General features: G+C 38.2%; 2 protein-coding genes across 2 annotated transcripts; both read left to right on the forward strand.

Annotated features, from left to right (window-relative positions):
• Positions 1 to 14942: 14942 nt before the first annotated feature.
• LOC149179461 (xyloglucan endotransglucosylase protein 6-like) lies at positions 14943 to 16599 on the forward strand. Its single transcript, XM_089420670.1, has 4 exons — positions 14943 to 15169; positions 15272 to 15372; positions 15479 to 15672; positions 15759 to 16599. The coding sequence occupies exons 1-4, from the start codon at positions 14977 to 14979 to the stop codon at positions 16126 to 16128; spliced, it is 858 nt and encodes a 285-aa protein (XP_089276796.1). The 5' UTR covers positions 14943 to 14976; the 3' UTR covers positions 16129 to 16599.
• Positions 16600 to 46459: 29860 nt separating this feature from the next.
• Positions 46460 to 47284, forward strand: LOC149179462 (xyloglucan endotransglucosylase protein 6-like). The gene is made up of 4 exons (XM_089422474.1): positions 46460 to 46658; positions 46765 to 46865; positions 46974 to 47167; positions 47254 to 47284. The coding sequence occupies exons 1-4, from the start codon at positions 46502 to 46504 to the stop codon at positions 47282 to 47284; spliced, it is 483 nt and encodes a 160-aa protein (XP_089278600.1). The 5' UTR covers positions 46460 to 46501.
• The last annotated feature ends 24805 nt before the right edge of the window (positions 47285 to 72089 follow it).

Consider the following 72089-nt stretch of genomic DNA (forward strand, 5'->3'; position numbering starts at 1 on the left):
ATAAATGATACATAGTACACAGACTTACCCAGTGATGGAACCTTCATAGGTCCAAACACATCACTGTGCACAAGCTCTAATATCTGTTTCGCCCTCTTACTACAAGAGGGGAAACTCACTCGATTCTGCTTCCCATATACACATTTTCACAGAAATCAAAATCCAGAGAGCTATTACTCATACCTTCTACCATACCTTTACCATGAAGTATTCGAAGGCCTTTCTCTCCAATATGTCCAAGCCTTTGATGCCACAACATGGTCTTCTCTCCAAAGACCACTAGATTTTCTGCTCCACTTTCAGGAATCACAGAACTATTGCACCCATCAACAACAGTGCTACCTTGCAGCTTGTACAGAGTTCCAATCCGAACTCCCCGCATCAATACCAGTGCTCCCTGAACCATTTTGCATGTATCCTTCTTGAACACTGTTTTTACACCTACATCATCCAACTTGCTTACGGAAATCAGATTTCTCGCCAATGCAGGAATATGCAGAACACCCGGAAGTTTTCTAACTCTTCCGCCTTGCAACATCAATTTTACTTTTTCGCGACCAGCGATTCTAGCCTTCCTTTCATCCCCCAAGAAGACATCACCACCATCGTATTTCTCATACTCGCAAAACCACTCTCTATGGGGAGTGAAGTGAAAGGATGCACCTGAGTCAATCAACCATGCCTCATGGTCTACATGTGTACTTGAAGAAACCAAGTACACATCCCCACCTTCATCTGAGGTGGTTTTCACCTCTACAGGTGGAGATCCCTTTCCTTTGTCAGGAGCTTTAGATTTACAATCCCTTTTGTAGTGCCCTTCCTTTCCACATTTCCAGCACACCACCTTTACAGGTTTTCCTGGAGATTCAGATCTCCCTCTAGATTCAGATCTCCCTCTAGATTTACTTCTCCCACTCAATGACTTATTTTTGTTTCTATTCTGGGACCGTCCTCGTACAGACAAGGCATCACCATTCTAGCTCTCCATATTTTTCCATCTCATCTTCTCCATCAGCAAGGATGAGATTATTTCATCAAACTGCAAGGCAATTGCATTGCTACCTATTGCAATAACCAGACTATCCCATAAATCTGGTAGAGAACACAACAAACTGATGCACTTATCTTCATCTGAAATTTTAATATCAACAGATGCTAACTGACTTACCACAGTATTAAATGCGTTCAAATGCTCTGTCACTGAGTCTCCATCTTTCATCCTTAGGTTATACAACTTTTTCCCCAGGAACAATTTATTCACCAGAGACTTAGATTGGTATAAATTCCCTAACTTGTCCCACAAATCCTTCGTCGTAGCTTCCCCTGATACATTCAGCAATACTGAATCTGAGACACACAATCGTATTGTGCTCTTTGCCTTCCGATCCAACTTCTTCCATTCTTCATCGAACATTCCCATTGGTTTAGTACCCGGATCTACTGCGATCCACTGATCTTTATCCACCAACAGATCCTCCATCTTGAGTTTCCACAACTCAAAACTCTGACCATTAAATTTCTCGATCTCTATCTTTCTGTTGCTTGCCATCTTCTTTCACCAATAGAATCGATCTTGCAGATCTCCCACTGAACAGGGTCTACCATAGGCCCGAGCGAAACCCCTCAGTAACAAAGGCGTCCCCTTGAAGCCAAAACAGCTCTGATACCAAATGTAGGTTTTAACCCCGTACAAAAATTACCTACATACAAATTCTAAAACATAGAAAAATAAACAATGTGAGAGCATACCACATAAAACACATATACATAGAGATTTTGCCCTAGATCCCAAAACCGGGACTAGTAGCTTGATTTTTCATTATATTCCTTTCTATGTTATAATACATATTTATACATGTCGAAGCATCCAATACCATGGACCGAAAACCATCACGTCTCAAACCATGGACTGAAAACCATAGGTAGGTTCACCCAACCTAATATAGGGTCCAAAAAAAAATTTCAAACCCCCCGGACAGGGGGGGCTGCCACCCCCCCTGTGACCCGCCCCCCGCTGCGCAATCGGCACAATGAAGGGGGGCTCCGCCCCCCCTTCTAACCCCCCAGTTCACTACATATGTTAGTCGTGGAAAGAATATAACACAACCCAACACGAACATTCACCAAGCACACTTACTTTCTTTTTATAAAGGCACATACACACTTCTCTCTCTTGATGATAGCTAAAGCTAAGGAAAATCTATATGAATATATGGAAACTGGGTCGACACTCCAGATGGGGTTCCTATTCCAAACGGTGTGATGTCTAATTGGGACTTCACTTTGGGGAGACCCCCTTGGTTGACGGATTTCCAGCAATGTCAAAAAGATGACTTGCCTAATCTTTTATGAATGGAAAGTTGTGGTAACATGCAACCCTTGGTTTATCTGTTACCCTCTTCCTTGATTTTGTTTATCCTTTCTAAGTCAATGATTTTTCAATGGAAAATACGAACCTTTCGCTGGGGAACTGTAAGAAAACCATGAATCTCATATCTATTTAGGATTCTCATTCCTCTGCACTTTACCCTATTATAAAAACGTGTGTTCTTGCTTATCTATCTGTGTAGAGTAAGATAAGGGGGGAAATTTTTAGCGAGCAAGACATCGAAGGTCTAAAACTTGTCTCGGAAGGAGAAACCTCCTATGCTCTCAATATGTCAGAATTCCTCTTCCATTTGTTGAAAAATAATAAGTGTCTATGCACAGTCCTATGGAAAGAAAAGAAAATAAAAGGGTGAAAGAAGAGAAAGGCTTCCTGCATAGGGAGGTGATGCAAGCGACTTCATTGGGAATTATTCAGGCTCACTAGCAATGAAGCAACCTTTGTGTTCCTGAAGCGACTCTGTTGAGGTACTGTCTAGGGTTGTTGGCAGTGGAGCATTGCCAAAGATGTAAGAATGGGGAACTAAGGTACCGTATTAACTGAATCAATACTTCCTGAAGAAATGAGACTTTGCACTTACAGTTAAACCATTTCAAAGAAGTTGGGGTTCTCCCAGTGCATCGCCAAGTGTTGTCACTGCGACAAAGACCCTCCAACATTTTTTCCTATATCAATTTTGGAGCCTACGATAACTATCATTTTAAGCCCCCTTGAGTCACCATGTTGTTTGATATGCTATTTATGTGGTTTCTCCTAGTGTCACATACTCCTAAGTCAATTTTCCTTAAGTGTCATCATGTAACCATTAGAAGCCTTTGAGTTAGTAAGTCTATGGTTAGGTGAACTCAAGATCTTTCTTGACTTAGAAACTTGCCTTTTTTCCATGCATACACTTGAAAAACACTCAAAAATGCATGAAAAAGCAAGTAAAAGAAAGAAAAGCACTAAAGAAAAGTAAAAGTGCACTCTAAGTTGATGAAGACATGCACTCAACTTGAGTGCACTCCTTCAAGCTGAACATATGCACCCTCCATGAGTGCACTTCTTTATGTTGAAGACATGCACCCTTCTTGATGCATGCATAAGCCAACCTTGTTGCATGTGGGCACACTCCTAGAAAATAGGAGCCTAGTTAACTTCTTTTAACTAACCATTTCATGTGATGACAAGTGGTGCTCATGCATGAATCATTTTTGCATGTAGATTTCTTTAAATCAACCCAGTTAATCATTCTTCTTGAATAATCATTATATCTGAGTTGGGTGCACAACTGGGAATCAAGAGTATTTTCATCAACTAGTGCTGCACTGTATTTCAAATCTTTCAATTGCATTTCATGATTTCACTACCATCCTCGCTTTCCTTGTTGTCGATCCTTCATTTTTCAATTTTTTTGTTGGAATTTATGCGTAATATTCATATTACATGTGTTAATCTACTGTTGCATGCAAAAAATATTCATCTTCTTTCAACCTTTCATATTCCACCATGCATGCAGCAACAACTATAAATCCATACAAATATTTCTCTTCCTCAACTTACCATCGAATCCTACTGTTCAAACTTGTTTTTGAGCTTCCAACAGTTAGAGCACACTTCTTGAGCTTGAAGCCCAATCAACCTCGAAAATTGTGCCATGTTTGACCCAGTTTTCCTCTTAAGTGCATGAGCAAATCACGAAGACACGAAGTATTTTCCTTTGACGCTTCAGAGTTCTACAGTGTGCCCTCTTTTATTTTGAGTGCATAAGTGCATCACGAACACGCGAAGTATCCTTCCTTCAGCCCTTCGGCATGTGACAGTGCACCCTCCTTTTCCTTGAGCACATGGGCACATTGTGAAGTCCTGAAGCCTTGTTTGCCTCTTCCTTTGTCTCTTCAAAGTGCAACAATGCATCATCCTAGTCTCTAGGAGCCTAACTAGTTGGAGAGAATCTCTCAACCAACTAAGCCTAAACTAACTCCTATCCATGAGGAACAAACTCAATCTAGAAAGGTAGGATTAAATCCTAACTTTCATGATTTTAATTAATTTAATTATTTGGACTTAGAATTGTTTTTAATGTGAGAGTGAGACTTACTTGACTTAATGTATTCACCTTAACAATTCAAATTAGGGTGTCAGTTACAACCGAGAATGCACCCGTACAATTCAGTTAAAAAATGTTTATCTGCAAGTGATACAAAAAGTGTTGATGATGTTGATGTCGTCTTGGCTTGAAATGCTTGATTTTGTAGCATCCTTAACTTGATTGCTTTGATTACATGATGTGAAATGTGCTTTCTTGGAAGATCATCTTATCAAGTTGATGATGTGACGCTTTGTGCTTGTGTACTTAAGCTTGATTACAGGAGCTTGATTAAGTGTTCTTATACTTAAGCTTGCTTATGTGCATGTAGTTGTTTAAGCATAATACAAAGAGAGCGTTTTGATAATCTGAACACAAGTCATGCACACACATTCATTACACACAGTGTACCTAAGTTCCCCTTATTCAATTTCGGGGGGATCTAGGACACAAGCACCACAAAAAATTATGATTTTATTAATTTCTGGAGTACATCATTCTTGAATGTCACAAATTTGTCGTGTAAACTTCTCAATGAGAATGTCACACTTGCAAACTTTGGAAGCAAATTATCTTCAAAAACTTCCTGCACTGACTCAATCGTGCTCAAAGTAAAGGACTACTTTGGATTACAATAATGACTTTCACTCAAACAAATTCACTTATCACTCCAAATACAAAATATGCATCTTATGACTCCACAAAATCACTTATTACTCCATTACATAAAATCATTTCACCTTATTAGGCCAAAATAAATAAAAAAATTCATCTTATCACTCCAAAAATCTCTATAACCACTTATGTCTCTAAAAAAATCACTTATAGCTCGATTATTACAAGTCAAAATATTCTTGAAACACACCTGATCCCTCCAAACATAGTACACTTTTATGCTTTTTTCTTTCAGGAACATAAAATAATATAAGTTTCATAAAACTTCAATGAAGCCCATTGATTATCATGAATGCCCATATACTTCCATTATAATTCCATGTTGAATATAACTTGATATGAGGCGAGCTTCAAACAATGCAAAGCTTGAATAAGAGACTTGCCAATTTACTGCTATTGACAACTACACCCATTGATAGAGATGTGTTACACATACCCCAAGCACTGAACTTCACCTTATCAACAATATTTTAAGAGCAAAATTGACCACGCCTCCAATTTACGTTATTGGTTCTTGACTGGTCCTTTCTTGTGCAAGCTATGGGTCGGTTTTTTCATGGTGAGTGCATCTCCTCCAGTTTTCACATGTCAACCATTGAAATAGATCTTCAACATTCTGCCCACAGAAATTAGCAATTCACATTAGAAGATCTGACCCAAACTATGGAGGAAGAGGAATCGAAAGATAGTGTAGTGTGTTACACAACAAGTCAATCTGAGACAGGTTTGCTCGGTGTTCACATTGGGAGACAGCGCAGGGGTTTGATAACCGATACCCAATGCAGCCTAGCTCATCAGAATTCGAACATTTGCCGAATTTCAACTAGATTTCAAATTGTTGATTTCATTCCAAAAATTGAACAGAAAAATCATTGGTGACAGGGATGAGCAGGTCGATCTTGAGGATGGGTGAACACTAGCTAGAAACATATGTTGGATTTGCGAAAATCATTAGACACAGAAGGGTTGTTGTTGTATCAATGTGCTGCTACATAAATTGCGCTCTAGCCACCACTATTGCCACGCTCTTATTTGTTTGGCTCAATACAATGCTGGTACCACCATATGACCAGCAGTAGATCTATAAGAAAACCCAAGAGACAGAGTCCTTAAACAACTGCTTCTCTCCAAATTTCAATATCAAAATATCGGCTCAATTCGAAAAACACCCCGATTTTGAAAAACTTCAACTTGAATTAAACCCCAAATTGTAATGGTCTAGTCTCGCCGCAGAATTAAAAAGATATATTTCAAAATAGCTAGATATAGCACAAAACTCCTGAATTATGCTTTAACAGCCGATGACACCATGAGAATGTCGAACCCTGCATGTTTTGTCATTGTGGCCTTGGAAGTCATGTTGGGGTCAGACTCAGAGGTGAGGTTTGAGGTTGCACAACGCTTTTTAAACGACCAGTTTTAATGGTTTAACGTGAGGAGAAGGGTTTTCTATGGCGGATGCGATCTTGTCATGATTCTATCACGGCATTCCAGAGCATCCTTACACAATGCAAAAATCAACGCACAATTCATTCAAAGAATACATCAAACCTGGTTCTCTGCTTTCCAGCTGTCAATCTTTGGGGAGATCTCTTGGTCTAGAACCCTTAAGAAGACCACCACACACACACAGAACCGCTTCCAGATTCGAAGCAAGTAATTGGGTGATTGAAATCCATCTCCCATGGCCTTTCTACTCCTCAAATTCTATAGATCCGCAACGTGATTTCATATAACTCACATAGTCCACCGCTCAACGCACTGCTTTAGAAGCTCCAAGCCCAACATGGTCCATGCAAAAAAGTTTCTTAGGGTCCAAAAAAACCACTACTAATCTCACACATAATTACACTAGTTCTCACGTGGCCACAAGCTCCAACGCTTTCATCAACTTGACGCAACTCCTTATTCAACTTTGCAACCAGCTCCTCGACACATAGTTCTGCGATGCAACAAGCTCATTCACAATAACTCGGGCTCTTCAACATCGAATACCAACAGTGCAGCGTTACTGACAATGAAAGGACTATGCTCCATGAGCTCTGATTTCAGATTGTGTTCTATCGTGGTGCCGATTGTGTGGCAACCTTCAACAGCCTCATATCGACTTTTCTCTCTTCTGACCAACTTAAATCGACTTCCACGTTCGACGGACTTCGCAGGCTCAATCTGGGCACAGGCTCTGCTAAACACTCTTTACATAGGCTCGATACCACATGTAGAAAACTAAACCACTAATAATAACACTCACACTCATAAAATAAATATCAGACATATAGAAAAACCAGACATGGCGGAAAAGGCCTCAGCCTTACAAAATTCCTCACATTCTCTTTATTAATCAATCCAATGTACAAAGAATGATAATAGTACAAATAAATACATGAGGAAGTTGGTCTCAAGATAGTATGTCTATCTTGGACACTATGGTTGAGAAAATATCTCAACAACACACTAATCTAGGAGCCTAACTAGTTGGAGAGAATCTCTCAACTAACTAAGCCTAAAATGACTCCTATCCATGAGGAACAAACTCAATCTATGTTATATACCTAGGGGGGATAATATGGGGTACCAAGGGAGGTACCCAAGTTAATAATGTGATAATGGGATGGGCCATAGTAATAAATAAGGTGGTTAACCCATATCATGTAAGGGACCACAAGTAGTTAATAATAATGTAATGGGCCCATGGTATTAGTTTGATGGTATGAGGGAACCATGGTAATGACCCATGGTATTGTATGTATGAAGCCTATATAGAGGCTAGAGACTCCATGTCAAGGAATATAGTAAAGGAATATTGTATGAACAGGCATATGGCTTGTGGAGTGTTCTCCTTCCTTAAGGAGTGAATGTATGGTGTTGCCCTACCTTAAGGGTTTGATAATAAAGAAGCATTTCTATCTATTTCTATATTGTTATTTCTTGGGTTTATTTCTATTATCATATACTTTTGGGTTAGATCTATAACAATTGGTATCAGAGCACTTTCTTGGGCAAAAAGTGGAGAATTTTTTTTAAATTTTTGCAGGATTTCGAGGGCGGCGAGTTTGCAGATTAGATCTGTACATTTTGGTGCAAGATCTGTAAAATCTAATTGCATATCTAGATTCTATGTGAAAAAATACCCGATTTCAAAAAAAAAATCGGTCGAATCGGAGTCCGGATGAAGAAGACATCACTGATTTAAAAATCAGTGGGGTTGCAGACAATTTTTCGAGGCAGCGAATTTGCGGCGCAGATCTAGACGACTTGTCGGATAAAGAATTTGAAAAACTCTTTATGGACAAATGGTCTCATGCCAGAAAACAAGATAAAGAGAAACATGTGGGGCTATTTCCTACTGGTATATCCTTATTGCAGGTTCATGGATTGATTCAGAAAGAGAAGATCATTGTTTCTATCAATCCTAGTGGTAAACATAATTTTATCAATGTTAATTTGGCAAAAAAATTGCAAGTCCCAGCAAAACATATTGAAAATACACAGGTTGATGATAAGGATGTTCAAATTTATAAGGATTTGAAACTTTCTATGGATAAGTATGTGTTTCATGGTGATTTTTATGCTTCAGATATGGATAATATGGATGTTGTTTTGGGATATCCTTGGATGGAATCTGCGGGTACTATCAATATTAATGTGCATAAGAAATTCCTGAAGCTCTGGTATAAAAAGAAGAAAATTACATTACATGATATTTCCATTAATAAACAGGTAGAGTCCAAGGAGGCTGAAGGAGAAGATGTTCCAGGGTCTGACATATTAGATGATGAGCCAGTGATGATAGACAATCAAACACAAACAGAGGCTGAAGCAGAAAAGGTTCCAGGTGCTGATACATCAGAGGAGGGCTCAGTGGTTGAAGTCATATTAGAAAAGAAGACACCACAACAGGCACCACAACAGGGTGAATTAAAGAAAAAGACACCGTGGGTTAAAACTTCAACATATCATCACCCACATCACCCCGCAAGAAAACAACCAACAAGATGGCAACCAATTAGTAACAAGGACAACAACCCCTGTATGATGGATAGCAAGGAGCGAAGATCCACCTACTACACATCAACACAGAAGAGCTACCATGGTCAACTTCCATCTCAAGCGAGCGAGGCACCAGCGAGATCGAGGGTTCACCTTTCTCTTGGATGGCTAGATGCACGTGCATGGTACCACTGGACTACTCTTTTGAGTAGATCTTATTATTTGTGTTCTTCCCATGTTTCGAGGACGAAACATGCTAAGGGGGGTGGAGTGTTATATACCTAGGGGGGATAATATGGGGTACCAAGGGAGGTACCCAAGGTAATAATGTGATAATGGGATGGGCCATAGTAATAAATAAGGTGGTTAACCCATATCATGTAAGGGACCACAAGTAGTTAATAATAATGTAATGGGTCCATGGTATTAGTTTGATGGTATGAGGGAACCATGGTAATGACCCATGGTATTGTATGTATGAAGCCTATATAGAGGCTAGAGACTCCATGTCAAGGAATATAGTAAAGGAATATTGTATGAACAGGCATATGGCTTGTGGAGTGTTCTCCTTCCTTAAGGAGTGAATGTATGGTGTTGCCCTACCTTAAGGGTTTGATAATAAAGAAGCATTTCTATCTATTTCTATATTGTTATTTCTTGGGTTTATTTCTATTATCATATACTTTTGGGTTAGATCTATAACAATCTAGAAAGGTAGGATTAAATCCTAGCTTTCATGATTTTAATTAATTTAATTATTTGGACTTAGAATTGTTTTTAATGTGAGAGTGAGGCTAACAATGAGCAAATAGGGAAGATCTTAAGTCTCATTAGCTTCCCCCTTCGACCCTTCAGAGTGTGCCAGCGCACCCTTGATGACTTCTTCCACTTGCTTGAGCACATGAGCGCACTGCAAAGCATTGAATGACCCTGCTCATCCCTTCATGCTTTGAAAGTGTGCCCTCCTAGTTTGCATGCCCATTTTCTCTTGCATGCAAGTGATTTTTGTTTTCGTTTGAAAATTTTCATGTTCTATAATATTTTATGACTCTTTGTACGTGATTTACAAGTGTTGTTTCATATTTAAGTTGTGTTAAGTCGATATTGTCACTATGAGTGTGTTGCCCCAAATAGGTGTTCGTTCTGCAAGTATTGTCACCTTGTCGTCATATGTTGGAGCCATTCTGCCTCGCAAAGTGAACTCTAGAGAACCTTTAGAAGCAAGCACTGATGAGCCTGTAGAAGTTTCAAAACCAAATATCTTGATATATGCAGACACACAATGCTTTATTGACAGGGACACATAGGTTACATGGAGTAAAATATACAACACATTCATGCAAGAAAGTTTTCTCCAGGTCTTAGAAGATGTGCATGCATACATCAACATTAATAAGTCCAGGATGCACAAGATCACATGTAGGTTCCAGGTCATTCCATGTGCATAGGTGATAGAATGGATCATTACACATATGGATGACTCTCACCTTGTGATTCATATTGAGAGTGGAAGACAACTCACCACCTATTATGATGAGGACATGCATACATACTATAATATGCTCAAGCCCAATGAATATGAAAATGACAACTTCTACATGAGATGGGATACCCTTGACACAAGCGATGTTATCAAATCATGGCGTTAAGAAGCTGCCAAGTTTCACCACCACCCATTTGCAGTATATCTGACAAAGATTCTTAAAGATGTGTATCAGTACTTGATAGCTATGTATTCTCGGTTGTATGGGTGTAAGAAAGATGAGGTGTTCGAGAAGAATTGGATATATACGCTCAATATAGTGGCGACCCACGATAGAGCTTTTGATTGGGCAGATATATTATCATATGAGTTGCAGTGTTAGGTGGTGCAGGCTAAAGAATATTTATGGGTGAACTAGGCACCATAATTCTATATGTCTGCGTTTCTCTTAGACATAATATGTGCACTGTATGCGTTCCGAGGATTGAATTAGAACTGGACCCCTGAGGAGAATTTCTCAGTTTGCTTTCACTTCAAAGTGTTATTAGAGGCGAGCATCAGAAGCATGTATGACAAATTGGTTGAACACTTCTTTGCGGTCATCTTTCACATGATATGTGAGATCGATCCTCCTTGCATGAAAGATTAGGTGAAAGATTCACTCCAAGATATCACAGACTGGTTTGCATCTCCCTAGGGTACATACATCAGGTGCTTCAACTTTCAGATATCCCCTCATATTATGTTGCGATATGTGACCAACAAAGTGGTCATGAAAGAAGTTACAAATCAATTGGACAAGGAATTGTCATGATTGCTTCACAGAAGGAAGAAAACCCCTTAGCCTATATATATAACTTTGCTAATTTCAATAAAATGTATAAAAAAAAAGGGAAAATTGTGACAAATAAAATTATTGCAATATTGTAAAGAGAGTTTTTATTTTAGCTTAATTTAAGTAAATTAAATTAAAATAGATGTACAATAGAAAGTAAACATCACAATCAATAGAATCAGCAGAAAAGTTAAATGGAAACCAAGTGACCTTTCTGAAACGTAACTCTCTCTCTGCAATATGTATGTTAGTGAAACTAATGAATTATAAGTGACCCTTTTATAAATCATCAACAACATAGCTATAAACTTTGGAAGGTTGGTTCATGTACCCATGCGATGACTTTAATGAATGACGATAGTAAGATTTTGGCTGCCCTTTGTGGTTAATATACTCGAACTTTGTGCTCTGAACCAATATACTCTCTATCCTACATCCTCTAAAGAATAAAAGCAGGCCAAACATGAAAGACAAAATTCCCTTCTCCCTCTTGTGTGTAACACTTCAATAATGGAACTGAATTTAGTATATGTTTTAAGACAGGCAGCCTTAAAAAATTATTTATTCACGCACAATATAGATTCATTGGAATTACAAGTTCACGTGGTTTGTGTGTAGCAAACATTACTCCAGTGTCCTGTTTTTTCCTTACCTTCACGTGCATCACTGAAGTGTCACTTTCAAATTATTTATTCACTTTATAACTACTACGCTCATCTTCTGAATAGGTGCCACAGAAGGCCATCAGACGGAATCTCGCGAGTGCACTGTGCCTTCCAAAATAATAATAAATAATTGGTTGGAATGATCCCTCTTTCCCTTCCATGAAGCAGTGATGGCCAAGAAAATGGTTTACATAAGGACAGTGCCCAACTCATGCTCTCATCGGCAGCGGGTAAATACAACGTAATAGCCAGCTGTTAAGGACTTGTACACTGAATTTGTCCGTGAAAATGGCAGTAAAATAGCTGGCAACAGCACGGCCATACCTTAGCCGTTATTAGAAAGAGATTTACGGTACCATTAAACTAGGGCGCCACCAATATGTATCCGAAAACACTTTAATTGTGAGTGCTGTATGATGTTGACTGTTTAACGTCATCTCCACGGCAATGCATATATGGTGGGCATGAACATATGAGGAAAAGCTGGTTGCACCTTTAAATCGAGATGCCTGCAGGGTGCAACAGGCGAAGTGAATTGGGCTTTATCATATTGGCCTCCTCGGTAAGAAGCCAGCCTGGTGGTGTAGGCAGCGTCCGGCCCTCATGAGTGTACACGTGAACGTCTATCCGCCGAATGCGTGCCCATCTGGATTGAGTGATTGGACTTGATACATTTATTCCTTTGTCTCATCTCTGTGTTATATTAATTCCTTTGTCTCATCTATGTCTTATCCTCCTGCAAAGTGGTCAAAATGCGGCAGCAGGCGCTCTGATGCCTGACACACGATACCAGTGGTTAAATTCGATGGATAACTCCTTTTTTACCCGTTATATTTTGATTTTGAATTTTTTGTGGGATTATTTATATTTAATAATAAAATTCAAATTAATTATAACAAAATTTGTTAGGTTATTTTTTTCAATAATCATTTTTCTCAATCACTTTAAATAAATTCAATTAAAAATAATATTTTATTGACCTCTATTTAATTTTAATAATCAAATAAACAATTAAATTAAAAATTTACTAGTTCTTTTTGTTTGATTAATAGTTTGTTTTCCAGGATTATTCAAAATAAACAATGAAATTGAAAATTTACTAATTCTTTTTGTTTGATTAATAGTTTGTTTTCAAGGATTATTCAAAATAAACAATTAAATTAAAAATTTATTAATTCTTTTTGTTTGATTAATAGTTTGTTTTCAAGGATTATTCAAATTTAGTAAATTTAATAATGAAATTTAAAGTCATTATAACAAAATTTATTATATTATTATTTTTAGTAAAAAAGAATAATCATTTTTTTCAATCAATTTAAATAAATTTAATTAAAAATATTATATTATTGATATCTATTTAATTTTTATAATAATCAAATTAAAAATTTATAAATTCTTTAAAAAATATTTATATAAAATTTATCTCTATATAATAAGATGGATGAATAAATTAAAAATTTACCAATACTTGAAAATTTTATTCCTAATAAAACTTTAATGTGAAATATTTACATTTGAATGAAGATTTATTCAGAAATTTTAATTATATATTTAAATTAATTATTTTATTCGATAAAAACTATTTTAAAAAATAAAAATTTAGAATTCCACTATTTTTAATCATAATTAAAATCTAATAAAAATACAAATGAACTTTATTTGGATTAGCATAATGATTGTGGGGCCTCCACCATCCACAATTCATTTGTTTCATAAGGCCACGACTTCATTGAATCGAAAGCCTATGTCGCATTATGGCAGTGAGGCTTCATCCTATCAACCATTCATTTGTTTTCACTAGGCATGACTTCACATATTCATTTGTTTTCATTGGCATGACTTTACATATAAAAAAAAATTGAGGATTTTGTTTTATATTTGATAGTTTTTAAAATATAAATATGGGAAAGGTTTAAATGGTTTAGGTGATTTATGTGAGTCAAAATATTGATTATGATATTTAAGAGTGATAGTTACCACTAATAAAGAAAAAAATATTAGAAATATTTAAAAGTGATAATTTTAAATGATACATTTAATCTCAGATGTATTTCTTCTTTTTCAATAGATTGTAGTTGTTTTAGTCTTATTACTTCTGGCAAGTTGTTTATATATAATCAAATCTAAAAAGAATTAAGACGGAATAAAAAGTTAAAAGATTATTTTTTCAAAATTTAAATGTTATTGTATTAATTTTTTTATTAAATTTTTATTTAAAATTATATAATATTTTTTAAATAAATTTTATTAGATATCATGTTTTGAAATTCAATTAAGTGAAATAAGTCATTTATGTATGACTATATCCATAAGAAATAGTTATCATTAACTAATTTCTCATGATTTTTAAATAGTCTATTTAATACTTATTGCATAGAAAAATTTTATATTATCTATAAATTATTTTTATATTTAAAAAAAATAAAAATAAAAAATAATATTTAATATATACCAATTTCATTATTTATATAATAATATTAATATATATAAAATATCGGTGTAACCATCCAATTTATACATCATAATTCCGCTCGAAGCAGTATCGGAGACGTGGCACATTTACACGGTAACTACCCGCCAAGTGGCCCTCATATCAAATGACAAATAGGGGCAAAAGTGTGGTAAATTTTGAGAAAGGAGTCTCCATTACTGTAATTAACTGACAGACTGGCAATACGTGAGTGAGTACAGGCCAACAAACATTATTTAAATGGAGTCGTGGGACCACTGGGGGCAGATTTTTATGATCGCAGTTAAGTTTAGTAGAGTGCCAGTCAAGTTACCATTCCCTATAAATTTTCTCGGTCACGCAGCTATTTCTTCATTGAACTCTGACTGGCTTGATACACGGTCCAGTCGAATCGGGTCTTGAGGATGGCATTCGTAGGTTGTCAAGAAGGGGGTCGTGTCATGCACTGCGCTCTTCTTTGTATCTTTGTAACGTTGTGTAGCCTGCTCGTGGGCTTTCAAAGTGCGTCCTTTGACGATTTCTTCTACCCCAGTTGGGCTGTTGATCATGTCATGTCCCAAGGGGAGTTGCTCCAGCTCAAGCTTGATAACATTTCTGGTATTTATATATATTTTATTTTTTATCCCATTTCTATGCTTTTACTACTGATTGTGCTTCTGCTGCTTATATCAAGTCTCATTAAGGTTGCTCTGTTTTCAGGTGCAGGATTTGCTTCGAAGAGCACATACATCTTCGGAAAAGCAAATGTGCAGATTAAGCTCGTTCCGGGCGACTCTGCTGGCACTGTTACTGCATTCTATGTAACTGTCATTTGCCATACAATAGATCGGATTATATTGCATTTCTTGGGTTCTTGATTAAGTTTGATCAATGATTGAATTCATACTTTATACTTGGTTACTGCAGATGTCTTCCCAAGGCGATCAGCATGATGAATTCGACTTTGAATTTTTGGGGAACACTTCTGGGGAGCCGTACGCTGTGCAGACTAACATTTATTCAAAAGGAGTTGGCAACAGAGAACAGCGTATTTTCTTATGGTTCGACCCAACTGCAGACTTCCATTCCTATTCCTTTCTCTGGAATCGCCAGCAAGTTGTGTGAGTATATATACGATAATTGCCATGCCTAGTTAGTCTGTGTATTACAGTGTCTGATGAGCTGGATGTTTAATGCATGGAAGCAGTTTCTTTGTAGATGATGTGCCCGTACGGATATTTTCCAACAATGAGAAAAGAGGAGTCCCGTATCCTCAAACTCAACCGATGGGCGTTTACTCCTCTATATGGAACGCAGACGATTGGGCTACTCAAGGTGGCCTCGTCAAGACGAATTGGAGCCACGCGCCTTTCATTTCCACATACAAAAATTTCAGCATTGATGCCTGTCAGTATTCTTCGAAAACGAACTGCTCTTCATGGTGGGATCAACCTGGCTACGCTTCTCTTGATGCAAAGCAGAGGCTGAAACTTAAATGGGTACACGAGAAATACATGACTTACGATTATTGCAAAGATTCAGCCAGATTTCCCACTCCTCCAGCGGAGTGTGAATGAAATGCCCTCTTTAAACTTCAGCTCTCATCAAGATCCCTTGGTCATATGGGCGATCATTTCTTTGTTATTGCATGCATTTGCCCCCTCAGCTTGGATGGTAGATGGAAATCCCTTAACTGCAGTGGGAGATTCATCATTTTGTAAAACGTGAAGAAACGGAAGTACCTTTCGCTGGCACTGATGTGCAGTGAGAGATCCATCATTTTGTAAAACGTGAAGAAACGGAAGTACCTTTCACCGGCACTGATGTGCAGTGAGAGATTCATCATTTTGTAAAACGTGCAGAGACCAGTGATGTGTTTCTGGGGCTGCAAAAGGACCTCACACTTGAGAGCGAATATGTATGAAGTGTAGGAGGATTTACATGAGAGAAGAGAAGCTTCGTATCTCTTCTCGGTATGTGTATGTGTATTATGTGCAGTGACATCAAAGAATATATTAAAGTGCCCTCCAGAGCAAATAGCCAGACCATTTCGAATCCTTGACTCTTAAGGCTCTACATTTTTTTGGAAAAAGAAAAATGAAGCCAAATAAAGAAGTATTTTGTATGCGTGTCAAATTGAAACCTCAAAACGTAAAAACAATGCTCAGGTCAGGTCAGGTTGTAAATACATTAATTTAAAAAGGTCGCATATTAACAGAAATTCTAGTTCTACATTTTTCAATGATCATAAGCATTACTAAGAAATGATTTCTTAAATTGCGAACTTAGCAGTTGTGGCCTCAAACTATACGACCTTTAAATAAAAGTTAACTCAATATGACTTTTATAATTCAATGCAATTATCATATATTAAACAAAAATCTGTCTCTGTCGCAGCATTTTGATTCACACAGTTCACAAACTACTTCATTCGGGGAGCCCCTTTTGGTCCAATGTGATGTGCGCAAATGCTGATGCTGAGTTGGATGAATGGTTACTTCGCTTTATGGGGGGTTATATTATGATGATCAAGTTCTTTCGAACCAGGTCAATTGATGAGGGAATTAGAAATTTAGTGAGGGAATTTAATTGTATGATTTAATTCCATTCACTCAATTTAGCCAATTCCTTAGTAAACAGCCATGAAAATTTCCTTCCCATCCCAATACTTTGGTTGTCAATCGATGTGATAAAACGCTGGGTTGTTTCTTTTCTCCTGGGTCTCTTGTTGAGCGTAACTCAGTCAGCGATTTGTATGTATTTGTATAGGGAATTCAGATCAATTTTATTTTCTTCGATTTTAAAAAATTTTGCGATTAGCATTCGAAACCAAATAGTAATTTATGAAAATATTATTTCTATTAATAACAATGTATTAATATGCTATTAGTATATGGATAAGTGTTTATTCCACAATACGTATTCCACAAGTATAATTTAATTATTATTATTTACGAGAGATTTAGAAATTTTAATAAATTTTAAAATATTTTAATTTAATTATCATTAATTATGAAATGTTGATAGAGATTTAATTTCCTCAAAATGTCTCCATAAATATTTTCTCTATAATAAACTTTCCAAATTTTTAATTTAATTATTTATTTATATAATAAACTTTTATTTTCAAAAAAAATAATTATTATTAATTATTAAACTTTCAAAAGCTTTAATTTAATTATTACACCTTCAAAAAATTTAATTATTTATTATTTATCACTAAGTGAATCATAGAGATTTAATTTTTACAAAATATGGCACAGGATATTTTTAATAGCCATTTTTCCTTTTTTTTTTTAATAGATATCATGTGTCTAGGTGTTAGAATAGAGGCGCGGGTGTTAGATTAGAGAAGCCTCCAACCTAATGTTTGAGGTTATGGCATTCGTTCTTTTAATGTTACGGTATGAACGTAAGAGAACTCGAGGGCCTCTGACGGATGTAGAGAAGTGGAATGGTGGCCGGAGAGGAGGTGCGAAGTAGAGTTGAGTGGAAAGGTCTGGCTATTTACAGACCTCATGGGCGCCATGATCTGTAGGGTCCGTCACTACCTAGGTTATGCGATGTTGGTAGAATATCTCCTGTCTGGATGTAATGTCCAAGAGCACTTTTCTGATTCGCTTGCTTGGATTAACTTCGCTTTAATGGAAAGCTATTATGCGGCCGTGTAATGCCGATGCCATTTCTTGCAATGTTTCTTTGTCCTCTTCGCGCCATTTTATCAACTTCTCGCTTGCTGTAATATGTTTAGATTGGCCTATAAAAGGTTTTACAAAATTCATGGCGATTTTCTTGTTTCTTTACATAAGGATCCTCACTATCAGGGTATTGTAGAATTCATGGCGATTTTCTTGTTTCTTTACATAAGGATCGTCACTGTCATGGGTATAGCAGAATTCATGGTGACTTTCTTGTTTCTTTACATAACAATCCTCACTGTCAGGCTATTGCAGAATTCCTTGTATATTGTTATAGTTAGGTATCAGGGGATTGCCTAGGCATTTGGTGGAATGATCTTCTATCTAGTCCACCGCACAAGAGGGATTTCAGGTAATCATTCTTTTCTGAACATTTGTCTACCTGTTCACATTCAAGGCCCAGGGCTACCCCAAGGGTTTAGCAAATCCGGCCAGAATTTCCACGGAGGAGGGCGTGGGTTTGTCCTTTCATTTATATAATCCTCTTTAATAGGTTTGTGTGAGTTGGTGGGAATGTCAACCCAGCTGTAACCTTCAGGATTTTGATGGCAAGAAAGCTATTGTTGCCCTGGGCCGTGTTTTACATGATATGCCAGTATTTGGGAGCCATCTGTGGGTTGGAGTTATGAAGAGCTTCAATCAGAGTCAGTATGAAGCTAATGGCAGATGCGCTAACACTGGCGCGAATGGCTACACAAAGGGAGATGGCTTGGGGGCCGAGATAGTGGGCACCTTCGTTCTCCTTTACATAGTTTTCACAGCCACCGATGCCAAAAGAAGTGCCACCATCTCAACTGTGGTTGATTACCATAGTATTCCTGTGAACTTTTTAATTGGCCTGCCATGGTCGTGTAGGCATTACCACAACATTTCGTCGAGCTTTTTAATTGCTTTGCTATGGACGTGTATGGCAAGATAGAAAAGTGTTGGTGTACATGCATCTAGATTAGCTCCAGTTGTTGGTGTACATGCACTTAGACTCGCTGTGTTGGTGTACATGCACCTAGATTAGCTTCAGTTAACTTATTGTTTGCATGTGGCACATGTACACATTAACATAAGATAAAGCACACTTAGCTTTAGTTAGCTTTAGTTATTGCATGTACAACTAAGCTTAACTTAGTTGCTTTTATGTATTTATTCTAAAACTAATATTGTAGAATCAATTTTATTCTTTTTTCAATTCTTGCTCGCTTCCTTCCTTCTTTTGCAAGCTTGTTTATTGTTTTGCAGATCTAGATCTGTGTATCTCAAAAATCTTACATGGTATCAGAGCACATGGATTTGTAATCAGTGCACAAGCAATTTTATTTGCAGGTTCAGAATATTGAAGCAACAACAAAGAATGGAGTCTAAATTGGAGTTTCCACAATCGGCAATTCTCACTCCATATAATTATTTCGAATGGAAGCCAAAGATTCAACTTCATCTCAGAAGTAGAGGCTTATTTCGAATAACCATGGAAACGGAAGTTGAACCAACATCGGCAATGGAGAAAACAAGATATTTCAATCGCATGGACGAGGCCTTCGGCATCCTATGTTTATCTATTTCTCCGGAACTGCTATTTCATGTTGAATCATGTTCAACTCCAAATGAAGTATGGAAAATTTTGGAAGGATTGTTTGGAAAACAGGATGAAATGCAAGGTCACATTCTCGAAAATGAGTTAAACTCATTAGATCCGAGAAACTTTGAGAACATTCAAGATTTTTTCACAAGGTATAAAGCCTTGTTGGTTCAGCTGAAAGGATGCGGGATCGACAAATCCAAGCAAGAAAATCAGTTGATTCTTTCCATTTTATCAAAACTTGGTCCAGAGTATGCAGTGTTCGTCTCTACATTCCACACAGTCAGATCTGAAACTGGTGCAGCTTGGAAGATGCCCTCACTGGATTCTTTTATTCAGTCTTTGATGCATGAGCAAGATAAGCTCATCAAAATGGGCACACTTAAAAATTCCAAAGCGCATGCACTTACTATGCATGCAAAAGGAAAGGCAAATTCCGAAGACCATCAGAAAGGAAAAGGGAAGAAGGATCCTGATCCAAGAAAGGGAGGACATCCCAAACCCCCTGATTGATCATCTGGCTCAAATGAAAGGAAAGGAACGAAAGGGCAATCAATGTGCAATTATTGCCACCGTGGTTTTCATCCTGAATCTGCATGCATGAAGAAGACTATAGATCTTATGGCGCAGACACTTCAGCAACACAATCTTGGAGACCACAACCTGAGAATGCTAAGAAGTCTGGAGAAAAAGCACCAGATCCAAGAGGTAACGGGCATGCTTTGATTGCTCTTCATTCTGCACCACAAGAATGGATCATCGATTCAGGAGCTTCACATCATATGGCTTCTTCAAAGGAATCATTTTCTTCTCTACATGCATACTCACGTCCTCCCATTCTCATGGGGGATAATTCTGCAGTTGCAGCAATTGGACAAGGAAGAGTGCAATTCGAAGATGGAAGTTTTGAAAATGTCTTGCATATTCCAAGGCTTTCTGTGAATCTTCTCTCAGTGTATCAGATGACACACATAGGCAGCAGAAGGAAAGTGGAATTTACCCCAGATTCCGTGAGCATTTATGACATGCAAACCAATTTAAAGATTGCATCTAGCAAGGTAAATGATCAATCTCGTCTGTATACATTTTCTGATTTTGTTCCTCAATCAGATTCTATTTTGCTACTTACGCATGCAAATGAAGAAAGTAGGATTTGGCATGAGAGATTTGGGCACTTGAATTTCAGATATATGCAACAGCTTAGTAAGCAATGGATGGTCAAAGGATTGCCAACCATTGAATTTTCAGATGGTGTTTGTAATGGATGTGCTCTTGGAAAGCATCCACAAGAAAAATTCGAGAAGGGGCATGCATGGAGAGCCTTTTCACCTTTGGAACTTGTACACAGTGATCTCATGGGTCCATTTTCGGTGCTTTCAATGAGCAAAGCAAGATATGTGTTGTCATTTATAGATGATTACACGAGATTCACTTGGGTTTACTTCTTGAAACTCAAGTCTGAAGTTTTTCAACATCTAAAGATTTTCAAAGCGCATGCGGAAAATCAGTCTGGAAAACGCATCAAAATACTCCGCACAGATAATGGGACGGAATATGTCAACAAAGATATCAAGAATCTTTGTGATGAAGCAGGCATACAGTTGCAGCATACAGTTCCTTACACTCCACAACAAAATGGCGTGGCTGAAAGGAAAAATCGATCTTTGAAAGAGATGGCTAATTGCATGTTGCATGCAAGATCTCTTCCGTCGAAATTGTGGGCTGAAGCTATTAATTGTGCCTCATACATCCAGAACAGAGCTCCTCATAAATCTGTTACTGGAAAAACACCTTTTGAGGCTTGGACTGGCATGCAACCTGAAGTTAGTCATTTCCGCATTTTTGGATCTCGAGCATGGGCCCGCATTCCTCCAGAGAAGAGAAAGGCTTTGGAGCCTCAAAGCAAAGCATGCATGTTTGTTGGATATTCTGATGAAGTCAAAGGGTACAGATTGCTTGATATCCACACTGAAGAGCTCTTTATTGAAAGGAGTGTAAAGTTTGACGAAGATATTTCGCATGCACCAGTAGATGAACTTGTTACCAAGTTTTCATCACCACTCACTGATGAGTATGCAGATGAAACTTCAGACCAGCATTCTGATGAAGATGAGTCTTTTCCTGTGACCCATGTTAGACCACCAGTTGTTGAACATCGAGATCATACTTCTGCATGTAGTTCGGAAGATTCTCGACCACCTTCAACACAAAAATGGCACAACATGAGTGATATCCTTGATGATCATGCCTCTATCCCTTTGTTTGAGGAAGATCCGCAAGCACTCTTAGCTATGGAGCCATCCATGCCCATGCATGCTTATATGATGCATGGATCTGATCCACAAACTTATGCAGAAGCAGATGGGCATCCTGAATGGGAAGCCGCCATGGATGAGGAATATAACTCTCTCATTGAGAACCAGACTTGGGATTTGGTTTCACTACCTTCAAATCGCAAACTTGTGAGATGCAAGTGGGTTTACCGGACCAAGAAAGCATCAAATGGCCAAGTTAGTCGATATAAGGCACGATTGGTAGCAAAAGGTTTTCAGCGAGTACATGGTGTTGACTATGATGAGAGTTTTTCTCCAGTGGCAAAAATGGATTCCATTCGGCTAGCTCTCTCCATTGCACCAGCGAGAGGATGGGAGGTGCATCATATGGATGTGAAGAATGCCTTTCTTCATGGTGATCTCGAGGAGGAAATCTACATGGAGCAGCCACCGGGATACATGCAGAATTCATCTCTGGTATGCAAACTAAAGAAGTCTCTCTATGGCCTCAAGCAGGCACCTAGAGCATGGTATGCAAAGATGGATTCTTATTTGTTATCTCAAAATTTTGTACGCTGCAAATCTGATTCCAATGTTTATTTTCTGAAGAAAATTGACTCCTTGTTGATCGTAGTACTATACGTAGATGATCTTTTGATAACGGGTAGTTCAGCTTCTATCATTACTAACATCAAAACTGCATTGCATAAGCGGTTTTCTATGACAGACATGGGCTTGCTAAATTTCTTCCTTGGACTAGAGATCCATCAGCGTGATTCTGGCATTACCATTTCTCAACCAAAATATGCCAAAGATCTTTTGGCACGATTTCACATGAGTGACTGCAAGCCAGCAACCACACCTTTGTTATCAGGGATAAAGCTTGAGAATGGCAAAGACACACCATTGGTTGATTGCACATTATATCGCCAGCTTGTGGGAAGTCTTCTTTATCTCACTGACTCCCGTCCTGATCTCTCCTATGTTGTCGGAGCAGTTTCCAGATACATGCAGGAGCCACATGAGTTACACTGGAATGCTGCAAAGCGCATTCTTCGATATGTCCAGGGGACAATCACCTATGGGATTCATTATGCAGCCAATTGTTCTTTGAATCTCATCGGGTTCACAGATTCAGACTGGGCTGGCGACACCATTGATCACAAGTCTACTTCCGGTTATGTACTTAGTTTGGGATCCGGCCCAATTTGTTGGTCAAGTAAGAAGCAGGCTACCATTGCTTTATCATCAGCAGAGGCCGAGTATAGAGGAGAAGTCAATGCCACTATTCAGGCAATTTGGCTACAACATTTCCTATCTGAGCTTGGGATTAGTGTCCATCATCCAACTGTCATCTGGTGCGATAATCAAAGTACGCTAAAGTTTTGCAGAGATCCAGTGCAGCGGCAGCGTACCAAACACATCGAGATCCACATGCACTTCATTAGAGAACTCATTCATGATGGGATCATCGATCTTCAGTACTGTCATAGTTCCGAGCAGATTGCTGACATCTTCACCAAGACTTTCACTGAGCAGAAGTTTCGATTCCTGCGAGATCGTCTCGGGGTGAAGGACACGACTGCCTAGCAGTTGTCTTTTCTCTACTTTTGCATTATATTTTGAGGGGGGGTTTTCTTCCCACTGGGTTTTCCCTCTTTCCTCCTTTTTATGCATTGTATATGGGTACCTAAAATGGCCGTGTTGCCGGGACTCATTCATTTTGCATCACACTCACCTAAGTTATGCTTAAGGGGGGGTGTTGGTGTACATGCACCTAGATTAGCTCCAGTTGTTGGTGTACATGCACTTAGACTAGCTGTGTTGGTGTACATGCACCTAGATTAGCTCCAGTTAACTTATTGCTTGCATGTGGCACATGTACACATTAACATAAGATAAAGCACACTTAGCTTTAGTTAGCTTTAGTTATTGCATGTACAACTAAGCTTAACTTAGTTGCTTTTATGTATTTATTCTAAAACTAATATTGTAGAATCAATTTTATTCTTTTCTCGATTCTTGCTCGCTTCCTTCCTTCTCTTGCAAGCTTGTTTATTGTTTTGCAGATCTAGATCTGTGTATCTCAAAAATCTTACAAAAAGACGACAGACCATGTTACTGTAACAAAAAAGTATGATTTCGATAAACCCCGGCAAGGATATAAATAGGGTATGTTCTTCAGGGGCTTTGGTAGGTTTCTCACGACTCTTAATTGAAATTTTCAAGCCTTTGGTCTGCAACAAAGAAACGCCGTACTTTAACTAGGGCACAATTTTGCCTGGAAATTCTAACTAGGGCACAATTTTCCCTTAATAACAATGGAAATTCCAATATGATTTAGAAAAATTAAATAGAATTTTGGAAATCCCGGCTACGACCTTACTAAACAATGGGGCAGAACTTTTGGAAGTCTTAGTTACAGCCTTACTAAACAATGGGTACAATAATGGATAGAATGGGAACATATTATAAGTTAGAAAAATCATCCAACGAAACATTCAATCAACAACCAAATAGGGAGTTTGATTAACTCAATAAGATCAATTAATTTTGGATAGGAAAAGTCCACTTTCTAAATTTCCATGAAATTTTAATACCAGAGTGGTTGATATATTTATAACCCAATGGTTTAGGTTCACTTACTTTTCTTTTTTTCCACTTCTTATGAACATTGGTAATTTCAAGTATCCATAATATTTTTGATATGTTCAAAATTTACAAAGATGGAGTAGAGTATATATAATGGTCTTCCCCCAATATTAGTTGTGAGACTTTATCATAACAAATGTTTTGCCTGAAATGAATCCTATCATGATAGATAGTTTTTATCCCTGAAAAAGAGTTGTCATTTTTGAAAAGATGTGGATCATATGATGAGAAATGGACACCCAAGCCTTCTTTCTTTGTAGGAAACATGAACTCTTTATCGAACCTGAACCAATGTGGATCATATGATGAGGAATGGACACGCGAGCCTTTTTTCTTTGTGGGAAACATAAGCCCTTTATCGGACTTGAATTGATGACTTATGCCTTACCATGGCATTATTCCATTGTTAGGATCAATAGTTTTCATCGTCAAATGTATTTGCCCTATTCATTTGTTTTCGGTTTTTGAATAAGTCGAACTTGTAGTCATTGTCACTATCATAAGTTCAAAAGTCACTGTCCAAAATCACCATGAATTTAGTCATCAAGTGGTTCAGTTAAATCATGGAGTGTCAAGTTAATGGGAATCATGGTCGTTGCGCCACTACTACGCAGGTGGGTATCAACCATTTAGAAGGTTTGAAAGATTTGGAAAGCATAATTAAAGTGTTCTACACCATCACACGTCCATTTCAAGCCTACCCATTCGACTCATTTTTTCGAAGGAGGTGTGCCACTGGACAGAGCATGGAGTGCCACTCTGACTTTTCGTTGCCCAGCATTGCACAAATACTCTGTTTTAGTCATCTTTTTGCGGAACAGTTTCTGATCACATGGAGGTGAATTTTGGGAAACAGAAAGAGGTGTTTTGTAAGGATGGGCCAAATAACAATAACATCTTCTAGTTTTTGCACAGGCGTAATGGATCAGGAGATTCAAATGCATCTTCAAAACATATTTTTCGGACTCTGCAAAATTTCCTGTTTTAGCCATTGTTTTGCAGAGGATTTTTCGAGGAGTTGGGGTACAATTTGAAGAAACTGAAAGAGACTTTTCTTCAAAACAAGCTCATATACAATAACCTCCTGTTTTTACACAGGTTCTACCATTTGGGAGCTACAGGTGTTTCTTTGAGACCCATTTTTGCAGTGTTATGCTGCTAGAATTATGAGTTTTTTGAAATTCGATTTGTGAATTCATATTTTTGAAAGGTTTGAGACATTAGATGGGTCCTAGTCCAACTCATCAGATTTTGACCTTGCGATTATGATGTTAGCGATAAAGATAAAATGAATGGATAGGCCATTCGCTAGGAGATAGGATAAAGCATTTATGTTTTTTTAAAGGAAACAACCACTGCTTTTATTAAAGTTTTATTTAGTTTTTTTGGTTAAAAAAACAATGTGTGGATAAATCATGCAATGTATCTAGTCATATGGGCTTCTTGTGTTCAAAATATATTTAAGGCCACATAGAAAATGAAAAAAAGGTTAGGATCTGAGAGAAGACTATTGTATGTGTGTTCATTTTGTTAGATAAAGTTGTGTTGAGTTTACCATATTAACCAGATTCATGTGGTATGCATTTTGAGTTTTGTGCTATTTTTTCATGTGTTATGTTATTCATTTATCTATTTCTTTTTCATTTCTTATGTTGTTGCTGAAACATTTGTTTAGAATTTGTCTTATTTGATGTCCTAAAGGATTGTTTCTCTTTCGAAATTATAATGGAATACACTCTGAGTTAAATGCTCTATTCCCACCTTCTTCCCGATATTTGATCAAGATTTATGTTGCAAAATTCAGAACTTGGTTAATGCTCTGTGCATGTGATTAAATATCGTTGTGTAACCTTTATTTCTTCAAATTCACTCACTATACTACTTCAGATGTTATAGCTTGGAAACTTACCTACCTTGCCTCTGTTATAATAGGTTTTCATGTATGCATTGATACTTTTGTGTTAGGATTTCAATTATTATTCCATGCAGTGGCCCTCCCTCTCAAGTTTTCTAAACATCATTTTCAACCAAGTAACCTCTACAAACTTGGTCTCTGCAGTCCTTGAGCTTAAGTGTTATTTACCTTTCGACTTTTTCTAGTGAGGGAGCCCCCTCTGGTTAAAAAGGACCAGTTTATAACCCAAAGAGATTTGTGGTTACCTCTGGGATTTATCTCCTCAGCCTAGAGAAATTTACGAAGCGCTAACATTTACCACCGAGTTAAATGGGCCCCATCATATATTAATGAGTGAGTCTACTATGGTAGATGGGCAACAAATCTACCACACTCGTTGTAATGAAAAAAACAAGAAACATTGTTGGATGCATTTATTCCAATGTAAAAACAAACAAACAAAAAATGAGCAGTAAAACTGAAAAGTTACCCATGCTTATAACAACCCATAAAAGTAGAAAAAAATGCTTAGTCAATTGCCAATTCCCTTAGTTGGCATTATCAGCCTTGTTTTTCTTTCGGTGTTGGTATATAGAGACCACAATTTTTCCTAGACAACAAAATTCTCATTGGAATCCCATGATTTTTTTTAAGAAATCCAATGGAGTGTTTGAATCGTTTTTCAATGGTGGAAATGAATCCAGCGCAATCAAGAACCCCTGGGGTACTTAAAATCTCGAAGCTTGACATCTCTAACCCAAATTTCCAAACATATCTGCCAATTTTTTTCAAAAGCCTACGAAAATTTCCATTGTTTTCCAAGAGAAATTGTGGACTCGTTATATTATGACTTTTAATAAAAGGCCTTTTAATTAAAGAAATATATGTAAGAATTTACATTTATCTTAGTGAGTTATGATTTAAAATTCTTATTTTTATTTTTCTTTCATTAAAATATTTATTGATATTAAAGAAGAAAATGTATAATATGGTGCAAAGATGTTAGATGGTTGAATGTGTAAAACCTCAACGTGCAAGTTCGAAGAGTGCTACATGAAAAGTATCAATTGCAAAAAAAAATTGTGGAACTGATGGATTTTCAATGGCTAGCTATGACTTTTGAAATATAGAGGAGAAAATCAGATTTAAACGCTCATAAAATAAATCACAAGAATGTCACACACAATATAATATAGTTTGGGTTCTCGTGTCGGTATTTTGACCCTATAAACTATTAAATAATAGGAGAAATGCACACAAGAACAAAAAACTAAATTCACACAAAAGACACAAATTTTACATGGTAAAACTTTGACAGTGTGTCAAGGAAACATCCATAGGGAAAGGTATTGGAATACTTTATTATTCAGGGTCAACAATGAATCTCCAACAATACATAAGCCTCTCGGGCAACAACATTTTAATAGAAAGACACTGTTACAAAAACTCCCTCTCATTATGCAATTGCTTGAATAGTAAAATAAGGCTTACTGAAGTAATTTACATTTACAAAATCTTTTAATTGTTGTTGTTATTAACAATCTCCATCTTGACAACAGTGTTTCCTAATCCCTTGCCCATACCCATTCATTATCTTTCTACAAGCCGAAAGAATCCAAACACCACTGCAATTGTTGTACCAAAACTGGTTTTGTGAACATGTCTGCACAATTCTCCCGAGTGTGGACCTTTTTGAGAACTACTTCACCGCCATCAATTACATGTTTTACAAAATGGTATTTTACATCAATATGTTTAGTCTTGCTGTGATAAGCCATATTATTAGCCAAATGGATAACACTCTTATTGTCACATAATACATTCACTTTCAGACTTGCATCCTTTCAAGCTCATCCTTCAAACCCTTCAACCATATTTCCTCTTTGCAAGCATGTGAAGCAACTATATATTCTTCCTCACTAGGCGACAAAGAAACTGTTTCCTAAAACTTTGATATCCAACTAATCACTCCACCTACAAGTGTAAAGACATATCCTGTAGTAGATTTTGTCTTGTCCAAGTTACCAGCATAATCCGAATCAACATATCCCCAAAATGAATCACCGCAACCATTACAGATTGTACAATGGTCACTTGTTCCTCTCAAATATCGAAGCACCGATTTCACTGCTCGCTAATGTTATTTTCCTGGATTTTCCATGAACCTATTGACAACTCCAACTGCATGTGAAATGTTAGGTCTTGTAGACACCATCACATACATTAATTTCCCTGCTTCATTTGCATACAATACACAAGAAATATACTCATTTTCTTCATTAGTTCTAGGGCTTAAACTCGAAGAAATCTTAAAATGGGAAGCCAAAGGAACATTACCGTGTTTCACATTGTTCATACCGAACTTTGCAAGTATTTTTTCCACATACTTCTGTTACAATAACTAAAGCTTTCCATTTTTCATGTCTTTGTGTATCTCCATGACCAAGATTTGTTTTACAGCTCCAAGATACTTCATATCAAACGTCCTAGCAACCTGAGCCTTTAACCTATTAATTTATTCCATGCTTTTGTTTGGATAAGCATATTGTCAACATACAAAACCAAGATAATGAATATACCATTGAAAAATTTAAAATACACAATGACCATATTCACTTCTAATGAAGTTCGGACTCACCATGAAGGAGTCAAAGTTCTTGTACTATTACCTAGGTGACTATGTCAGCTCATACAATGATTCCCTGAGCTTGCAAACTAATCTCATGTTGCGACCTTGTACAAAACCTTCTGGATGTTCCATATATATCTCCTCATCCAAATCTCCACGAAGAAAAGTTTTTTTAACATCTAATTGTTCTTACTCAAGGTCAGTTAATGTAATTAGTGCTAATACCGTATTAATAGAAACAAGTTTTACAACCAATGAAAAAATCTAATGAAAGTCAATACCTTCTATCTTAGAGTACCTTTTTGCTATCAACCTCACCTTATATCTTTCTATATTTCCATCAACATTTCTATTTAATTGGAAGATCCATTTACATCTAATAACACTTATCCCTTTAGGAAATTCTACAAGATCCCAAGTTTTTTTCTTGGCCAAGGAATTCATTTCCTCTTCCATAACCTTCTTCCATTTTTCACTATCCACATCATCCATTGCTTCTTGATAAAAAGAAGGTTCCCCATCCTCAGTAGTGAAAGCAACAGATGAAGCATAATCTTCTTACCTTTTGGGTGCTCTTCTTTCCCTTGTAGACCTCCTAAGAGTGATTGGTTGTCGAACTTCTACACTTTCCTGTAGAAATTCTCACTGTAGATCACCTGATAATGCAATGTACTAAATCAAAATACTTGATATTCTACTATCAAACTTGCGGGAGCTTAATCGATTTTGAACAAGATCAAATAGAACACATATAATAGAAAAGAAGATTCAATCACACATGAAACACAAAAGAATACTCTGAGGAAAGCCTCAGTGAAAAACCCCGCTATTTGTATTATCATACAAGTGGAAATATCTCAGGATTACATAAAGCTTTAGCTCACAAGCTATCCAGCTCTCAGTACAATCCCTCACTACTGCTCATAGACAGAATAGAAAACACCTGTGCCTTCCTTCAGTCCTCTAAGCCTCCTATTTCCTTGTGCAGTTTCTCCCGGGTCCTCCATCTGCACCTGTGTGATTCTCACCTCACACATTGCTCTGACCTCTGAAATAATTGTGCAATCTTGAAGGAGTTGATTCATTTTGCATGGATGAGTTTCCTTCATAGGAAAATTCCTCCAACTGATAGTACATTGTCCCTTCCTTTAATCTCAACTGGGTCTTTCTCTAAACTGACATACATTGGTTATTTATGAGAGAATATTTAGTTATCTGGAGAACACTAGTTACATGCATGCATGCATTAACTGACTGAACTTACAATAAGTTCCACAAACTGTTTGGAACTAATCTAACTGGACTTAGCTCAGTTAACTGAGCTTTAGGACATTGGAGTTTTATACTTTCAGCTCCCTCTGAGTCTGTTATGTCTGTATATTGTGCTGTGCCACATCTTTCTGACTGTACTTCCTTCTTCTTCCATATCTTCAAGTGTGATGATGTTTTCTCCTTTTGGTATGGTGCCCGTACTTTGTTCCTGCATTCCTTTGCTATATTTCCAAGCTTGTTACACGCATAACATCTTACATGTTTCATATTCCTTTTGTAGCAATCAACAACTTTGTGACCAAACATATTGCAAGAAAAACAATATCCCTTAAAGTACCTGGAACGTGATGATCTTTCTGTGTGATGGTCTTAAACCATTCTTCTTCTGCATCTGGCTGCAACATGTCCAAAATTATGACATACATAATATTCAACATTATTCATTTGAGGAATTGACTGACTATCACTTCCATAGCTAGGAGTAAAAGATTTTCTTTGAAGAATTTTTTTCCTTGGTTGTTGATGGGGTTGTCCTCTCATCTCCTTGTTGATCATTTTAGATTTCTCATTAGAGTTCTTTGCCTCACCTTGTGAACTAGATTCATCTTCAACAGATTCATAAAAACCAAGACCAGTTTTGATAGCAAGAGACCTTTGACTACTAAGAATATCATCCAAGATCTTAGTACTATCTTGAAATCGTAAGAGCTTATGCTTTTCTTCTAATTCATCATTTATAATATTTACCTCAACCTGATGTTTCTCTTCCTTTTCAAGACATTGCTTCTTCATGATTCCTTCAGCTTTTCTTCCTTCTTCCAACTAATGTCTTAATTCAAGAACTTCGTTTTCTTGTTTTTCAAGAGCTTGGAGTAGTTCTTTATTCTGCTTATTTGATTCTTCAAGATCTTCTTTTAGCGAGAGGATTTTAGTTTCAAGACTTTCATAGTAACTGGATCTTTCTCAAAGTTTCTTGATTGTTGTGCTTCTTTCATTTACTTCATTTCTTAATGATGTCAGTTCATCTTGTAGCTTTTGACATTGATCTTCCTTTTCCTTGAATAGTTTCCTTACCTTGTTTCCTTCCTCTAGTTGAGTGTTTAGTTTGGTAGCTTCTTCTTTGGAGGCACATTCCCTTTTTTCCAATAGATCTTGTTGTTATTTAATTTTGTCAGTAAGTTTTTTAAATACTGTCTCTATTTGATATCTTTCATCTTCAACCATAAGAGAAAGTTCAATTGTTTCGCTATCACTTTCATCATCTTCAAGTGGATGGAGAAATGTATCACTAGAGGATAACAAACTCATACTTGATAGTTCTTTTGCTTGTTCATATTCATTCTGAAGTGATTCTGAATCTAAAGTGTTTCTTCCACATATTCCCCAATCGATTCTCCCACTGTCATAGTTCCTTTGAGATGTCTTCTTCTTCTGCTTTCCCATTGTTCTACGGATCTCCCTCAAGCGATCAAGCTTCTACCAAAGGACCTGCTTTGATTCCAATTGTTGGAAATAATACTGAGAGGGGGGGTGAATCAGTATTATCAAATCAATAACTTTTTCATTTCCATACTTAGATTCATATACGCTACTTCAGTTAAGGGAACTCGCGTGTACATGCAACTGTGTCTAATTCAACTAGCGTATATCTAGTAAACTTATGATTCAGTTAATCCATTAAATGTTGATCTTTAGTTAGTGCATCAGAACTTCATTAACCATACGAACAATAAATATATGCAGTAAAACAAGACAAATCATCATGTCACACAAGAAGCACACATGAACACCATGATGTAAGGTGGAAACCCAATGTGGGTGAAAACCACCTGCTGCAATTCGTTTCTATCTTCCTTTAATAAAAAACTTCTTTTTACAATATTTCTGTACTGGAGCAGACTTATACCAGTACGCAAGCTTCTACTTGCATAAGGCTACAACCTTCTCTCTTCTTCAGCTTCTCCTGGAAGGGAGCTACAACCCCCCTTAGCTCTTGTACTACCTGATGTACCAGTACGTAGGTGCTGACCTACTGAAGACTACAACCTTCTCTCATTCTCTAGCTTCTCCTAGAAGGGAGCTACAACTGCCTTAGCTCTTGTACTAACTGATGTACTAGTACGTAGGTGCTGACCTACAGAAGGCTACAACCTTCTCTTTCTTCCAGGGACCACGTTTCATAAATTTTCAGACTGGATACTCTTGAAGCACAACACCATAATCTGAAGGCCACGTTTCATCCAATTTTCATACTGGAACCATCAATATTATTGAAGCACAAAATCAATCACCACTTGCATTATCAATCTCTGAATCACCCAAAACTGAATCACTGAAACCCTGTCAACAAAATGCAGTCACCAGAACACAGAGCAGAACTCAGAACTCTGCAACAATAATCAGATCCAACTGTATCATTAGAAATCATGCATCATAGTGCATACACTACTTGGAAGTGCCGAATTAGTGTGTATATGTAACTTCACTAAAGTGAACCAGCGTATATGTCATCAATTACTTATAACTTCGCTGCACTTCCTGACTTCAGACATACCCAGATCATTACATATACAAGGATAGTACGTATGTTAGCAACCAGATCTAGTCCATCAGATCTCATAAAGATAAGTCATTATGATCCTGATCCATTATAGATCTCATCCATCAATATTGAAGCTAAACATAATCAACCAATCTGAATATGCAGAATATTGACACCAGTAAACAGTCACTAGAACTCAGACTTTGCATCCACAACTAGAATCACTTGTAACATCATAGTTTATATGGTATATGCTATTCAGATGTATCTAACCTGCGTATGTGCCCGCTTTTATCAAAGTCAACCAGCGTATACATCTGTAAATATTCATTCATGATTTGCAGCTATTTTAAACTTGAGTTATACTCAGATCATGATATTTACAGAACATTACATGTGTCAGTATATAGATCTAGAATAAGCAAGATCAAACCATATAGATATTATTCATTCCAAGCCATAAGATTTCGATCCATCATTAGATCTTGTCCTCCATCAACCGTTGAGATTCCTCCTTAGCTTAGATCAAGTAAAGCATCATGAACCCATAACTTGCATACTAGATCTCATACTTCATCAGATATTCGAGACTCACTTAGTGCCCTTGCCTAATGATCTTCTCTTCCTGTTATAGTCTTAGGCCTTACTCAATACCATGGTCCAAAACCATTTAGAACCAATACCTTGGACCAAATACCTGGGGTCAACACATCGGACAAGATACCTTGGACCAATACCATGGATCACAATACCATGGTCCAAATACCACAGACCAAAACCCAATGTACACACCTTTCCTTGCATGAAAGTGCGTGTATACGTATACGCAACTTTTGGTCGACTAACCTGCACGTAGACGTGGCTTTATCAAGGGGTACCTGCGTATATCTCTTTTTCTTCATTCTGTGAGATTGAACTGTGATCTGTCATCTTAGTAAATTGCCATCAAGGACAACACCTGCATCATAATGCCAACAATCTCCCCATTTGGACTTGATGGCAAAGCTAACTTACCATACTGGGAACTGTCATCTTAATGAGTTGCCATTGTACATTACATCTGAACTGATTCCTTTGAGCTGCCCTACATCCCATGTATTCTATCACATCTGATATCTCTTCTGTAGATTCATCTAGTTATATATAAGTGGATTGTTCTGCTACAAGTGGGTTTCCATCAAGTACAACACATGCATCATAATGGCAACATTTGATAGCTTTTGTGGCTCAGAATTTGGCATCAAACTTCACTATTGTTGGGCATTTGAAGCAACTGGTAACTAAAAAAGCAGTGAGTGACAACATGTGCAAAGAAACATAAGTTAGGATGTTATAACACAACTCAACACTGAGCTCTCCTTCTTTATAACACTCTAACTTTCTCTTGTAGGGTGTGTTATAAATTTAATCAATAGAAAACAAATTGTTTCTCCCTCACAAACTGTTGCTAATCCACTCTCCCTCGGCTCTATGTAACCAAGGCTCTGTTACCATGTAGAAATAACTTGAAATTTGCAGCTTCTATTGAAATCACACTTAAATGAATTGACACAAATTTCTTCTACTAAATTTTGCATAAGGAAATCTGACAATAGAAACATATGTAATCATAAAATCACAATGAACACAATTTTATTGGGGAACCCAACTGAGAAAAACCCTCCTCTATTTGTATTATATCATATGAGAACAATGATCTATTACAATAACAACTTTAGTCCTTGAAGCTCAACCTACACTGCAATATTTTTCTTTCCTTGAGCAAATCCCAAGGGAAATAGCTTGCCTACATGCCCCAAAATCTGTACACTTGAAATAATATATAATACATTACAATTGTGTCTTTTCCCCTCCACTTCATTAGGCACTTAAAATTGCATGCATGACTAGGGCTATTTTTAGTAAATTGACTAGTTAACTGAGAGATCAATGAGTTAACAACAGTTACAACTACTCAACTGAACTCATACTGACTCTATTCTAGACTAGAGCTTAAATAACTGACTTTCACTAAAGATAACACCTCTAGATAGCTATATCTTAGCCACCAACTTGCACACAACTCTACTTCTAGCCCACAAACTCGAATTGACTGACTTAACTGAGTGATTTTTCCATGTCACTCCTACTAACTGCTTAACAACTCATCCTGCTGAAGTGGAAATTCAAATTTCCTCATTTGACTAAGGCACAAGTCAAATGAAGCATTTTCTTGCTACAATTTAATATTATGTTATGGGCCACATTGTATGCCAAAATCACACACGAAATAACTTCCGATAATTTTTATTTTTTTTAAACTGATTATTATATTTTTCCTTAATCAATGTGGTGTATAATAATTTGACTGGACCGAAGAAAAAATACATACAATCTATCAAATAAATACAACATTATTCTTGAAACTTAATAAGTTCATATTCTATTCTTTAGAGATCAAATAGAGTAAAATTATTTCTTTTTAAGACCCATTGTTGAACTCTAATCAATGTAATTGTAAATAGTTGATGTTAAATTGATTTTGAGTAAGCATAATAACATTTCATTTTAGTTTTGCAGATTATAAAAAATAGGATAATATTGAAGTTGACTAGTATGAGAAAAGATAGAGGATAAAGGAAGTTGGCTCTTGCTCATGGACTAATAAGAGACAAGACATGTTCAACATTTTGAAGCAAATACAACAATTTTTTTTAATAAAATGAAAGAGAAAATAATCAAAACATTTTCCCAAATTTTTTTGCTAAATTACTGAGATTGTTGTAACAAATATATGAGTACTTGAAAAATAAGGTAAGGTATTAGATTAATATAAATACAAGCTTTTTCAATAGGGAAGGGTTTGGAAAATATTGTAATTAAGACGATATATTTCTATCAACTTTGAATATAAACTTGAAGACATGTATATGTTGATCAATTTAGCTTGGAAAAGAAGTAACGTTACATAGGATTTGTATTTATATAAGTCCATGTTATCTTCAATTCTTGTTTTTTTTCATGTCAAATTATTTTCCATGATTTGTCTGAATTAATCAATGAATCTTTTATTAGATGTGAGAATGTATATTTTGTGATTTGAATAATTCTTTATTTATGAAAAATATATATGCACTTGATTTAAACAATTATTAAGTTGTGAATTCTTTCCATAACTTAGTAATATATAATTTTGTCTTATTTTTATTTATGTAGTTGCGCTCCCAACTAGTATAGATATAGATAGATAGTTAGAATTAGCTTATAATTACTATAAAATTAAGTAGATAATTTTCTTATTAAATGATATTACTTTTTACTATTAAGAAAAAATGTTCTTAATATACTTTGGTGGCTAACAAAACCCACATCAGTCTCAAGTTACCACACCAAAAGAGTATAGGTCTAATTGGGATCTTGATCAAGCATCTTTCCCCTTGTTGATAACAAAATCTTTTGGGCTATCAATAGATTCCTATAACGACATTTGACCACCTCTGGTGCAATAATGAGAGTTCCATCAAGTTCACCCATGATCAAGAACAACATCAATGCAACAAGTACATTGAAATACAAATGCACTTCATCAAAAACCTCATTCATATTCATGATCTTGATGTGTTATTTTCCACTATAAAAGATCAAGTTGCAAACATTTTCATAAAGTATCTTACAAAAGTGAATTTTCCACACTTTGATCTATGTTAGGATTTCAAGAAGTTATCTTTAATGGGGAATAGGCTCTAATGCTTCCTTCCTCTTCTATTGTGTCACATTTGCATATTTTTCAATCCTATACCAAGTTATTCTTAAGAGGGGATGTTAAGATATTTAGTCACTTAGGAGTTAGTTAGGATCACTATAATTGGGATCTTGATAAAGTAGATTTTCCCTTATTGGTAATTGGATTTTTGAGCTATCAACAGACTCTTGTAGCAACATCTGATCACCCTATGGTGTGACAATAAGAATTCCATGAAGATCACCCACGTTCTTGAGAAATATCAATGCAACAAACACATTGAGCTACAAACACACTTCATCAAAAATCTCATTCATGGTCATGTTATTGAAGTGTTTTCTTTTCACTATAAATGATAAATTTTCAAACATTTTCATCTGGTTTGGGTACATTTTGGGATAACAAGAAGCATCGTTTTAGATAGGGAAAAAACTTTCTTCATGCATTTTGGACTACATTGTGGGACTTAGTCTACCCTCATACATACACATTTACTTAGTTGTGAATATAGAGTATCTAAAAATATATAATCCTTCCATGTTGGATCAGAAAAAGGAACAAGTCCTACAAAGGATATAATTTTGTAAAAGAGGTATACAACTATAAGCCAAGGGAAACATGAAGTTAGTGGATTGGGTTGAAAGGATAACTTCTAAGCAAGGAGAAAATGACACACTTGAGAGAAGGTAGAGGAAAAATTTCCCCACCTCATTCAGTAAAAGCTCTTGGGGACCAATAGCTTTCAAAAATGGAAAGGTATGACCAATATTGGATCATTATATTGTTTGTTATCCATCTTGATGCTTTTGGAGTGGAAAATTGGAGGGATTGACTCATAACACCATTTTTACTAGTAGGACCTAGTTTGGCGAATTGGGATCTAAAACATTTTAAAAGTATTTTTAGGAATTAAATGGTCTTTTTTAGGGTTAAAACATTTTCTTAACCATGAAACCCCTTACACTATTCTACACTTATATACCTTTCCAACATGGCAATAAAGACTTCAAATATTGTGTATGCAAAAATTATGCCACCTGAAAGTCAACCTTCCTATTTGACCACCATGATTTGAGAGGATGCTACATAAGCCCCCATTATTCATGGAAAATTGGCTAGCCACATGATTACGAAGAAGAATACTTTATAAAAGTTAATATTGTAACTCTAATTAAGAGTTGAAGGAGTCAAACTTAATCATTAGTAGGCTATTAGGTTGTGTTATAGTTGGGCCACTAGAAGGAAAAGGGGTTCCATTCTATTCGAGTGCATTTTGTTCCATAGATGAAAAGAGTAGTTGAAAGTGGATAAACAGAGAGGGAAAACATAGATAGTTTATGCATTATAGTAGCCCACGAGGCACATTTATCACTCATTTGTACTTGCATTCATTTCCTTTCAGAAAGAGAGAGAGAGTGCATAACAACCTCACCTTCTAGTTGGGTTTTCTCTCGTAATGGTTTTCCAGATGATATCTTGTGTTATTATGGTTGTGAGTGATTGTAGTTTTGTTTGTTCTCTATTTTTCACATTATATATATATTGCATACATAAAGTCTAAGGAAAATAACCCTCATAACATAATTTTGGGATTTTAGGTATATTTTTATCAGATCCGTTGTGGCAAATTGTCCAATGGAATATCCATGGTAGTTTGTTGATTGTTTACATGGATTATCTTTAGTATAGAGAAAGATGGGAAAGAATTTTGATTTTGAAAATTTGGATTTGGAGATTGCTTAGAATTAAGAGCGAGTGAGTAGAATTTTGCATTACAGGAACAAGTGACATAGAACCAAAGCCAACAACCAAAGTCACAAGCCAAAATGAGAACTATAGGTAGGAGCCAAAGTTAGATCCATGTTCTAGAGAAGTAGACAAAAGACACATTGATTTAGATTGGTTTCCTTTAAGCTTCCGAAGACCAAAACAAATATCAATGAGGAGATGTGATTGGAAATGGATCTAAACTAATAAACAGTTGTAAGAGTTAGAATTTGCAAGCCAATTCAACAATCTATAAAAGTTAGCCAATAATGCAAATTGAAAAAGTGAATAAGAAAAATAGAAAGAAAAAATAGAGAAATAAATGAAATAAGAAAATTAAATAGGAGAAAACACTGAGAAATGAGAAATGAAGGATTATGTTGTTGGCCTTTCCCTTAACCCCCCTATCTCCAATTATTTCTTCCTTCACTTGCATTCTCAATGGGTCTTCTGGCGAAGAGAGGGTGACACGTAAAGAACAATGAAAGCATTGTAACCATACATTACTAAAATGAAATATTGAACCCAACCCCATTCGAAATTGGTTTTTCCATTCGATTTTCTAGGGTAAGCATTGTGTCCATTGTTTCTGGAATAGTTTAGATATTTCTATATGTTTATGAGAAAAAAATGTGTCAATTATGTGTTTTATTATATTGTTGTAAGATCCTTGTGTGTTGCCACTATAGCTTTGGAGTGTGTTCTAGAAATTTGTTATGAGAATCTTTTACTCTATTACATTATCTTTTACTCTATTACATTATTCATATGAAGAATTGTGGCAATAGAGTTGTTGCACTATTATAACTAGAAAATTGTACATACACTACTTTGTTTTATATATATATTTTTAAGACAGTCAGGCTTAAAAAACTATTTATTCGCGCAATATAGATGCGTTGGAATTTCAAGTTCCCGTGGTTTGTGTGCAGTAAACATTATTCCAGTGTCCGGTTTTTTACTTTCTTTCACGTGCATCACTAAAGTGTAGTGAAATCAGTCTCTTTCAAATTATTTATTCACTCTACTACTACGCTCATCTTCCGAATAGGTGCCGCCTTCATCACTTTTACTTACAGAAGGCAATCACACGGAATCTCGCGAGTGCGCTGTGCCTTCCATCATTTTATCATGCTCCTTCCAAAATAATAATAAATAATTGGTTGGAATGGATCGGGACGGAAGCGGAAGGACCATTACGCTACATCGTATATTCATGCTGAGAAGGCATCATAAACGTATATGCTTCGGTGAGTATTGCTGTGAGCTCGAAATTGTGAAATCCAGCTTCCGCTTGCTGTAATTGGTAGCATTATTTGGGTTCAACCTCGCTATCGGTTTCAAAATAGTGCTGCAAGCACCCACGGGTCGAGATTCGAACCTGGTCCGTCGACGTAAAACCCCAGCGGATATTAACCTGAAAACCCACAGTTTTGAGTGCTAGAACAAGCAAACCGTGAGCAGTATGAGCAGTGAACAGTCAGCAGTACAAGCAGTGAGCAGTGAGCAGAGCAATTTGAGAGCAGCGAGCAGCAAACAGTGAGCAGTATGAGCAGTGAACAGTGAGCAGAGCAATTTGGGCAGCAGTAAGAGCAGCGAGCAGCAAACAGTGAGCAGTGTGAAAGCAGGGAGTTTTTTACGCAGTGGAAGTATTGAGCAGCAAGCAAGCAACAACAAATGCATTCAAACATGACAAAGGAACCAGAAATTTCAGAACATGTGGAGACAAATGATTTAGGACAAGTGAAAATTGCATCATTCGCCAAAGCTGGGAAGTGGGTTTGGGTCAATGCCAAACAATATCGGGGCATTTTAAAACGAAGAATAGCTCGTCTAAAATGGGAGCAAACAAGGAAGAAACTCCCTCGCAAAAAGCACCCAAACAAGTCTCCTCCACAAGCACGTGGCAACAAGAAGCCCAAAGGAAAAACCATTGATGATTTTGCCTTATATAGTCCCACATCCACACCTCTCACCTGGTCATCTGATCTTTATGTGAAAGAATTGTTAAATGCAAAACAAAGGTTGGAGGTTTTAGAAGCTAAAGGGCAGGAAAGAGATCATAAAATTCATATAATAACGGCTGAGAACAAGGCGTTAGCAGAAAGCAATAAAATTTTAGAAGAACAAGTGGCATTGCTACAGGAAGCTCTCCTGATAGGGAAGACAGAATGGCAACGCATGAAGGCGGATGTGCAAAATGTAAAGAAATCTGTAGTGGAAAGTACAGAGGTGGTGAATGTGAAATCATCCCAGGATAAAGGGAAAATGATTGTCCAAATAAACAACCACGAAGAGAACGCAAGAGAAGAAATGAAAGAAGATTCCACCAAAGTTTCTAAAACTTGGGCTCAAGTTATTAGTAATTCTGCTAATAAGGTTGACAGCATGCAAGATAGTGAAGGCAAGGAAAGACAAAATAGGGCAGCAAACATAATTATTAAAGGGGTGAAAGACTATGGAAAAAATGAATGTACTCTTGACCTTGCAAGAGACTTCTTGAAAGACAAGTTGCTATGGCAAGGACAAATATACCAAGCATGGAGGGTGGGTAAGTTTAACAAGGAGAGAGCCAGGCCCATAAAAGTCATTATGCCTAGCTCACGTGATAAATATATTATTCTAAGCAAGAAGCATCTCTTGAGGGGTTCTCGTTTTTTCCTAGAAGAAGATTTAACTGTAAAACAACAGGAGGAAAGAAGAGAGGAAATTTTAAAGGTTAGGGCAGCAAGAGATGAAGGAAAGAGAGCATGGATTTATAAAGGCAAAGCTGTGATAGCGCAATTTGGACCTCCTTCCAAAACAGAGCAGCAAGATGGTAATAAAGAAGAGGCAACAAACTCTTCAACAGGAAATCAGAAAGCAAGGTCAGTATGGGAAAACAGGGACAAAGACTCAAATGTGAGTCTTGCATGTCAAAATAAATAGCAATCAAGTCATACCCAGGTTTCCTTAAGATTAGTTTGTTGGAACTGCAGAGGTTACCCATGGAGACGAGGACCTGGGTTAGGGCCTATTGCGGAAAATAGAGACATAATTTGCCTCATAGAAACACATGAGCATGAAGGGTGCAAGACACCTTTGTTTGAAGGATACTGGAAGATGGCAGTGTGGAACAAGGCAGTAGGGAATGGCAAAGGGCACGGGGGTATCATGGTTTTAGTAAGGGAGAAAGAAGGTCGTCTCATTCAGTTAGAAAAAGAAGACTCAAATAAGCAATTCATTTGGTTTAAAATATCAGAAAATGGAAACCACATCAGAATTGCAGCATGCTATTTTGCGCCACAGGTTTCAAAAATCTACAAAGGTAGAGGGCTTGACCACAAAGATCCATTTGCAGCTTTAAAAGCGGATATTGCAACATATTCTCAGCTAGGTGAAGTCCTTATAGTGGGTGATTTCAATGCTAGGACTGCAAGTGAGCAAGCTAGCATTCTTTGTTGTAAAGATGATTGTGACCCTATTTGGCTTACAGAAGAAAGTAATCATCAGTGGGAAAGAATTTCGGAGGACAAGGGCTGCAATCTCTTTAGTGAACAATTGCTTACTCTATGTGGGGCCTTTGATTTAGTCATTTGTAATGGCTTGACTAGATGGGCAAAGTCCGGTAATTTCACGTGCAATACTTATAATGGAGCAAGTGTGGTAGATTATGTAATTTGCTCGCATGGTTTGTGTGAGAAAATGGACGAAGTTCTGGTTGGAGATCAGCTGTGGGATTTGAAATCAGATCACAAGCCAATTTATTTATGTTTCTCTTGGATTGGAAAGAAACAATTAGAGTCAAAAATTCAGCGTGTCCAACAAAATCTTCCACAGGGCAGAATTCTTTTGACCCCAGAAAATTGTAATACCTTCAAAATGACGTTAGAGAGGCTCTTTGAGAAGGAGAAAATTACAATTCACAACCTTCATAGTCATGAATTAACACATTTAATTCAATGCGCACTTGCAAAGTGCAAAAGAACAAAGATTAAGAAGTCTGAAACAAATTGCTTTTCGGTTAATGCTTGGTTTGACGAGGAATGCAAAAAGGCAAGGAGAATCTGGAAAGAGTCAAACAAGGACAACGTAACGCTCAAATCTTACAAGCATTTATTAAGCAAGAAAAAGGCTGATTTCATGGTTTCAAGGAGGGAAGAACTAATCTTCCTAGGGAAAAATAATCCCAAATTATTTTGGAAAGAGCTCCAACCGAAAAAGATACAAATTGGAAATAATATTTCAGCTTCTAGATGGTTTGACTATGCAAGACAACTCTATGAGCAGGTTCCCAAGGTTGACCCTCCCCCCTTGGTCAACACGGATACTAAACTCTTCACGGTACAAGAGGTAGAGATGGGTATCAAGAAGTTGGGTGTTGGAAAAGCAAAAGACTTAGCTGAACTCCAAGCAGAATATCTAAAGTGGGGCTCAAAGATCCTTGCACCTCACATTACAAAAATCTTCAACAACATCATACAACAAGGGCTCCCCACAGATTGGACAACTAGTCTGGCAATACCTCTTTTCAAGAGCGGTGACATCAATAATCCCTCCAATTATAGGACCATCATGATAAACCCTTTGTTTGCAAAGCTATTTGGAAGCATGCTAGAAAACAAAATTAGCAAGTGGGCAGAAGAAAGAAATAAGCGTGCTAAAGGGCAAGCAGGTTTTAGACCTAAGCATTCAACAGTTGATCATTGCATAACTCTAAGGCACATCATTGAAAAAGTTTGGGAGAATAAGGAAGAAGTCTTCTGTTGCTTTGTTGATTTCAGAAAAGCGTTTGACTCGGTTCCTAGGGATAAACTTTGGCAAAGAATGGAGGAACTTGGGGTTCCTAAACATTTGAGAGCAGCTGTGCATAGACTGTATGAAGAGGTGAAAGTCAAAATTAGAACTTCGGCAGGCATTTCTGAAAGTTTTAGAAGCGATATCGGGGTCAAGCAAGGTTGCCCACTGTCTCCGACCCTTTTTGGTTTATATATCGACAAGCTTGAGGAGTGGTTAAATTCGCAAGGAGGTGATGGTATCTATTTGTGCAAGTTTGTTATAAGGCTTCTTTTGTATGCAGATGACCTTATTCTGATTGCTAAATCGGCGCTTGGTTTGCAAGAGCACTTACTATCCCTTGAGCATTTTTGTAGAAGTGTGGGGATGCAAGTCAATATCAGCAAAACGAAAGTAGTGGTCTTCTCTAAGAAAAGAAAACATAATCAACATAAGTTCTACTTTGAAGGCAACATTCTGGAAGAAGTTGCGGAATACAAATACCTCGGAGTTGACTTCAACAAAAATCTAAGCTGGAATGGTTGTAGAAAGAAAAGAACTTTGGGGGGTTGGAAAGCATTTTATGCTTTTCAAAATAGGTGTAGAGAGGCAGAGTTATGGGACTGGAAGACCACTCAAACTCTTTTTGGGCTTCTAGTGATTCCAGTGATTCTATATGGTTGTGAACTGTGGGCTAGTAGTACTTCCGACATGCAGTGGAGACAAATTGAGAAAATTCAGAAGCGTTTGATTACAAACAAATTTAAGATCAAAAGTGCAGTGCCTTATGATATCTTGTTAAGTGAAACAGGGGCTGCTCCTATTGAAGCAATTGCTATGGTGCGAGTCATAAGTTATTTAAAAAAAATTGAGCAAATGGAAGATGGTAGATGGCCTAAGGTTGTCTTTAATGATAGATTGTGCAAGAGCAAAAAAACTTGGATGCAACAAAATAACAAATGGTTTAGTAAATGGGATATTTGCTTGAACGCGTGCCCCATAAACAACAAAGAGATAAAAGCTTTTGTTATGGAAAAGTTCCACAAACGTACTTGGGAGAAGGAGCTAGGAAGAAAGAAAAATTACTATATTGAAGTGTTTAATCCCACTCATAATCATCAACCAAAAGCATACATAGAGGCCAATATCTCTTGGAAAGCCAAAATTCTTATTGCTCAGTTAAGGACTAATTCTCATCAACTCCGTTGTGAAACAGGGCGCTGGAAAAGGCCAAAGAAAGTGTGGGAGGAAAGGGTATGCATTTTTTGTTCTTCCGGAAAAGTGGAAACAGAAAAACATTTTATTTTAGAATGTGAGGCCTTCAAAGACAACAGGGAAAGTTACGCAGATACGCTGGCAGCTAACTCTTGGGATAATCTATTTAACGAGGGGTTTGTCGAGAAGACGGGAGCATTTATTGTGAAGCTTCACAAAAAAAGGGCCGAATACATCAAGCAGATGAAAAAGCAATCTGTCCCATAGGCTATCTTTAGCCTCGTGGACGTTAAAATAATTTCTTCTTCTTCTTCTTCCCTCTTTCCCTTCCATGAAGCAGTGATGGCCAAGAAAATAGTTTACAAAAGGACAGTGCCCAACTCATGCTCAGGTCTGCAGCGGGTAAATACAACGTAACAGCCAGCTGTTAAGGACTTGTGCAGTGAATTTGTCCGTGAAAATGGCAGTAAAATAACTGGCAACAGCACGGCCATACCTCCTCACTTTTATATAGCCGTTTAAGAAAGAGATTTACGGTACCATTAAACTACGGCGCCACCAATATGTATCCCAAAACACTTTAATTGTGAGTGCTGCAGGGATATATAAATGATGTTGACTGTTTAACGTCATCTCCACGGCAATGCATATATGGTACGCATGAACATATGAGGAAAAGGAAAAGCTGGTTGTACCTTTAAATCGAGATGCCTGCAGGGTGCAACAGGCGAAGTGAATTGGGCTTTATCATATTGGCCTCCTCGTAACAAGCCAGCCTGGTGGTGTAGGCAGGGGCCGGCCCTCATGAGTGTACACGTGAACGTCTATCCGCCGAATGCGTGCCCATCTGGATTGGGTGATTGGACTTGATACATTAATTCCTTTGTCTCATTTATGTGTTATATTAATTCCTTTGTCTCATCTATGTCTTATCCTTATGCAAAGTAGTCAAAATGCGTCAGCAGGGGCTGTGATGCCTGACACACGATACCAGTGGTTAAATTCGATGGGTAACTTTTTTTTTTACGTTTTGATTATTTTTTTGTTTTGGTTGTGATTATTGAAATTTAATAATAAAATTTAAAGTAATTATCACAAAATTTATTAGGTTATTTTTTTATTAATTATTTTTCTCAATCACTTTACATAAATAACATTTTATTAACATCCATCTAAGTTTTATAATAATCAAATTAACAATTAAATTGAAAATTTTCTTTTTTTGTTTAACTTTGTTTGACTAAGAGATTGTTTTCAAAGATTATTCAAATTTAATAATATATTTAAAGTTATTATAATAAAATTTATTATATTATTTTTGAAAAATTAAATTTCAGTAGAAAAAATATAATCATTTTTCTCAATCACCTTAAATAAATCCAATTAATAAAAATAATATATTACTGATATCTATTTAATTTTTATAATAATCAAATTAATAAATAAATTGAAAATTTTCAAAAAAAAAATAATAATAATAATAATTTCCATTAAATAAATTGAAAATTTACCAAGCCGTAAAAGTTTTATTCCTGTAAACTTTAATTCAAAGAAATTTTATTTGTTAAATATTTACATTCAAATGATCGTAATTCCGCTCGAAGCAGTATCGGAGACATTGCACATTTACACGAAAACTACCCGCCAAGTGGCACTCACATCAAATGACAAATAGGGGCAACGGTGTGGTAAATTTTGAGAAAAGGAGTCTCCATTACTGTAATTAACTGACAGACTGGCATTACGGGAGTGAGTACAGGCCAACAAACATTATTTAAATGGAGTCGTGGGACCACTTGGGGGCGATTTTTATGATCGCAGTTAAGTTTAGTAGAGTGGCAATCAAGTTACCATTCCCTATAAATTTTCTCGGTCACGCAGCTATTTCTTCATTGAACTCTGATTCATTTCCACTGGCTTGATACACAGTCCAGTCTAGGTTGTCAAGAAGGGGGTCGTATCATGCACTGCGCTCTTCTTTGTATCTTTGTAACGTTGTGTAGCCTGCTCGTGGGCTCTCAATGTGCGTCCTTCGACGATTTCTTCTACCCCAGTTGGGCTGTTGATCATGTCATGTCCCAAGGGGAGTTGCTCCAGCTCAAGCTTGATAACATTTCTGGTATTTATATATATTCTATTTTTTATCCCATTTCTATGCTTTTACTACTGATTGTGCTTCTGCTGCTTACATCAAGTCAAGTCTCATTAAGGTTGCTCTGTTTCAGGTGCAGGATTTGCTTCGAAGAGCACATACATCTTCGGAAAAGCGAATGTGCAGATCAAACTCGTTCCTGGGGACTCTGCTGGCACTGTTACTGCATTCTATGTAACTGTCATTTGCCATACATTAGATCAGATTATATTGCGTTTCTTGGGTTCTTGATTAAGTTTGATCATATTGATTCAATTTATACTTTATACTTGGTGATTGCAGATGTCTTCTCAAGGCGATCAACATGACGAATTCGACTTTGAATTTTTGGGGAACACTTCCGGGGATCCGTACGCTGTGCAGACTAACGTTTATTCAAAAGGGGTTGGCAACAGAGAACAGCGCCTTTTTTTATGGTTCGACCCAACTGCAGACTTTCATTCCTATTCCTTTCTCTGGAATCGCCACCAAGTTGTGTAAGTATATATACAATAATTGCCATCCCTAGTTAGTCTGTGTATTACAGTGTTTGATGAGCTGGTTGTTTGATGCATGGAAGCAGTTTCTTTGTGGATGATGTGCAGTTTTTTTAGTAAACCGAGCCATGAACTTTTCTTTCACATCCCATCACTTTTGTCGTGCAGCGTTTGGTTGACAATCAAGGTGATAAAAAGCGGCAGTTCCTATATCCAACTCCATAGGAAAGTAATTGCGCCTGACATGCGCTGGAGATAGCCATATAACACCGCGGGTCTTTTTTTTTTCCTTCTCTAATCATTACCGCGCGCCTGTTATATGGCTATCTCCTGCGCATGTCAAGGCGCAATTACTTTCCTATGGAGTTGGATATAGGAACCGCCTCCTGGGTTGTTCTATTGTTCCCGGCTGTGTGTGTTGAACGTAATTTAGCAAGCGATATGTATATATTTGTATAGGGCATTTCAGATTAATTTTTTTTATTTTTTATTAGATATAGATATAGATATAGACATTTCTCTGTTTAAAAAAAAAATGCGATTAGCATTTAAAACCATATAAATGCATTAATGCGCTATTAGTATAAGGATGTGTTTATTCCATACTAGGTCTCTAGAAGTATAATTTAATTATTATTATTAATTATGAGATATTAAGTATCTTAATTTAATTATTAAATTTTTTAATTATTAATTATGAAATAGTTAAAAATTCTAATTTAATTATTAAATTTTTAAAAAATTTAATTTAATTATTTTTAATTACTAAATGTATAATAAAAATTTAATTTTTACAAAATATTTCCATAAGTATCTCCTTTATAATAAACTTTCAAAATTTTTAATTTAATATTAATTTAATTATTATTTTTTTTTTTGTGTAAGTCAGATTTTGAATTAACAAAAGAAAGTATAGTACAAACTTTTGCATCTGCAGAAGACTGGCCGCAAAACAGCAGGCCTGACAACAGGAGACTGCAAATAAGCAACAGAGCACCTGAAAACTAAGAACAACGCGCCACGCAGGGCGGTAGAAAACCAGAATTGTCAGAGGGACAGAAACAAAGTGGAGCCTGACTGACGACACTACAAGCTAAAAAGAACGACTTCAGAACCCCTGACAAGAAAGCGGGCAGCCGGAAAGGATAGACAATCCACCTCGGTCCCAAAGAGAGGTTCAAAAGAGAGTGGAACAGAGCAATAAGAAACCAGACGAGCAGAAAAGCATGAGCCGAACCACAGAATCTATTCACCGGTGGTAGAAGCTATGGTTCGGCCTTTTTTTCCTTTCTTTTTACCAACTTTTACCCAGCCAGGATTACTCTGCTGGGCTGCCACGATTTGTAAGCTGAGCTGGGCTGAGGGAGAGCTCTCCTTGTCTGAGTCCGAAGGAGATGACACATGAGTTCTCTTCTGTAAAATAGGAGGGATCTTGGGAACCTCCAGAACAGTCGATGTCGGATCCTGTGCTAGTGTTGCGTCCATATCTTCCTCAACCTCCTCCTCAATCTCTTCATCTGAGCTGGAATCAAAAACACCCAATGGGGGAGGTGCATGTGGTTTCCAGCTTTTGGATTTTGGCTTAGAACTAACTTTCTTATTCTTGGCAGGCATCGAAGGGCACGAATTCTGAAGGTGCCCTGTAAGATGGCAGTTTCGGCAGCGAAAGGCTGTATTCTCGAAATCCAGAGTTTGAGTCCAATGGAAATCTCCCATTTTGAGAATACCCTGCTCGGGGAGACCTTTGCTGATGTCAATTTCTGCGCAGATTCTGGCGAAAGTGTATATGCTCTTTTCCCCTCTGGAGGCGTCTACGTCGAGGTAGCGTCCTAGTGAATTACCTATTGCTTGAAACACAACAGAGTGCCATAAGTGCGCCGGAAGGTTGGGAAGTCTTACCCAGATGGGGAGTTTGGTAATAACTGCTGTAGACGGATCAAAGTCTGGGAACCAGGGGGTTAGGAATAGACCCGCAGAGTCCCAAAACCATGGTCCTTCAGTTAATGCTTTTTGGTAGTCCGCATTACAAGCAAACAGCACCATGAAGAAACCTTTAGAACAGAGAAGGACCTTGCAATTTTTGGTCCAGTTAGAGTGAATCCATTGGAAAAGATCTGCTGTGCGTGGCCATAGCCCATTGAACCTGCAGATGATTGCTGTTTCTGCGAACATTTGGAATTGCGAGTCCATCAAGGGATGCTTGATTTCAATGGATGGGGATTCTTCCAGTCTGTCCACCAAAAAAGGTTTTGGAGCCTGGGCTGGTGGTGCTGTTTTCTTGGGCATCTGAGCATGGACAACATCTTTGTAAGAAGGCGTTGCAACTGAAGATGACTGTCCCCCTGCTCCCCCTCTCAGACGCAGGGAAAAGATGATGGAAGCATTTCTTCGGATGTTGTAAAAAGAAAGAGGATTTGAATCTTCCAGTTGCTTTCCTTCATATAGGAGTCGTTGAGATGCCGAGGAGATCCCCAACTTAAATTCCAGGATTTGTTTGAGGTCTTGGACTAGATCTGAAGAGCTCACCCACTGAAGAAGAGATTTGCCAGAGAGGAGCACCATCACGATCTGGAAAGATACTGGGGTGTCTGACTCCTGCTTTCCTCTATGAAGTTGGGAGGAGCGGAATCTGGTGCAAGCAGAGCTTACTGAGGGCTCTAACTGTGCTTGTTTTTGAAGTTTTTTCATATGGCCACCAGCACTATTGATCGCTAGGAAAGGGTTGCAGAGGTACGAAACCTCTCTGAAGTCCATTGCTTCCTTTTCTACAGAGCACAGCACAGGCTCTGCAGCTTCCAGCTCCTTCATCTCCCACCCATTTCTTAAGAGCTGTACAGAGAAACCATTCTGTGCAGAGAAAAAATAAAAAAATCTCCTCCAGGAGACCACATGTCGGTGAGGCATTTCGTCAAACACTTGTCGCATATCCTCTATGGATCGGGCAAGTGAAAGCTTTCTTTGCTGGGCCCGGAAGTCCGAGATTCCTGTTTCCCGAGCCATTACTTTCAACTCCTTTGCGTCCCCATCGTTTTGCAACAGCAGAGGGATCCCCAACAGATGCAGCTGATCCACTGAGCCCCGCAAACTGTCCTGGAGATTCAGCGCTTGAGAAACCAGCACCGATATTGACCCTGGGCGTGGTATCGGGTGCTTTAACAGTCTTTCTTTCTGGGTAATTCCTGCGCCGTGAACATTGGTCTCGCTGATGTTCCTCGGCCCTGAGAAGAGCCAGATGGTTCCCAAGGGCAAATGATGTCCAGGAAAATTATTTTGGCAGCCATCCGGAGATTTGGTCCGAGCAGGGACAAAAGAAATGCCCCTCATACCCGCCGTTTCAGAAAATGTTTTTGACTGCCGAATAGCGGCTCGACTAAGGGCGTTCGAGCGTGCTTGAAACCCCGTATCTACGATGTGCAGGCAGGTCACAGAAAAGACCCTTGTCATTCCATCTGTTTCGACGGCTAGATAAAGAACTGGAGCTTTCTGCTGAGTTTGACGCGCTGTGGAATTCGCCTTACCGTGCGCCGTAGCCACTTCCGCTGCCACTGCGGGGTCACAAGCTACCAGGGTATTCAGAATCGCCATCGCCAGAGCTCTAAGAGTGAGTTCTCTTTTAATTATTATTTTATTAAATATATTATAATTTTTTTTTTCTAAAAATAAATAATTTAATTATTTTTAATTATTAAATTTTAATTTAATTATTACAACTTCAAAAATTAATTAGTTATTATATTTGTCTCACATGGTATTAAGCATCTAGTTTTGTTTGAATGTGTATTAATTTTTTTTGACGAAAATTTTTTATTGCTTATGGATAGTTTAACATTGGGAATTAATTTTTTGTTATTTATTATTATTATTTAAATTTATTTATTTGTAAGATGATTGGTTGAGGTTTTATTATGGGATGTTTAGTAACATCTATTTTTATTAGTTATTAATTTTTTATTTTTAGTTATATTTCTTTTTTATTTAACTTTTTGATTTTTATTTTTCTGATTTTTCTATTATTTCAATTTTCATGACTTTTAGTGTTTTTCTCTATATTTTCAATTTAAGATAATATATATATATATATATTTCTTAATTTTTGGTGATGACATTCAAGAATACAATATTTATTAGTTGTTTTATTTTTGTGATGAAACTTTTATGTCTTTATTTTTTCCTTTTGTCAATTAGTACAATATTTTATATTAATAATAACAAAATTTTACATAGATAAATATTTTATGTTTTTATTAATTTTAGTTTAATTAAGCTAAACGCTGCAAATATTAACTACTATGTAGCGGTTGTTATATTAAAAACATACATATATATATATATATATATATATATATATATATATATATATATTAAAGTGTATATATGTTAATATGGACAATATTAGTTAATCATATTTCTTAACTTTTGATAATGACATTCAACAATATAGTCTATTAGTTTTATTTTTGTGATAAAATTATTGTCTTTATTCAAGCTTATGTGATCCATAATGAATTAAACAAAGTCTTTTGGTAGAAATCACAAGAGAGAATTTTTTGGCTAACATGTTTCAAACCAACAAGTGTGGTTCATCATCAAGCCATGATAATGAACTACACTTGTTGATTCCAAACGCGTTGGCAAAAAAATTCTCTCATGTGATTTCTACATAAAGACTTTGTTTAGTTATTGTCTTTATTATTTTTTAGTTTAATTAAATTATATTTAAGCTAAGCTACACATACTAACTACTATGTAATTATGGTTATTTATTAGAAAATTATGAAATAAATCATAATTCCTTTGTTATTTATTAGGAAGTGAATCCTAGATTCCTTGTTATTTATCAGGAAGTGAATCATAGAAATTTAATCGCAGAGTATATTTTTAATAGCCATTGACTTTTAAATCTTGTTTTTTTTGTTTTTAAATAAATATCATGTGTCCGGGTGTTAGAATGAAGAAGGCATGGGTGTTAGACCTTTCTTGGTTCCCATGGGATTCGACCTCGGGACAGAATTCTTTGGCGGCTTCTAAAGCAAGTGGAAGGGTCTGGTTATTTACAGACCTCCTGGGCGCCCAGATCTGTAGGGTCTGTCACTACCTAGGTTAAGCGATGTTGGTACATTATCTCGTGTCTGGATGTAATGTCCTGTTAGCCTCCTGCTACAACAGGTTAATCATCTTTCATGATCGACATTTTTACATGCCAAATATCTCATACTTTGCTTGCTGCAATGCTCCATATTTGCTACAGATGGCCAGAGAAGTATCCATGAGAGTGTGCTAGTCTAAATGCCACTGTTGTGTTCCATTTTTGATGGGTTGATCCATTTTTGATGAGTTTTCAGCTAAGGGAGGTCCAAACAGCTTAATCTTGGCTTCCCTAGGTTTTAATTTCCTGTTATAGAATATAGAGAATGAACATTTGTCCAAACAGCTTAATCTTGGCAGATTTGTAGATAGGTAGAGAAACAAGGGTGCTCAACAGCTTAATCGGAGCCCCTGGATGCAATAAGTGTAGTTGTAGATAGGAGCACAAGCAAGAAGAAAAGAATGAAAAGATGGGTATGCTAGTTCAAGTGCACCCAAACCAAAAAGAAGAGAAAATGCTAGGCAAGTAGGTCGGGTAGGTAGCTTTGTGGTTGCAGAATCATGGCTTGTGATCCATTTCATATTTCAAGTGTTATATCTATCATATCATAAGTTTGAGGTAGTTTTCCATTTGAAGGACTTTAAGCGAGGCATGATTAACTTCCCTTTCTTCCCCTTTCCCCAAATCACTCACTAACTTTCCCTAAAGAGGTCAAGATCTGCTTGCTACCTCTTAATTTCATCATTTTTCATATCATTTGCCTTGGTGAAGATCTGCTTCACTCAAGGAATGTTCACACTTCTTCTATCAGTCATTTTCCCCCATTAATAGCCTAAGACATCATACTTAGCGCTTTTCTCATCATTGTCATATTAACTACTAACACTACTATGTAACTCCCTATCTATTTCCCCTTCCCCTACTAAAACTATGTATATAACTCCCCTATATATTTATCCCTCCCCCTGGTTGAAAATAACCATATACATCCTTGGAAATTGCTAAGTTTATCTGAAACTCAGCAAGAATCCTCACTTCACCCCCCTAACTATCTTCCAAATGCATTAGGACTCATTCCTAAGCATAAAATCCCCCTCCAAATGTATAAAATCCATCTTTTGGCCTTGTTTTACCTTTTCCAAGGCATAAACCCCTTTCTGGCCTTAAACCCTTCTCAAAGTATATAAAATTCCTCTTAAATGCTTTCGGACTCCTTCCAAGCATTAAAACCCATCTTTTAAAGCTATCGGACCCCTTCCGATGCCTTAGAATCCCTTCAAAATATTAAAAGGGCCCCTCCGATTCCACAAAAGCCTCCCTTTAGTGTTAAAACCCTCCTCTGAATTCATTTGCTCCCCTCCGACGCGATATCGCTGTCGGAGGTCGCAGCGATCATTGTAGGCCCCCTTTTTATACCTCCGATCCATCCCTCGCCGATGCGATTTCGCAGTCGGCATATCGCAACTCATATGTGCACATATATATGCCCCCGACCCCTCCGCCGATGCGATATCGCTATCGGGAGCTCTCCACATCGCAATTTCACGTTTTACCACATATATCACATTTTACCGCATAAACCTAAGTTTTTCATAAAACTTAAGTTTATCGCAAAAAACCCATATTTTCACCTATCGCAAGCCTTATTGTGATATTGTCGACGGTAAAGCAGCGACCAAATCATAACCGTCCATCGTCCCGCCCAGATCAACGGTCCACATCGTTTCGGCGATCGCCCATTTCGGCGATCGCACATATGTGTATACCCGTTGCCCTGCCGATTGCCGAAGTGCCGATTTAATCTCAGCCGCCCATCCGGGCCCGCTGATCAACGACTCATATGGATTCGCAGCAACCCCATATATGGCTCCCCAGCGGAGCCGAAAAGTAATATAGGCGCGGCGCATAAGGATTTCGGGTCCGAAAGGAGCCCGTTACACAGCGAAGAGGGATTGCTCCGATATGGCGGAGCCGAAATAGCAAATGCAACAGAGTTTAAAGGATTTCGGGTCCGCGGACCCGTTCCATTGTAAATCCGCCGATTTGGGTTCGCCGATGGGCCGGACCCGAAATGCAATAAAGAAGGGCCTATAATCAGATCGGGTCCGCCAACTATTTCGCTCATCGGAGGTTTTACATGTTGGGACCAATGGTCCGCCCCGATGCGATTTAGCGCCGGCCGTCGGATCGCCCTCCCAGATCAACGGACATGATCTGTTCGCGGCTCTCCCCATGTCCTACTGGCGGAGCCGAAATAAATTATAGCGTGGCACAATAAGGATTTCGGGTCCGTAAGGATCCTTTGTACAGCGAAAAGGGAAGGCTCCGATATGGCGGAGCCGAAAAGTTATAAAGGGCAGCCTCAAAGCATTTCGGGTCCGCGGCAGTTCGGAGGTTTTATGTGTTGGGACCAATGGTCCGCCCCGATGCGAGTTAGCGCCAGCCGTTGGATTGGCCTGCGCCAGATCCAATGGCTATGATTTAATCTAATGAATAGTGATCGCTCCCGCTCTAGTTGTCGTAAAGTTTCATGTTTTAAGGCATTTTTGCCTTATAAAAGGAAAACGACGATTTTTCACAGGGTTTCTTCTAGCGCCCGCGCTCGGCTCCAGTTAAAGAAATTCATGCATCCTTAAGCCATTATGGATTGCTCCAAAGACCTGTTTTGCTTCAGATAGCCAGTCTCGGCCTCGGCACAGTTGGAAACACTTTTTCCTCCTGTTTGCACCATTTTTCAAAAAGTTTAAGGCTAGTTTTGATCGGCTAAGCGCCGATTGCACCCAAAGGCCACGAAAGACATTAGCAACAGTTATTTTTGCATTAAAAGGCAGAAAGGGGGCGATGGGACAGTCTAAAGAGTATCAGCGGTGAGAAAAGGCCCAGATTCAGTGCCAAAGTGTATCAGGATGCGGCAAAGAGTATCAGTCCAGTTTTTCAAAGCAGATGAAAGCAAAGCAAGCCCAGCGAAGTCAACAAAGCATCATTCAGCCATTAAGGCTCACCAACACTTCTTTTGTTGCTTTAAAGCCACCTAAAGGCATAGATGAAGGCTTTCAAGGCAGAGTTATTGCAGAGACATTGTTCCCAGTCATATTTTTGGAGCAGCGCTGCTTCCTTAAATGCACAGTTATCACACAGAGGACAACGCGTGGCTCAAGGAACTCTTTTGATCCATTTTTGAGGCAGTTGCCCCAGTGCAACACTTAGATAAATGTTTTAAGCATTTACTTCAAGATAAAATAGATTAAAGCACTCATTTTCCTCAGATCTGCCTAAGATCTGCTGTAATAGATATTTTGAGATGCCAGTTACCCCAACGCAGCTGTTAGATAGATATTTCTGCCATTTACTTCTGTACAAATTAGGTTAAAGGCATTTATTTGAGGAGATCTATCCCAGATCTGATGTTGGTAAATATTTTCTACTTAAACCACCCTCTGCACTGTTTTAAGGGTTGGTTGGTCGATAACTTCCTCTAGACTTGCATTGTATTTTCTGAGTCTCTATAATCAAAGATCGTTGGAATGTTTGGGAGATGAACTAGCTGTTGTGTTTTAATGACTGAAGAGTGACTATGGAATCCTAACGCTTCTACATAGCCCAATAAGTGTTTCTTATCTCTGTTTACAGTTTATATGTGTTTATGCCATCATTGTTTCACTATCTAAATAGCAGAAAGAAAGAATGGTTCAGATCTCACTTAGTTGTATTATGTTCTCAATTTCTGTGATTTATCTATGTTTTCCTCTGAATTAGTCCTGAATATGAATACAGATTTGCTCATATTTACACTAGTTCCTTCATATATGAATGTTGTTTAGGAATCCTTGACTGCTCCTATATAAATGTTCATTCACCTTCCCTCTGTTAGCATAATGAGAGCTACTTAGTTGCCTTTCATTCACTGACCTTCATTCCATCCTTATTCCAGTTAGATATTGTTTTATGTGTAGCTATCCTGCTCTGTATTCCTCTTGTGACCAAGAAAACGCAACAACAAGCCTAATCCACGACTCCATGCCCAATGGTTTGAATTTCTCACACTATACATCCCAACTCTGTTTGAAAGAATCCTCCATCCCACCAAAATCAAAACAAAACCCAAGAAAATCATAACTAGCCTAAAATCAACCCAAAACAAAGCTAAATTATAAAGAGAGAGCCCTCTCTGATTGCAGGTAGGCTAGGACCTGCAGTCCAAAGATTGTTTTGTGGTTACCTTGGCCATATCCTTTAAGGAGCTTTAAGGACAACCTGAGTGATAACATGTCCCATAACATTTTCCTGATTTGCTTGCTTGGATTAACTTCGCTTTAATGGAAAGCTATTATGTGGCGTGTAATGACGATGCCATTTCCTGTAACATTTCTTTGTCTTGTTGTCCAATTTATCAAGTTCTTGATTGTTGTAATATGTTCAGGTTGGCCTATAAAAGGTATTGCAAACTTCATGGCAATTTTCTTGTTTCTTTACATAACGATCCTCACTGTCAGGGTATTGCAGAATTCAAGGCGACTTTCTTGTTTCTTTACCTAACGATCCTCACTGTCATGGGTATAGCAGAATTCAAGGCGACTTTCTTGTTTCTTTACATAACGATCCTCACTGTCAGGGTATTGCAGAATTCATGGCAAATTGCTTGTATCTTGTTATTGCATTTGGTGGAGTGATCTTCTATCTTGTCCACTGCACAACAGGGATTTAGGTAATCATTATTTTCTGAACATTTGTCTACCTGTTCACATTCAAGGCCCAGGGCTGCCCCAAGGGTTTAGCAAATCGGGCGAGAATTTCCACGGAGGAGGGAGTGGGTTTACCCCTTTATTTATCTAATTCTCTTTAATAGGTTTGTGTTAGTAAGTGGGCATATCAACCCAGCTGTAACCTGCGGGCTTTTGATGGCAAGAAAGCTGTTGCTGCCTTGGGCGGTGTTTTACATGATACGCCAGTGTTTGGGAGCCATCTGTGGGTTGGAGTTGTGAAGAGCTTCAATCAGAGTAAGTGCGAAGCTAATGGCAGATGCGTTAACACTGACGCGAATGGCTACACAAAGGGAAATGGCTTGGGGGCCGAAATAGTGGGCACCTTCGTTCTCCTTTACACAGTTTTCACGGCCAACGATGCCAAAAGAAGTGCCGACATCTTAACTATTGTTGATTACCACTGTATTCCGTTGAAATTTTTAATTGGTCTGCTATGGACGTGTATGGCATTATAGAAAATACGACAGGCCATGTTGCTGTAACAAAAAAAATCTTATTTCGATAAGCCCCTGGCTTTGATATAAATAGGGTATGTTATTCAGTTGCTTTGGTAGGTTGCTCACGGCTCTTAATTGAATTTTCAAGCCTGTGGTATGCATTCAAGAAAGGAGTTGTCTTTAAAGAGATTTTTTGGAAGCTTTTCTTGTGGGTTTTTCCGGTCAAAATCCTGCAGCAGTTTATTGAAATCGCAAATTTTATAGCTAATTTCTGCACAATCAAAGCGTCCCAGGGGTTTTCATGGTGCTGAATCCAAATATGCAGTTAAAAAACCATTTTAAATAATACAAATCAAGATTTAACCTCAATTTTTTCTGCTGGATTCCGTCACCGAAATCTCCAAAAAGTCGCACTATAGACAACTCCCTCAAGAAAAGGCATACTCTAACTAGGGAGCAATTTTGCCTCGAACAACACCAGGCAGAATTTTTGGAAATCCCAGCTACAACCTTACTAAACATATAATAGCAGAATTTTTGGAAATCTCAGTTATAGCCAGACCATAGGTCCAAAATTTTTTTAACCAAATATGGAGTTATGGAGTTCGATTAGATAGATCCATTTTCCATATCTCCATCAAATTACCAAGCAGAATTTTTGGAAATCCTGGCTACAACCTTACTAAACATACAATAGCAGAATTTTTGGAAATCTCAGTAATAGCCAGACCATAGGTCCAATTTTTTTTTAACCAAATATGGAGGAGTTTGATCAGATAAATCCATTTTCCAAATCTCCATCAAATTTCAAGAGTAGCTGATATATTCATAACCTAATGGGTCAAGTTCAGGATAGGAGAGTAGGTGATATATTCATAACCCAATGGGTCAGGTTCACGGTTTTCATGGGGTTCGATCCACTCAATAAGATATTAATTTTGGATAGGAAAGGTCCACTTTCCAAATCTCCATTAAATTTCAATACCAATGGGGCAGGTTAAACATGAGCCCTTTATCATACTTGAGCGGTATGCATTACCATGGCGTTACTCTACCACTATGTTAAAATGACCCCATCATATATTAATGAGTGAGTCTACTATGGTATATGGACAACAAATCTTCTACACTAGTTGTAATAAAAAAACATAAGAAACACAATTGGATGCATTTATTTCAATGTAAAAACAAACAAACAAAAATCCACACTAGTTGTAATAAAAAAACATAAGAAACACAATTGGATGCATTTATTTCAATGTAAAAACAAACAAACAAAATTCGAGCAGTGAAACCGAAAAGTTACCCATGCTTATAACAATTCCTACAAGCGGAAAAAAATTTGCTAGTGCCAATTCCCTTTGTTGGCATTATCAATCTCCTTTTTCTTTCGGTGTTGGTACGCACAGGCCACAATTTCGCTTGGATAGCGAAATTCTCATTGGAATCTCGGGTTTTTTTTTAAGAAATCTAATGGTGGAGTCTTTGAATCAATTTTTTGATGGTGGAAATGAATTCAGCACCATCAAGAACCCCTAGGGCACTTAAAATGTTGAAGCTTGACATCTCTAACCCAAATTTCCAAAAATCTCTGTTTTATGATTTTTTCCATTGTTTTTCAAGAGAAATTGTCTACTCATTAGACTATGGCTTTTAATAAAAGGTTTTTAGTTAAAGAAATATATGTAAGAATTTCAAGATGTTAGATGGTTGAATGTGTAAAACCCCAATGAGCAAGGTTAAAGAGTACTACATGAAAAGTATCAACTAAAAAAATGTTTGTGGAACCGAGGGATTTTCAATGGCTAGCTATGACTTTTGAAGTATAGAGGAGAAAATCATATTTAAACACTCATAAAATAGATCACAAGAATGTCACACACAATAGAGTTGGGATTCTCTTGTTGGTATTTTGACCCTGTAAATAATTAAATAAGAAGGGAAATGCACATAAGAGCAAAAAACTAAATTCACACAAATAGACACAAATTTTACATGGTAAAACCCTGACAATGTGTAAAGGAAACCTCCACAGGGCAAGGGATTGGAATAATTTATCACTCAAGGTCAACAATGACTCTCCAACAATACATAAGCCTCTCGGGCAACAACATTTTAATAGAAAGACACCATTACAAAAAATTGGTTATCGTTATGCCACTGCTTGAATGGTAAAACAAGTCTTATTGAAGTAATTTACATTTGCAAAATCTTGTAATTGTTGTCATTATTAACAATCTCCACTTTGACAACAATTTTCCCTAATCCCTTGCCCATACCCATTCATCATCTTTTCTACAACCCAAGAGAAGCCAAACATCACCGCAACTTCTTTACCAAAACTAGTTTCGTGAACATGTTTGCACAATTCTCCTATGTGTGGACCTTTTTGAGAACTACTTCGCTGCCATCAATTACATGTCTTACAAAATGGTATTTTATATCAATATGTTTAGTATCATCGTGATAAGCCAAATTATTAGCCAAATGGATAACGCTCTTACTGTCACAAAATACATTCATTTAAGGAGTCAAACTTCTTGTGCTATTGTGTAAGTGTTTGTCTCAGACCATACAATGATTTCCCGAGCATGCAAACTAATCCCATGTTGCGACCTTCAACAAAACCTTCTAGATGTTCGATATAGATCTCTTCATCCAAATCTCCATGAAGAAAAGTTGTTTTAACATCTAATTGTTCTTACTCAAGGTCAATTATTGAAGTTAGTGCTAATACTGTATGAATAGAAACAAGTTTTACAACCAACGAAAAAAATATAATGAAAGTCAATACCTTCTATCTTAGATTACCATTTTTCTATCAGCCTTGCCTTATATATTTCTATATTTTCATCAACATTTCTCTTTAATTTGAAGAGTCATTTACATCCAACAACACTTCTCCCTTTAGGAAATTCTACAAGATCCAAAGTTTTATTCTTGGCCAAGGAATCCATTTCCTCGTCCATAGCCTTCTTCCATTTTTTACTATCCACATCATCCATTACTTCCTGATAACAAGAAGGTTCCCCATTCTTAGTAATCAAAGCAACAAATGTAGAATCTTCATACCTCTTGCGTGCTCTTCTTTCCCTTTTAGACCTCCCAAGAGTGTCTTGTTTTTGAGCTTCTACAATTTCCTTTATATATTATTCACCTTTTTTTTTAGAAGCTTCTTCTTCCTTTCGACTTACTGTTAAAGGTTGAGTCTCCAACTGGATTTGTTGATTCCATCATACCTGTATGTTCAACTTTTTCAAAATCTGCTTTTAGAAAAGAAGAATCATCAAACGCCATGTCTCCACTGATGATTATTTTATGCGTAGAAGTATCCCACAACCTGTATCTTTTCACAACATCGCCATACCCAATAAAGACATAACATTTTTCCTTTGGGTCTAACTTAGAATGTTGATTATTTGGAATAAGAGAATAGGAATTACAACAAAAAATTCGAAGTATGAATAATCACAAGACTGAATTAACCAAAATTCTTCAGGAATTTTACAATTAATAACATTTGAAGGTGATTTGTTTGCTAAATAACAAGTAGTAGATAACGTTTCTTCCCACAACTCTTTCTGCAAATTAGCATTGATGATCATGCTTCTAGCTCTTTTCATAAGATTCTTGTTCACACGTTCAACAATGCCATTTTATTGAGGAGTATAGACAACAGTTTTGTGTCTAACAATCTCTTCATTCTTGCAATACTACTCAAAATTCTAAGGAAGTAAATTCATTGCCATTGTCAGTGCTTAAATATTTAATTGTATTTCCAGTTTTATTTTCCACCATAAATTTAAATTGTTTAAAAGAATTAAATACATCAACCTTTCTTTTTTACTTATAAACCTGTTGACGGTGCCGAACCCGCCAACATGTCAGGGAATCTCCCCTGTAAGAAGTCCCAACTAGAACTCAGACTGTTTGGTGTAGGATTCCCAACGGTGGGTTGTACGGTATCGCCTTGACCACGGTTGCACGTAGACGCAAGCAGGATGTCCTTGTTGGTAGCAAGGGTGTGACATGCACAACAAGCCAAGGAAGTTGCATGAACGGTTTTAACACGGAAAAGTGGGGTGAGTGCGCCCCTTGGAAACTTGTGAAAGCATGTGGCTTGGAAGGGAACACATGATCGAAGATGCATCACAAACTGGAAAGAAAGTAAGCTAACAATCCAAAGTGATGGTTAAACCAACAACATATCTCAGTAAGATTCATACATACTTATACAGAAAGAGTCCATACATGCATGCGTAAGAAAACATATACATATATCATTAGAGTAACCAAGATAGCTGAAATACAATAACAACATATGCATGAAACGTGTTGGCTCTATTATATTAAAAGTGAAAGTTCCAATCATACAGTACAACCATGACCAACCACTAGTCCCGGTAGCGGAACATTATAGTCACTACCGCCTGTTCCTCCAAAGAGATGTACTAGCTCTGCACTGTGGAGAAGCTAATTCTTGTTATAATACTCCAAGATTTCTCCAAGATACTCCTATCGGAAGCTTGGCTGACTAAAAGCCTTTACAATGAGTTATGATGTACTATATATAGAAAAGGGAGGGGTGACCTTGACATTCCCCTTTGTGACTGTTCATCTACCCTCATGACTCTTCAACTACTCTATGACTGTTACATTTGACTACCGACACTTGAACTTCCACTTGACAAGATGTTACATGCAATCTGCACATGCACCCACGTGAGACAAAATAGGCTTGAGCAAGCCATGCAAGACATTACTATGACTCGGGCAACTGTGGGAAGACCAAATCTTCGACTGATCCAGGTGGATATTGGTGGCCACCTGCCAAGTCCACCTGGACCCCCACCATTGTCTTTCTCAGCATTTTCAGTTTCCTTAATTGTAGCACAACTTACTATTTTTAGCAATTTTTCGGGTCCTGAACTTCCGTAGCCGTTTTGAGGCCCTAAACGACGTTTTTTGGGGAATCCAGGGGCAACATGGGTCCATGGAATGGACCGATGGACCGATGTTGCCCGTTCCAACAATGATAGTGCTCGGATAGATCTTTCTAATGAGCTATTGTACGCGTCAAACGGAGATCATATGCCAAAGTTACGACCCCGGGAAGTTGATGTACCAATTTACCCCAAACGGGGCCCACAGTTTGGCGTTTCATCTCCTAGGGTTAGGTTTTGGAATGTTAAGGGTTTTCCATTGTTTCTCAACAATAAATAGGCCTTCGAGCCTCATTGTAAGACAGTTCAGAGGCATGTAGCCAACACATCTCTTCTCAGAGATAAGCTACCATCGCCCTAGCTGGTTTATTTCCATTTCTGGTTGTAAGCATATTTCCGTATTTTCCATTAATGAAATGAAGTATTATTTCCGCTGCATATTTGTGTATATGGTTATCTCTGTAATTTTTTGCGTTCCTGTTTAAATCTGGATCATCGACATCCTCATGATGGTCGACGGTGGCGAACTGATGCCAAGCTTGGTAGTCTGTGATGGTGTCCGTGTACTCTGTGGTGACATATTTCTAGAAATGAACTCTTGCCTCTATTCCATCTGGATGCACTACTTTGGCTCTTTTGTCCAACTCATCCGATAACATGCGCATCATTGTCTTGAGTGCGGCCAGATCAACGACATACTGATGCATAATGTCTACATTGGTCGCCAATTCTGCGCTGGCGGCTATGCACATTAACTTGTCAAAGTAAGATTCTAGCTCCAGTCACACTTGTCCCTTTATCTTTGCCTTGGTGAGTGTCCCAATAGATGGGATCGCATGTGCGTGCACAACAACATCTATGCTTCTGAACACCCGTGCGTGGGAAGCCTGCAAGCTAGTGATGAGCTATGGGAGTTCTTCATAGTTCTGGATCTAACTATGGATGCGTGCCTTCAACTCGACTGCCCTGAGCTTCATCATCTTGGGCAAGTGTAATGGGGCTCCCTTGTATCTCATTGTCCATGTTTGCATGTGGTCGACTGATCCAGGTCTGGGTGTGACAAAGGACCCTTCCAAGACCTTTTACTTTCGTGATGTGTTAAATTGCATTTTTAAAGGAACATAAGTGAATTCATCTACACGTTGTAAAGAATAGGAACATGTCAATCATCAACACATGAAAACATAAGTTGTTGATAATGGAGTTCATCCAGGAGGGACTACGTCTTCGGGCCCCGTGTCAAGATGGTGTAGGCCGCCGCATTAAGTGCTGTCAATAGTGATGATGTACATAAGAGGTGATGTCGCTATCATACAAGGAAAATTCCCTCACATAGGAGTGGATCTAAGAGATGTTCCACTACAGGAACTCTCAGTCAAAAAACTCCTATCAGTATGACACAAACTCATGCATGATGAGCATCCCACCAACATGGCATAAAAGGGATCTCAATGCTAACATACATGACGACAACCTGAGTATCCCATCAACATACAACAAAGGGATATCAAAACATAACATGACAAATCATGAAAACAAGTACGTCACATAGACGATTCCGCGTCACATCAAGTAGGAATCATGAAAACAAGTAATCAACAAGATCCCTCGTCAACATCAAATAGGGATCTGTGCAGCACAATGCATAACAAAAGAAGTACATGAACACACTGCATATACCTCACAACCAGGGGCCATTTAAAGAAGAAGATGTCAAACTGCTGAAGCTATTCGGACCATCGATCTCACGGCTTCAATCGCATGAAAATAACTGCTCGCACATGAATGTTGACACCTGCACTCCACTTAGAAAATTAACTAGAAAATGAAATGAGAAAATGAGAAATATGAATGCACCATCAGATTTGTGGCTTATAATAGTGCAAAATCGACTATCGAATTTCTGAATTCTAAGAAATTGAGAATCTGGGGCTCAAGGAATCTTTTAGATTCCCCCTAGATTCCTCAAAGATTTTGCTCCATGGGTGGATTGGAAATCTGCAACTCGAAAGATGAATCTGACCTCTCCATTGCGATCCCTGCGGAAAACCATGAAAAACGACTGTAAACTTGATTATATTCCGACATGGAGAAAAATTACTTCCTCGAGAAAATTTCAAGGATCATGGTTCCGCTGCCTGTTTTTGCAGCAGTGATGGTTCCATCTGCATACTGAAAAATGGCCGAAAAATGTAGAACTCTGATAGAGAAATGGATAGCGCCATTGCGTTCGTGGCATCGAGAAGTGCTGAAACCATATAAAATTTGTCAAAATCTGACAAAGTGAAAATTCGGCGTCCCTACAAAATTCTGCCTCGAACTGCGTGCCCTGTTTTCCTCCTGAGCACTGAAAAACTGCATTTAAATATAATTTTGCGGGTTGATTTCTCAATAAGGCGGTTAGCTGAGTTGGTTACGATCCGGTTTAGTAGGTAGGAGGTCGGGTGGTCAAACGCCGCCGCCTCCTTTTTTTACACAATTTTTTTTGTTTTTAAACAAAATTCAGGTGGTTGGGCCTGTTGTGGAGGTAAATCCCCTCTGCGGACAGAGGTGATCCCTACTAGCCCAAATGGGGTCTAGCAACAATCAAACAACGCTAACACGCAGGTTCCTAATTGCAAATCAAAGACCGATGATGAGGGCCTACCTGGATTCCAACGCTAGTATTTGTAGAAGAGTCGTCGCTCCCGTTTCTTTACTCCGGCTGGTCACAATCCCCACGATCCTTGTGAATGGACACCTGCACATGCAAAGAATGACACAAACACAAGCATAAAATCCAATAGATGCAACTATATATTAGTCAGAAAGGATATAACTCAATCATCATTAGAAAGACAATAAAAGTGGAACCATAATGATAGTCGTCTATTATTGATAAACAACAAAGAAGAGTACAACCATAGTTATGACGTCAAATCCTCCTTTGGCTGGGTGATCAGCAACACATGCCTTGCAAAGCTTGTTGGGAATGGGGAACAAGCCTCTCTCTCCTTGGTCACTTGGATAAGAATCTCCTCACTTAAGATTTAGCCTCATGGGAATGAATAAGGCTCCTTGTAGCATGAACTTGGCAATTCTCAGACTTTGAGACTTAGAATTTGGAACTTGGAGACTAACTTGTCAAAGGCGAAAGGAGAAGCTTTTATAGATAGAGTAGAAGGAGTTAGGGTCATCCACAAGATTCATGGGATTGGCTTTATCACTAAGAAGCTTCCATGAGAGGTGGGGAACTACTTCCCTTTTATGGAGATTCGAAGCCCAACTGAACTAACTCAAGATGGAATCAGTTCATGAATAGGTTAGGAAGAACCTTCGTAAGTTTGTTTGTTAAAAACTTTACCCCACTAGGTTGGCGCGAGTGCGACTCTGATACAGAGCGCCAGCTGGCGCGCCCTCTTTCGAGGATTTCCCCCATTGGCACGAGTGATACGCAGTGGAACCGCGCCAATGGAAAAAGGGCTATTTTTATGGGTATTTTGCAGAAGGTGTCTTCAGGGCATATGAAGTACATACTCAAGGGGATACAATTCAAGTGTTTTCAGGTTATGTCACTTCTCACAGGTCCCGGAATAAGTCGTCTAATGTGCGGGAGAAGGGGTAACAGGGACGGTGACAAATTACTGTGTAACAGATGCCCCCTAAAGCATGAAGCCTGAGAGAGAGGGGTGAAATGCTTTACAAGAACATGGCCAACTGAAAACACTGCCGCCAGAGAACCTGCATGAAGAAGTACAACTGATATCTCAAGTACATGACGTATGTGGTATGGGCGCATCCATCCATAGCAGAGTAAATAAAAATCCAGATCCAAGGTATGGGCGCAGCCATCCAGTAAGGATTGATAAGTAGACTCATGCATGGTCGCAACCATCCTGTGAATGAGTCATGTAATGATCATAATAATCCACAAAATCGCAACCTGGATCTCAACAAACAAAATCCAGGGTCTTGCGCTCCATCTCGACCCGAACAAAGTACAAGTTCAAGCATGCGAATATGGGAGTCGAAGTCGAACATGCAAGAACAACGTCTGATTACCAGTCAATGATGAAAACTGTTAACAGACGCGAGAGGTACCACCAATAATGACAATGGTCCTCAAGGTAATATAGGTACAATCTACGGCGTGCGAATTAGTGAGCCGGCGTCGAACACCCATAGAATCATTCGATCGGAGGCCATTGATGAAAACCTCGCGTTGAACACGAAGAACCTACCATTGAGGCATGCAGGCTCCAAGGCACCTGAAGGGAGTCTCTAGGTAAACTTTCTGGATAATGAGTTGAAGTCGACAGGAAGTGACCTGGATCGAAGGTGGGCCATAATGTTTCCCACATCATCGACACGAGACAGAGAAAGATAAGAATGTATTGTGAATCAGGATTATGTGAGGCATCAGAGGGAGGTTGAGTATTTTGCAGAGGTCAACTTCTCTTGAACATATTGGCGGCACGACAGTGGACTTGGCAGTATTTGACATCAAATGATCAGGGGTCATGGTGACAGGGCAATGAGCAGATGAGAGGTCAAACAGGATAACCCAAACCCACGGAGGCAAGTGTAAAAACAAGATGAGATGTCCCCACCCAGACACGAATGCAGACAAGTGCCATGTTCAAGAGCGACATACTGCCGACACGACAATAATTGTGGTTCCATTTTCCCCACCATTTCTGGCGAGTACCCCAGTTATTTTTATCGACAAGCTTGACGGGGATAGCATATGCTTGTGAGCGTCATTTTGACGGAATCCAATGCCATCAAGTTTTAACGAGCCTGACAGAGGAAAAACTCGGCGTCTTTTCATGTTTAGAGAGTTTGAAAAGACAACAAAAAAGTAAACTCCAAGGGGGGTCCTTTTTCGTAATGTTGTGTCTCTCGAGCCCGAAAAAGTATAAAAAATGCTTGAAAGAACCGCCCGATCATTACGATCGAGGAGTACTTTTCATGAGTAGTGATTTCGACCTGAAAAAGTAAAAAAGCGATCGAAACCATGTCGCTTCGTAACCGTTAACGAACCTGAAACGACAAGGGTCCAACGATCTTTTCGTCTTTACACGGTCGGAAAAGAGTTTAAAGACGACTGCCTCTCATTTACATTTAACGAGTCGAGAGGAATAACTCAACGTCTCACGTTTAACGAGTCAGAAAAGAGCAGAAAGATGACTCCAGGGTGACTTTTTCGTGTATTTACCGAGTTCGAAAAAGGTATAAAATACAACTCGTTTCGTCGCCTAAACCGCAAAAACACCTGTTGCTACACAAAAACCAGTATAAAATCCATTTTCGACACAAATATACATTAAAATATTCATAAAAAGACTTTTAAAACCTATTGAGGGTCAAAAAGCTATAAAATGGGTGAAAATGGTAAAAACAAGAAATTACTTTTCACTTTTACCTCTTGAGAGTGACATTAGTGCTTTTGGTGTGCGATCTTCAAGCGTCGATTGCGACAAATCCAGGTGACCATTCGGAGCACTGTCAGTGACAGGTAAGAGGCCTCTTCCTCTACTCCATTTTTGTCCGTTTCAAATTTGTTTTAAATTGCTTTTTCATCCTTTATGGGAGGGATTTAAAAAATGAGGGTTGTGCCCATTGGCGCGGGTTTCGGGCACGGACCCGCGCCAATGGGGCAACTTTCCCTAAAGGCATGCGCCCATGGGCGCGACTGTTTTAGAAATAGTCGCGCCAACGGCCGCGCGGGTTTTTTGCTCAAATTTTAACGATTTAAAGCAATTTTCACTGCATTTTTAAATTTTCCAAGGATCTAATTCAATGTTTTGACCTCGTGATGCAGGGAAATAGGCAAAAATGGCAATCGTATGGAAGGAAAGAGAACACGACCAAGTGGACACATTGGCTTTAGCAGATGAGGGCTGCATGGAAGCTCTCAGAGCTTGTGGGCTCAAGAAATTTTTCCTACTGTCCTATTTACGAGCTCAGCCAGAGCTCTTGTAGTATTTGATCAACTTATGGGACGAACAGGAACAGGTGTTTCGGATACAAGACCAAATATTGGAATTAGATGTATCTGATGTCTACTTCCTTACCGGATTGTCGCGACGAGGGCCAGTGCCCCGATTGACTCGTAGTAGGCCATCTAGAGAGAAGATGGAAGAGGTGAAGGCTCGAGTTTGCCCAGGGGCAAGATATGGGTCGGGCAGCTCGAAAGTGGATATCCCCACTGTTGAGGACTTGACACTCAGAGCTTTACTATTCACCATTACACGAGCTGCGGGGGCACAGGCGCCCCATGAAGCTACGAAGAACCACTTGATCTTGGCGACAGAGTGACTTAGTCCGACGGTCTTCAATTGGGCGTCAGTTGTGACGACCAATATGAAGAGACAGCTAATGAAGGCCAAGCGTGGCAAGCTGCAACAGTTCGGGTACGGCTCCATCTTGGTGACGTTCTTCTTGGAACGTGTGCCACTCTTCTAGGGCCAAGGGGCCCTTGTTCCTGACCTGGCACCTCGAGAACCGAGGTTGGATCGTTGGGCGGCACTGATGCCGAGAGGGGGGGGTGGTCAACAGATGTCATTCAGACGTGAGTTTTTTGGGTGGCTTCGCTGCCAATTGATTGCTGTGGAGGACTGGCCGTATACGGGGACAGACTTCACCGGTGACCCTGACCTCCCACTGCTAGAGGGGGTGGACTGGGACGGGGAGATAGGTATGACCTCATTTTAATTTTGTGTTTTATGATTTTTTGTTAATACATGTTCGTTCCAACAACAGTTATATGTGTATGTAGATGTTGGCCCAGAACGCCCAGCTGGCATGTTTCCTATTGCGCGGAGAATCCAGCCTGCAGCTGACCCTCAGATAGAGGGTATCGAGGGAGGAGAGTTCATCTAGAACCTCGAGAGGCTTTCCCGGGGGATTCTAGATTATGCCCGGCTGGCAGATGTCCCACCGGCGTACCAGAGATATACAGTGGGAGTGCCCAGTCGCATCCACCATCTCTTGAAGTGCCTAGTGCATGCGGTGACGTGCTATCATGAGCACCACAGGGATTAGACATCTAGGGTTTATTTTCATGCATATTTTTTGAGAGACATGTCGTCTCCGGATGTATTAAGACGAACATGTATATTTTTTGATCTATGTGATGCACGTTGTGTAAACATTTCGACACATATATACATATGCCTATTTTGGATGGATCTTTTACATGTGATGATGTTCTTATATGATATGCAGATGTCTAACACAAATGTAATCTAATGTATCAGTTGCATAACAAACGACCCAATGCGAAATGTATTTAATCATATATTTTATTTTTACGCAAGCTTAAAAGCACACATGACAACACATATGCAAACTATGCTTGGAAATGGATTTTATTTTTATGCAAGCTTAAAAGCACACACACACAACACACCTGCTAGAAGCACACGTATGTACAAAAAATAGAGTGCACGCATGATACTTGTTCAAGTCAAGCCCATTTCGGGACTTACCCTATTGCATCGCTGTTGTTGGGTTGTGTTATATTCTTTCCACGTAGTTAATAGGGGGTTTGAAGGACACCGTAACCCCACTTTATGCGGTCCGGGGCAGCGCCCCGTAAAATTTTGGTTTTGGACCATATGTTAGGTTGGGCGGACCCACCTATGGTTTTGTGCATGATTTTCGCACATGTTTTTTGGACGCGATGGTTTTCGGTCCATGGTATTGGATGCTTCGGCATGTATAAATATATATTGTAACATTGAAAGGAACATAATGAAAAATCAAGCTGGTAGTCCCGATTTTGGGATCCAGGGAAAAATCTCTGTGCATATGTGTTTTATGGGTTATGCTCTCGCATTGTTTATTTTCTTTGTTTAAGAATTCGTATGCAGGTAATTTCTGTACAGGGTTAAAACCTACATTTGGTATTAGAGTTGTTTTGGCTTCAAGGGGACACCTTTGTTGCTGAGGGGTTTTGCTCGGGCCTATGATAGACCCTGTTCAGTGGGAGATCTGCGAGATCGATTCTGGTGGTGAAAGAAGATGGCGAGCAGTGGAAAGGTAGAGATTGAGAAGTTCAATGGTCAGAATTTTGAGTTGTGGAAACTCAAGATGGAGGATCTGTTGGTGGATAAAGATCAGTGGATCGCGGTAGATCCGGGTATTAAACCATCGGGAGTGACCGATGAAGAATGGAAGAAGTTGGATCAGAAGGAAAAGAGCACAATACGATTGTGTGTCTCGGATTCAGTATTGCTGAATGTATCAGGGGAAGCTACGGCAAAGGCTTTTTGGGTCAAGTTAGGGACTTTGTACCAATCTAAGTCTCTGGTGAATAAACTGTTCCTGCCGAAAAAGCTGTATAACATGAGGATGAAAGATGGAGACCTCGTGACAGAGCATCTAAATGCATTTAATACTGTGGTAAGTTAGTTATTATCTTTTGATATTAAAATTTCAGATGAAGATAAGTGCATCAGTCTGTTGTGTTCTCTACCAGATTCGTGGGATAGTCTGGTTATTGCAATAGGTAGCAATGCAACTGCTTTGCAGTTTGATGAAATAGTCTCAACCTTGCTGACGGAGGAGATGAGACGGAAAAATATGGACAACCAGAATGGTGATGCCTTGTCTGTATGAGGACGGTCCCATAACATAAACAAAAATAAGTCATCGAGTGGGAGATTTAAATGTAGAGGGAGATCTAAATCTCCAGGAAAACCTACAAAGGTGGTGTGCTGGAAATGCGGAAAGGAAGGGCACTTCAGAAGGGATTGTAAATCTAAAGCTCCCGATAAAGGAAAGGGATATGATGATGCTCCTTCTGCAGAGGCGAAAACCACCTCAGATGTAGGTGGGGATGTGTACTTGGCTTCTTCAAGTACACATGTAGATCATGAGGCATGGTTGATTGACTCAGGTGCATCCTTTCACTTCACTCCCCATAGAGAGTGGTTCTGCGAGTATGAGAAATACGATGGTGGTGATGTCTTCTTAGGAGATGATAGGAAGGCTAGAATCATTGGTCGAGGAAAAGTAAAGTTGAAGTTGCAAGGTGGAAGGGTTAGAACACTTCCGGGTGTTCTACATATTCTTGCATTGGCCAGAAATCTGATTTCTGTAAGCAAGTTGGATGATGCAGGTGTAAAGACGGTGTTCGAGAAAGATACCTGCAAGATGGTTCAAGGAGCACTGATATTAATGCGGGGAGTTCGGATTGGAACTCTGTACAAGCTGCAAGGTAGCACTGTTGTTGATGGGTGCAATAGTTCTATGGTTCCTGAAAATGGAGTAGAGAATCTAGTGGTCTCTGGAGAGAAGACCATGTTGTGACATCAAAGGCTTGGACATATTGGAGAGAAGGGCCTTCGAATACTTCATGGTAAAGGTATGGTAGAAGGTATGAATAATAGCTCTCTGGATTTTGATTTCTGTGAAAATTGTGTATATGGGAAGCAGAGTCGGGTGAGTTTCCCCTCTGGTGGTAAGAGGATGAAACAGATATTAGAGCTTGTGCACAGTGATGTGTTTGGACCTGTGAAGGTTCCATCACTGGGTAAGTCTGTGTACTATGTATCATTCATAGATGACTTCTCAAGGAATACATGGATATATTTTCTTAAGAAGAAATCTGAAGTCTTTGACAGGTTTAAAGAATTTAAGGCTCTGGTGGAAAATCAGACAGAGAAGAAGATAAAGGTGCTGAGGACAGATAATGGTGGAGAATTT

Source organism: Pinus tabuliformis, chromosome 4_1 (assembly GCF_031772625.1).
Source record: "Pinus tabuliformis cultivar Carrire ecotype Pingquan chromosome 4_1, CPIR1, whole genome shotgun sequence".
NCBI lineage: Eukaryota > Viridiplantae > Streptophyta > Pinopsida > Pinales > Pinaceae > Pinus > Pinus tabuliformis.

Bases quoted from the DNA above. Each gene is read 5' to 3' on its own strand.
- LOC149179461 (XM_089420670.1), top strand. From the start codon at position 14,977: ATGGCATTCGTAGGTTGTCAAGAAGGGGGTCGTGTCATGCACTGCGCT. The intron at 15,373-15,478 runs GTAACTGTCATT...TGGTTACTGCAG, and splicing joins GCACTGTTACTGCATTCTAT to ATGTCTTCCCAAGGCGATCA. The intron at 15,673-15,758 runs GTGAGTATATAT...GCATGGAAGCAG, and splicing joins TGGAATCGCCAGCAAGTTGT to TTTCTTTGTAGATGATGTGC.
- LOC149179462 (XM_089422474.1), top strand. From the start codon at position 46,502: ATGCACTGCGCTCTTCTTTGTATCTTTGTAACGTTGTGTAGCCTGCTC. The intron at 46,659-46,764 runs GTATTTATATAT...GCTCTGTTTCAG, and splicing joins CAAGCTTGATAACATTTCTG to GTGCAGGATTTGCTTCGAAG. The intron at 47,168-47,253 runs GTAAGTATATAT...GCATGGAAGCAG, and splicing joins TGGAATCGCCACCAAGTTGT to TTTCTTTGTGGATGATGTGC.